The following is a 72,089-nucleotide window of genomic DNA, read 5'->3' as shown; positions in this document are numbered from 1 at the left end:
GGATGGTTATGGAGTGCGGGACACGAGTGAATATATCCAGATTGTCGTTCAGAATGGTATATTTATTTGTGAGTTGCGAAGGAGTATTTTGGCTGGTTTGCAACTTGCCCACTAGCTTGGTCACTTGGAGTCGGACGTCACAGAATGTCCAACCGACACGTTACTTGGTCATCGTGTGACGCACGGCCGGACCGAACTCTTCAAACATTCGTAAATACGGATACTCCTCTGGAATACTTCCTCTCTGATTCTAAATTCTTGACTCAAATTTATCCAAATATGAGTGTATCTATTCTTAAAAAACATCTAGATATATGTAATATTTCGACAACAATTTATGACCGGAGGAAGTACCAAACAGTACCAATGTTGTACTATTGTTCTCAACCTCTAGTCCTTCCTTTTGCTTCCTAATTTTTTTATTAAACTGCCGCCCCAGGTCTTTGTTCCATTGACGATAATAAGTTTGATTAAACAGCCACAACCAGAACACCAGGGATATACTAGAGAAGTAAGCAAAAGAACTACGAAGAGAGGGCAGCACGAGCACACAAATGTGCTACCGAAGATCTCCTAGCAAAACACGAACTAAAACCCTGGAAAGCAGAGAACGACAACTTCACCTCCCGAACGATCTGTCCACACAGGGACTTGTCCTCTACCACATTATCCCATGCCTTGACAATTCCTTGGCAGTCAGTCTCAATCACTATGAATCCCGACAGGCAAGCAGCTCTACCACAACCGGATCAGTAATATGCTCATACCACCGACATTCTGCCCTTCCCCCGACCCAAACTCAAAACCCTACCGGATTTTGATGTTGGCGGTGGTATGCGATCGGGGCATGCGGCCTCGATAGCCATTCCTTCATCAGACTTGTAGGCATAGATTGGTGGCTTTAGATTGTTTGACCAATGTATTCATGTTCTCAGACTTGTTAATAAATTAATAAAATATGGATGTGTGCATCATTCTGATGCAGAACCCGGAGGTTCGAACCTCCTTTTCGAAAAAACCCACCGACATTTTGCTCCAAGAAACGATCCTGTAGCAAGACGCGCCACCATGCCCGTTTCTCCAACTCCAAGATATTGATCAACAGCCCCATCGGTATTCAGCTTAACCCAGCCAGGGCTCGGCGTAGATCACTTCTGTACCTCTTGCACAACCGGCATAACTGCTTGTGAAGGAATTTCCAAAGAATTAACAAGCTCAGGCACCAACTTATGTACCTTTTGCTTCTTAATCCCTTCACCGGCCCCACTCCGTCAACCTCTCAACTATGCAGCAATTTCGTCATTGCTCCTGTATATCGTTGCACGTCCTCATCTTCGCCAGCTTTAATGGAGCCTTTGTCTTGGTTTAATTGTCACTTGGGTAACAAATGGTGGCACATTTATAATGAACAACGAGAAGACATGAGTTGTAACGTACGAATTTATAACTCTTGAATATTGCATGTTACATGACCTTCGTCATGCCTTAATAAAAAGAGGACTCATTCAATACAATCCCCCCTCCCAAACTCAGAAGTGTAGGATGGTCTTTTCACGTTTTTTCTTCTATTTTTTTTTCTCTCCTTTTGTCTAATCTTTTTCTTTTTCCTGCCTCCTTCCTCTCTCACAAAGTATCTGCAGACTAAAGTATTATTACAACAATCCCATCGGTGAGATTGTGCGAAATTGTGTCTACTATGATGGTATGAAATTTCGTCTCGATCCGACGGTGAAATCTCGAGCCAACTCCAAAACACCAAGTGTTGTTTGGATTCCTCGTGGCCGTGCGTCACAGCACGAATGTCTGATTTGTTTGCATGTTTCCCGTTGATACGATCATTATTTCGACGATCTCTTCGGTAAGATTGTGCGGAATTTTGTCTACTAGCACGGTGTAAAATTTCATCGCGATCCAACGGTGGAATCTCCAGAAAACTTGAAAAACCGAGTATTGTTTGAATTTCTCGTGACCCTAAGAGACAGCACGAACGTCCAAATTATTTGCATGTTCCCCATTGACTCAAGAAAGATTTCGCCGATCCCTTCCGTGAGAATGTGCGGAATTTTGTAACCACTACAATGTGAAATATCATCGTGATCCAATGGTGGAATCTCCGGAAAATTGCAAACCCGAGCGCTGTTTGGATTTCTCACAGCCGTGTAGGACAGCACAAACGTCCGAATTGTTCGCATGTTTCCCGCTGACTCAAGAAGTATTTCGTTGATCCCTTCGATGGGATTGTGCGGAATTGTGTCTACTACAAGCTCGTAAAATTTCGTCGCGATCCAACGGTGCAATTTCCGGCAAAATCAAAAACATCTAATGTTGTCCGGAGGCAGGTGAAAAGAAGAGAAGAAAATATTAATTAATGTCCATCATGCTTTTTTTTATGAAGGGGTACGGAATGATCTGGACCGTACTTGTGTTTTCGTTGGAAGAGGGGGGTGTAATGGAAAAATAGGCTAAGCTTTTGCGGGGTGTATCGTGCGGAATTGCAATGACGAAGAGCTCCTTTCGGCATGTGGTCATTTGCCTATTTGTTCCCGTAAGGCTGAAGCATTGGCCAAAGCTGATGTTGAGGCTTACCTCTTCGCCTGCAAGCTTTGCCATGTCAGGACAGATGCGCTATGCCGACTGTGTGGTTGATGCGGAGCGCAAGAGATTATCCAAGGCCTATCTGGTGCTCGTTGGGATCATGCTCGACATGGACATATCCTCCGTTCAGCTCGAGGGTTCATGCAGGAGATTTTTTACGGTACCTTTTGACGGTAGAGGGAGGGGAGTAGTGGAATTAACCTAATCTAATCCTTTTTTCCCGCAAGACATTGCAGACCTGGCCGGACGGGGCCCATCAGGCGTAAGAAAAAAATAATCGATTGGGACTCCATGAATCGAGAAAAACAATGCCTCTTCTGGCCAGCTCCAGCCCGATCGATTTCCTAGTGAGTAATCGAAGTGATCGATTTCCCATCCAAACAACGCCGGTGCCAACAGCGATCGATTACCCACAGATGCAGGACATAATCTATTACTGTATATTGCCGCGGACGTCGTAGTCAATTTCATTAAATTTACATGAGTATGCCAACGCATCCCCTCCTGTACGTCCCGATGCGAATCCCCCTCCCTTCGTGTAAAAAAACATCTATTTTCTCTTCCTGACCAGCGCTCGCCGCCTCCTCCGACCGCCGCTTCTCCTCCCTCCGCCGCAAGCCTCGCGTCTCGTTCTGCACGCCGCAGCCGCCCTCCTCCTCTGCGAGCGCCGTCTCCGCCGGCAAAGATCTATGGACGGCCCGTCGCTGCCGCGCTCCTCCCCTGCGAACACCGTCATGGAGACTGGATCCGCCACCGCCGCCATGGATAATAAACGGTCTGAGAGAGAGTCGATGAGCTAGTCCATCAGGGAAGATGAGGTGGACGAGCCGTGGAGATGAGAGAGAGGCGACGAGGCGACGTGTCTCTGAAGTCGCTCACGCACGCGAAAGTCAACCATGGTCGCCGAGGCAGCAGCAGCAGAAGAAGCGCCGCATGAAGCAGCGGCGGCCCTCGCGAGCTCGCTGCAGCCGCACATGGCCTTGGCTTTCTTTGCGTTGGCTGCGTGCACCGTGGCGAGATCGGCAGAATCGGAGCGTTGCCCCTCTTCCATGACCATGCCCCATTCCCTCTTCCCAGACCACGGCGTGCCCCAGTTGCCCTGTCTCTAAAGGCGAAGCACCGCAGCTAACGAGGCGCAGTCCGACGAGATCCAGGCAGACACAAGGAGATGTGGGGTCAGTGAGGACAAAACGATCCACTGCCTTATTTTTCACCTCTCGTGAGCTCCTCATTCAGATTCGTTTCTTGATTCAACAAATCAATGAACTAGCCTCTATTAGGACATAGGGCGATGGAGATTTTTTTTCCTTTTTTTTGAGATTCTGTTTTGGTTGTTTGTTCTTTCCAGATATTTGTTCTTGCATTTTTCTATAACAGATCTTGTCACTTTCCGTTCATGGTTCAGATCTTTTTTCCAAATGTTCATGTTTCTGATCTTGTTGCATTTAGTTCTTACAATTAGTTCATGGTCAGGAAAGACAAAAAGGAAAGGGAAATTACAATTAGAATATTATAAAACCATAAGAGGAGAAACAGTAGGAAGAGATTTGGCCAATCTGAGTCAGCCCAACCTGATTCGATTTCCCAATCAATAAGTATATTTTGCATCTGTTGCATGAGGCCACACCTTGTGTATTTATATACATGTACTCACATCCTTCACATTTTTAATGTGTTAGATTTATATGCTTTGAGCCGAAAAAATTAGAATCCTTAAATAGTGTATACAAGTGACGACCATCTTGTATTTGAGCCGTGGCAGCGCACGAACATTTCCATTAGTTTTCTTCAATTTCTCAGATTCAGCACCGAGATTAAGCTACGATTTTGCCGGGCGGGCACCTCTTCCGCGTTTGGAGCGAGAGCGAGAGGATGCGGCACAACTTGCTCCTCCAATTTTACTGCGGGATTTTGTTGCCCAATCCACCGATTTTTCCTCCACGGCACTACTGCTCGCTTTTGCTAATCATGTTTCTACCAGTAGTATAAATTGATCTGGACCTTTAGATCTCCTTAAATAGACGGCTCACAGAGATTTGAGGGTACCATAAATGATTGATATTAGAGGTATAGACGACGAGGTGTTGCACCTAGAGTCGCCTCCAACCATTGCCGAGGTCCTCGCTCAGGTCTGTAAGGACATTATTCACATTTAACAAAACACCCCTATTACTTACCCAAAAAAAAAGAGTTTTAATTTTCACTACTTCTTTTATTTTTTTTAAAATATTGGGTCAAAATTTATTTTATATATCTCTTTATTTGCATTTTTTTTAAAATATTTCAAGGGAATAGTCCCACTAAGTCTTTATTAAAATTGATATATATTGCCAACCCATTAGCATATAATCAGTCACATGAAAAGATAAGCTCTTCTTATTATTTGAGCCATAGGAAACAATGATGTACAAGTTTCCAACCATAGATGAGTCTTTCAAAGTTGCGGATCTCGTTCTGCCCAAAGTACTTTCGTAAATTGTACAAGACCGTACATGAGTTTGAACCCACTACCCTGAGAATTTTCTGTCATGAAAATGTACTATCCAGTACTTGTGAAGAAGCTGTACATGAGTACAAGTTTTTGAAAGTTGTGGATGTCGTTCTGGCGTAACTACTTCCATATTACTCGCTCTGATACTAAATTCTTAACTCAAATTTGCCCAAATATGGATATATCTATTTTTAAAAAGCGTCTAGATACATGTAATATTTTGACAACAATTTAGGATCGGAGGGAATACTAAACTTGTAATATGGTACATCCAGTATTTACAATGGTTTCACCTTGTACCCAGTCTTATGTATAAACTAGATGATACCCCGCGCGTTGCTGTGGAAATATACGCTACATATTGAAAAATTGAACATTAATTTAGTTAGATACTCGGAGGTCAATTTGTTCTTGAAAAAACATATGTTCGCTTAAAATGTAAATAGACCACAACACTCGAGATACTCACTGAATTTGTCCAGAATTTTGGGTTTATATGGGAACACACTTTTATGAGAGTCGGTCAACAATGTCTATATTGCTAAACAAATTAATATATGAACACCAGGCTTGGGGAAGTGCAAATCTATTTAGAGCAGAGCATTGCATCTACAGAATATGTAGAAAGAAATGTAGACCGTGGGGAGTGGTAAAATGAGCTTGAAGCTGTTGATTTTTCCTCAGTTGCTGCATTGCACATTTAAATCAATACTACTGCTGAAATTGTGTTTGGAGGAGCTGAGCCTACAGGAGGCCTTGGACGCATCTGGTGATCTAGGCTTTTTGACCCACACGAAGCGGTCGACGTGTCGAGGTGCACCGGACCAACCACCTTGAGAGCATCCTTTTTCCTCACCGGCTGCCGTGAGGGGTTTCGCCGTAGCGGCAACTCCTCCGGGTGGATGATGTGGCTCCTGAGATGCCTCCAGTTGGTGGTGGCATCCATCGCTTGCTCTTGCTGGGCACGGCGTGCCAGGACTGGGGAAACAGCCGGAGGCGAGCACGGTGACGGCGCACTGGGTCGACAGAGAACACCGTCTCGGCAGCTTCGTCTGGCACCACCCAAGACTCGAAGGTCTCCATCAAACGGCTCTTGTACAACACCTGCAGCGGAGGAGGGAGGACGCTTCAGTACGCGCCGTCCCCATCGAAAGTGGGCCAGAGAACTTGAAGAACCTATGGATCTGCTCCACCTTCGTGTGCTCCTACAACATGTGCACGCTCTGCCGTGCATGGAGCTCTTCAAAGATGCACCCGGTGCTACAAAGGTCCACAGTGGACCCGTACGCCGATGCGGCCGCTGGCCAGCAGCATCTCCCGTACAACAGCGTCATCGAAGGCAAGCAGGCTACGGTGAGAGGAGGTTGGACTTGGACATGATCACGGACTTTGTCCTTGAGCTCGCCGTTGCTCCTAACCTGCAGGTTGGCACGCTTGATGTCCCTCAGTCCCTCTGCATCACCCTTCTCTTATGGATGGAAGTGCTCTAGCCTCGCCCCCGGCTTTCTCATGTAGCACTTAAGGATCGTGGAAAATTATTGAGTGAGAACTGGAAAATACAGACGTTTATTCCTTGATTAAGGGGCACGGTTTCCATTCCTTATAGCAAGATTAATTGGTAACTGGCTGCTTGACCTGTGTCCAGCTCCAACGGGCCGGGCTTTTTGAAAAAGTCCGTTGGCCCGGCGTGCCTGGCCCGTCATGGGCTATTTTACAATGTACTTAAGCCAGCCCATCTTGTCTTCTTTTTTGAGCCTGGTCCAGTCCTGCAACGGCCCGCTTCTCTTCTGATATTTCTTTTCTCTAGGCCGAGGAAGCCCACGCAGCACGCACGTCTCGAATTGATCCTCCCGATCAATTCTCCCCGATCTCGATCGAGCGACGGCGACTCCTCGCTCCTCCTCCCGAATCGATCCCCCTGCACCTCCTCCCGATCTTCCAGCCCACCTCCAGCCTCGCTCTGATCTGGCGTGGCGGTGGTGCAACGATCCGGCGCGAGGGCGGCAGCACACGGAGCAGGCGTGGCAGCGGCCCAGGAAGCACGCGCGACGGCAACAACACACGGAGCAGGTGCGGCGGCGGGCGCGGTAGCTGCGCAGGGAGCAGTTCTGGCAGCGGCGGGTTCATGCAAAGCCCGGAATGGCACGACGGGCGCTGCTGGCACCGTTTGGCGGAACACTCGCGACGCTGCAACGCAACGAATGAAAGGAGGTGATGCGGACTCGTGAGAAGACAGGTGCTGACGTGGATGGGCTGCATGTGCAGCTTGCAAAATTAATTGCACTTAGTGGGTTTCAATTTTATAGAGTTTATAGATGTATTAGTGTATCCAGTCTATTTCGTACTGGTACTATAGTTCTAAATGTCTAACTATACCTTCGCTCCTAATTTAGAAACGAATAGTACTACTGTAAATGTACCCACTCTATTACAACCAGACTGTGAACTTCTACTATGATAATATACGACATATAGATGTACTTGTACGTGTAGTTTCTAACCTTGTACTTGTACACGTAGTTTCTAACCTCTATCAGCTACTCCCTCCATTTCATAATTCTTGTCTTAAATTTGCTCAAAGATGGATATATCTATTTCTAAAAAGCGTCTAAATACATGTAATATTTCGACAAGAATTATGAAACGGAGGTAGTACTTCCATCCTCTAGGTAACTTCATGATGGATAAATTTAGTACAGTTTTCAAACCTCAACACTAATGTCAGTACTCTGAGTACTTTCTTCCCAATTTTACAAAAATGGTACATCCAGTTTATACTTGTACTATAATATAAATGTTGTTTCATTTTTTTTCTAGAATATACCCAAGAAAGGTATATCATCGGTTTAAAGGAGAGGTTTTGCTGCGATGCAGCTACAAGCCCTTAAAAGGGGTTTCATTCATACTATGTATTACTAATACTTCTTTCTTCTTCCCGGTGTACATACACTTGCTTTCTTTTGTCCAAAATACACACCGATGAGCCCGTACATGTACTTGCAGTTTCAAGTGTACTAACTATACCTTCAGTTATAATATATACTTGTAGTTTCATATATTGAGTTTGACCCGGTACAAATATGGATTTTCTCGTAATCTATTGCTACACACACATAATTGAACTCCCTACAACTTATCCACAGAAATGATTTATCTAAGAACATCTGACGATGGATTGTATACATATTTGTCACATCTTATCCAAGTAACTAAAAAGTAAAGACAATACTACCAATATACACGTGCACCGAGGATTTCGTCACTGCAGGATTTACTTTGCAGTACGAAGTGATTCGACTCATTGCAGCCCAGATTATTGAACATTGGAGACTAGTTTGAGAATAGTTGCATGGTACTTTGACTGGCTTTTCTCACTTCTAATACTTTGGGAATTAAAAAATTTAAACATGGTTTGCAATCAGATTCAAATATTCATCCCATAGGACAAGTTCTGAAGCAACAATGCAAGCAAGATTTATGTGCTTTGTTGTTTGGTGGTGTTGTTGTTCTCGACAACAATTAGAGTAATTGGTGCCGATGCTCGATGGCACAAGTGCGGGTATAAAAGTAAGTCTTGTACGCCGGCCTTATAACGAAGGTCCCCACACTTGGACGAGTTGACACGTCGATATTTTTTGAATAGATTCGGTCGACCTTGCGAGCACAACTTAATCCTATGTTAGGAAAGATTTCGTGCGGGTTGTTAGCCAAGTGCATGTGCCGAGCGGATCTTCCCAAGACACCTTTAGCGAGAGATTCGTCGGGACCGCCACGTACTTGGACCGAACGCGTCTTTTCAAGTATCGAGGTTAGGATACACTCGGAATTCTAACACAACCCCTTCTCCTTCGAGCCCGTGCTAACCAAGGTTAGCTCGGACCCTCGAAACTAGAGTCCACTAAAAGGCTTCCTCGAGGCCGGTCGACTTTTAGTCGAAAGCGGCGCTCGAGAGCGAACCTTAGAAGGAGCACTCTAGCCCTCTCCCCTTGAGTTTATTCAAGTTGAGAGTGAATGATACATGCCAAAAGACCATAACAAAACACCATGGCTACCCTTAAGGGAGAGAGAAAACTGGGGGCAAAATGGTAAAAGTAGCTCCTTGGTCCATAACTTGTGTGTGTGCACCATAAGGGGGAAAGTGAGGGTTGGTCCATGGTCCACCATGGATCAAAAGCCTCATCCCCACACCTTTCTTGTCCTCTACTGTAGGTCATTTCACCCTTTGACCATGGCATGAGAGGGTTGACTTATTGACTTGTCTTTCTTTGCCACGTAGGATTGACGGTGCCACGAGGGCATCTTGACTCACGCTTGAGAAATGTTGACTTCTTCGTCACCATGTAGGATTTACGGCCCGGCCCATATAAGGGTTTTATTTTACTACAACAGTAGCCCCCTTGAGCAGGAGGCATTGAGAATGCCTTCGGGTCAACCTTCGATGCGAGACTCTTGATTCTTTTTTCCCGTTCTTGTATTTGTGATGGTGTCTTTGATGAATTGCCTGGCAAGCTTCCTTGTAAGAAACAGAGGTACTTGGCAGTTTTCCTATAAAGAATAGGAGCCTTGGAGGTGTTTCGGGGAAATTCCATGCCTTCGGCGATTTTCTCTGTGAGAAATCGAGTTTCGGGGGGTATTTTAGCAAAAACCGGGAGTCTAGGAGCTTCTCTGCGAGAAATCCGGTGTCCCAGAGGAATTTTTTTGCAAAAATCAGGGCCCTGCGGGCCTCCCCAAAATTTCCGATGTCTTATTGGCAATTTTCCCAAGATCACGGGCATTTCTACAAGATTCTTGAACCCAGCCGGCCGCGTGGGCCTGCTAGGCTGGCCTCGCACGCGCAGGCGTGAGCTGGGCCGACACTTCGGTCGCCTTCTGGCGCGTTGTTGTTTTTCTTTTTTACCGGCTGGTTTCTTGGGCCGCTGTCGGGCCGCGACCCAGCTGGGCCCGATACCGGTTCAGGTTTAAGTGAGCAGATCGGACGGCGGGGGGGAGGCCGCTCGCCCTAGATCTGACAGCCGTCGGCCGTCTTCCTCCTTCGTACGGGGAAGTAACCGTTCGGTCTTCGTTTCCCTTTTGCAGACGACAGTCGTCATCGGTGGTGTCTGCGGCGTGGCCAGGATGCAGGGCCCGTGCGAGGGGTGCCCTCCTTTGCCCAAGCCGGTCTCCTTTTAGGAAAACGGGATGCTCCCCTTGCCTATTTCTTCCCTCTTCTTGTCTTGTTCCTTGGTGAGAAGGACAGCGAGGTGTCGCCGTGCCATTGGTTCGACTAGGACGCCTAGGGGCTCCGGTGGCCTATAAAATGGGGTTCCCAACTTCCTTGAAGCTTCACACCATACTCGTTTGGCTTGCCCGGTGCCGAAGACGCGTTAGGCGACATCCGGCATTGCTTCGAGAGCTTGGTGTAGTAGGGTGCTCCGCAGGGGCGTTAGACACTTCCTTGACAACGAAGGAGGCTAGGCCGGTGCGCAAGGAGCAGTGGCGGAAGCTCGTCATTGTTGAAGCTTCGCGGGGACGTGCAGCGCAATCTAGACCACTTGGGTCAAGGCGTCCATCGTGCTTCACTGCTCGTGCAGAAGCGAGAAGGGCTTCTCAGACTTGGACCTTGGTGTTTTTGGACGTGGTCGGCTCGGTTGGGCATTTGGTCGAGCACTCGAGGTGCGAGGCGACCGGTGCTCAAGAGCGTCCCCGTGACGGCGAGGCGCGTGCGGCGAGGGAGCACGGGAGTGCGGCGTGGGCGACTGGCGCACTGGGGAATGCACACGGCCGCAAGGCGTGGCGAAGGCATGCACACGCACGGTGAGTAGCATGGTGAGGCGCGGTGAAGGCACGGCGGTGCACGCGGCGATGGCTCGGAATGGTGTGGCGCGTGGGCGCGGCATGGTGCAGCGAGGCCCCAAGCTATGGACCAAGGTGCGGCACGCGGGCACGACGGGTGCACGGCATGGAGCGGCACGACGCGGCGAGCTCGGGCACGCGCGGCACGATGGGCACGACGGGCGCACAGCACGGCACGACGAGCTCGGGCACAACGGGCGCGTGGCACGGCGGGGCGAGCTCGGGCATGTGCGGCATGGGGGATGCGCAGCATGGTGCAGCGAGGCCCGACGCTCGGCGAGGGGTGGCACGCAGTCACGGCGAGCGACGCATGGCGGGCGCCCGGCGCGGCACGCTCGGGCATGCGCGGCACATCGAGCGCGGGCACGCACGGCACGGCGCGGGCGCGGGCATGGAGCTGGCACGAGCATGCTCGGCAAGGCATTGGCAAGCGTGGGCGTGGGCACGCACGGCACATTATGGGCGCGGCGCCGCTGGCAGGGCGACTAGCGCGTGGGCGCGGGCACCAGCGTTGATGTGGCGCGGTATTTGCACGAATACCCTTTGGGCACAGGAGGCGGCCTTCTCCCTTTTTGTTTGCTATTGTGTGGTTTTCTTCTTTTTGCCACACAATTGTGTTCCTGGCCGTGCGGCCCTGGACTTCCAGCGACAATCCCCGAGCTTTTGGGCTTATAGTAGTGACCCTAGCCGTTGGAGTTAGGCACTTTGCGACGGCCCCAAACCTTGGGTTCGCCATGCTAGCTCTTGGAGCTAGAATTTAAGTGGTACCTTTGTAGCTTAGGCTCTTTGCTGCGACCATGGCTCTTGGAGCCATGGTTCTTTGCGATGGCCCCGAACCTTGAGTTCGTCGCGCTAGCTCTCGAGCTAGACTTTAAGGGGTACTTTCGTACCGTAGGCTCTTTGCCGCGACCATGGCTCTTGGAGCGATGGTACTTCGAACCTTGGGTTCGTGATGCTAGCTCTCGGAGCTAGACTTTAAGTGGTACTTTTGTACCTTAGGCTCTTCGCCGCAACCATGGCCCTTGGAGGGATGGTATTTCGCGACAGCCTCGAACCTTGTGTTTGCCATGCTAGCTCTTGGAGCTAGACTTTAAGTGGTACTTTTGTACATAGGCTCTTTGCCACGACCATGGCTCTTGGAGCGATGGTATTTCGCGGCGGCCTCGAACCTTGGGTTCGTCATGCTAGCTCTCGGAGCTAGACTTTAAGTGGTACTTTCGTACCTTAGGCTCTTCGCCGCAACCATAGCCCTTGGAGCGATGGTATTTCGTGACAGCCTAGAACCTTGTGTTCGCCATGCTAGCTCTTGGAGCTAGACTTTAAGTGGTACTTTCGTACCTTAGGCTCTTCGCCGCAACCATAGCCCTTGGAACGATGGTATTTCGTGGCAGCCTAGAACCTTGTGTTCGCCATGCTAGCTCTTGGAGCTAGACTTTAAGTGGTACTTTCGTACCTTAGGCTCTTCGCCGCAACCATAGCCCTTGGAGCGATGGTATTTCGTGACAGCCTAGAACCTTGTGTTCGCCATGCTAGCTCTTGGAGCTAGACTTTAAGTGGTACTTTTGTACCGTAGGCTCTTTTCTGCGGCCATGGCTCTTGGACCGATGGTGCTTTGCGACGGCCCCGAACCTTGGGTTCGCAATGCTAACTCTTGAAGTTAGACTTTTTAGCGGTACTTTTGTACCTTAGGCTCTTTGCCGCGACCATGGCTCTTGGAGCTATGATACTTTGCGACGGCCTTTGAGTCTTGAGCCTTCAAACATAACTCTTGGAGTTAAGATTTTTGTTGCGGCAACAAACCTTGAACCTTGGGTTCTTCAGTGTTGCTCACACGCTTCGTTACCCATGTTGCAGGTAAGATAGAAGGTGTGGATTTTTTATCACCGAGATGATTGCACCCTGACTTGCTGGGGGTTAGTGTTTCCGTTTGCTCAAGGACCATCTCGATATAGTCCAGTCCTCTCGGGATGCAGACTTTTGTTGACCACAATCTTGGTGGTATCTCGCCCCAAAGGAATCGAGGTCTTGTTTGCCAAGGTATTTGTTCAACGGAGTCCAATCGCATCGAAGCAAGGACCTTGATTGTCTGGCAACCTTGGAGGTGAGCCCCCCTAGCGAATCTTGGCGAGATTCCCTTGTTTTGTATGTTGACATTGCGACCTCGTTAGGCACCATGTGACAGGTTTTGTTTGCGCTTGGCAATCCAGTCAAAGATGGCATTTCAACCATGTCACCGAAGCTTTTGCAAGAAGGCGATGCCTTTTGTGGCGTTCGAGTTATTGACGCTCTCGGGCACAAAGCTCGAGCTCGTTTGCCTATCTTTGGTGAGCATTTCTGCATTTTCTTGCTTCGTCCACCTTTGGTGAATATTTTGACACCATACTTGTCTTCTTTTCCAGGTACCGTGATAGTTGTATCCGGTGTTTCTGGAGTTGACATTGGTGTTGACAAAAAAAGGAGGAGGCCTCGGGCTCTCTCCAAGCCATGTAGGGTGCCGTGGGCTACCCACTCCGAGATCGAGACTTGGTGAGCGGCTTTCTTGCTTCAAACTCTTGTTGTTGAGTCATGAAGTCTTAGCATGCGCCTTTAACCTTTGGAAGGTTGGAGGCTTGCTGGAGGTTGTAACCTCGTCGCACTTTCGAGCCCTAAGGTTGTGATGACCTTGTTGGGCGAGGAAGTTTCTCGGGAGTACGGTGGTACTCAATGGTCCAAAATTCCTCACTTTATGATGAGTTTCCAACCTCACCCTTCCGGAGAGTATTTGGGAGGTATGAGCTTATGTCGTCCTTGGAGTCGACAAGTCACCTCTCATGCTTGCGTATGTGCTTTGCACATTGTCCTTTTGACATAGCCTTATGACTTGCGTGTAGCTAGCAATATGCCTGCAATGCATCCATTTGTTTCGTTCCATGTATCGCTATGTTGTTAACATTAACAGAAATGTCAACTTGAGCTCAACATGTGTTTGTGAGTACTAAATTTCTTCCTTTGCGGAATATTATGTTTCCTTGGTTTTATACAGCTCGTGATCAATCGCTATTACTCGCACATTGTGCTTTCAATTGATGTCACCGTTGGGATACGACTCGGCTTCGGTGCCTTAGGTCATGGTTACAAGCCATGGATCCTGGTACCCTTGCGAGGTCGCTATCGATATGCCGGTAGTGATCCGGACATTTTGACCTGCCGTTTGAGAAATTTCATGCGGAATTTTCCCTCTTCGGACTTCAGGAAGCTATGCTTTCCTGTGATTATTATGGAGTCTTAACTCGGTTACTATCACATAGGCCCATGCATGACGTCTCGTGCACGGGTAGCATGGTTCTCCGAGGTAAGTAAGCTCATGCATAACTCGCTTATTTACGGTTCTCCTTAAATGCGTTTTAAGGAGCTTCCGGCCCTCGAGGGACTTGGTTCTGCCTGGTTGATGGCCTCAGGGCACACTAGGATCCACCAAGGAACGGGTTGCCAATGAGGCAATTATGTCCGGAGACATTTTGGGAGATGCTTTGAGCCAACGTTGGCCTCCTAGCATTCCTTGGCGAGCGGCACTGGGGCAGCAACTCTTTTTGAGGAGGATTTTCCTTTCGCGGGGGTGCCGCTTGACAAGGTTCTCCTTTGCGGTGATGCCGCGTGGGAAATACCTAGGCCAGTGTAGGCTTCCCATGATAAGTTTGGAGAGCGGCACTTGGGCAGCAACTCTCCACGAGGAGGATTATCCTTTCGCGGCGATGCCACGTGACAAGGTTTTCCCTTTCGGCGACGGTGAGCCTCTTTTGAGTGCCCACACATGCCAAGGTTACACATATGATAATGTGCTACCTTATTTTTTCCAATGATGATTGTGCTCACATCCCTTTCCCTTCTTTTTGAGGAGATGGCCTCGAGGGCGCTTATAATCCCTTGGCGAAAATGACTGGCTTGGCACTTATACTCGCCCGAAGGGTCGGAGGCGCATCCTTGGTTACTCCGGCCTTTTTAGGCATAGTAGTGGCAGCTCGTTGCCGGCTCCAAGCATTGATGAGGAGTTATCCCTTTATGTTTTCAGGATGGCATGCGTGCTATCTTCAATTCCCTCTTGGCCGCGATGCGGTAGGGTACTTCCCACTTGGGGCCGAGCTCGTGCCAGAGCTTCGGGTTGAGGTCTTCTCGGGGGAGAATCACTCTCAGGTCCTTGTTTTGTTTAAGCGAGTTGCACTCTGCTTATAGGTGCACGCTTCATGAGGTCTCCGTCGGGAGTTTCCTCGATTTGATGCTCTTCATTTTTCACGAAGGCGAGGGCGGTGGTTTCTTGGAGCCCTTTCCTCTTGAAGTGAGCGCATGGCGCCCGATTTTGACCGAGAGCATTGCTTTTGCTCCTATGCACCCAAAATGAAGGTGTCCGGCCTGTGGAGTGGCTTGCAGAGGTGTGTATTCCTCAAACCACAACTTTGACGAGCCTATTGGCTCGCATTCCTCTTTTCTTATCATACTTTTGACTGCTTGGTGAAGCCCCCTAGAGGGTGAGTCCGTTGGCTCTTTTGACTATGCCGTTTGTCTTCAGATAAGCCATGGAGGTGAAGTGTACTTTCATCTTCCAGATGGTCGCGGAATTTTATGAATTCCCTTGAGTCTAATTCTTACGGGACATCATTTCGGTTAATTGACGTTTTTCCTAGAACTTTTGGATGACTTGCGACATAAATCCTTCAAGGAAGTGTTTATGCATTGATCTTCTTGGAGAAGTGGCAATTGGTTACCATGACATGTTCCCAGCCCAGTTGCGTGCGAGCGGAGGGCCCGAGAAGGTCCGTTCCCTTGCGGGCAAATAGCCATTTCACGGGAAATTTTTTAATAGGTTATGTCGACACTGCGGGTTCAACTTAATCCTATGTTAGGAGAGGCTTCGAGGGGGTCGTTAGCCAAGTGCTTGGGCCGAGCTCGTCTTCCCAAGTCACTTATTGCAAGAGAACTTTCAGGGCCGCCTCGGACTTGGGCCGAACTCGTCTTCCCAAGTAGCGAGGTTACGATTGTTGGGGAACGCGGTACGCTACGCTAGCACAAAATAAAATTTCTACCGCTTCCGCCCGGATCAATGCTGTAGATAATGGATCACGAGATTACCACTAGACGCGCAGACCCGTAGCGGAAGTAGAGTCGATGTAGCGCGTCGATGCCGAGTAGTCGAACAGCCTGCTCCTCCTCGCCGATCCCACGAACAGTTCGTCCAAGCGCCGCAGGTGCAGCGCCTCTGAGGTATCCACACGTACAGGGAGAAACTCCGTGCGGCGGACTGCTAGATCCGATCGCAAGGCTTTGGGCGTGGAGGTGTGACGGCCGAGTCTAACTCGCGTCTGGATTGGTGTAACCCTAGACGGGTTGGTCTCCTCCACTTATATAGACGTCCCTAGTGGGCTCAACACTTGAGGCCCGTTAGGAGTCTAAGCCTGATACGAGTTGGATCCGATCCAACTCGGTTCCCACCCCTTAAGCGTGTGACCCTTCAGGTTCGCGGTCAGTCGGACACGACTACGAGCTCGGACTGCGGGCCCGAGTAACACCTTACTCGTCCACTAGCACCGACTCAAGTCGATAGTTGGTAGCGGCGCCTAGCAGCACATGCCAACTCCCAAGTAACCACAAGGTATATTGACGAACCATACAATGTGTCATATGCAACATTCCTTTTGCCTCACGATATGTGTGTCGAGCTCAAGGCGAGTGCTTGTCATCCTTGTGGATAGCTCGAGTCTCTTCTCGTTCCTGTGATACAGATTCCCGAACGGGTTAACACTTAACCCAAGTCGCATGGCCATGCTTTCCGAATCTGATCACTCGAGAGGGCCCAGAGATATCTCTCCGAACAGGAGGGGCAAATCCCATCTTGTTCAACCATGACTCGCAGCATGCTTCTCAGCAAACCCGAAAGCTACCTTTATAACCACCCAGTTACGGAGTAGCGTTTGGTAACCCCTAAGTAGGCCGATTCACATCCCAAGCTCATGCGATGACCTCAGGTCTAGGACTGGCATATACATCGTACTTGAGACTAACAAATGACAATTATCTCGTTGTGTCTCAGTGCGGGTCTGTCCGACTCAACAATCTCATTGTCGAGTCCATGCTATCAGTCGGCAACACCTTGCCCTATGACTTGTGAAACATAGTCATCATACTGATTCACATTGCTAGTCTAGATTATGTGTCCGCATAACCTCAATGACTAGGGACCATTAGAACAACATCATAGAATACATAGTCTCACAAACAAATCACGTATTTATTGATACATATCAGTGATGATGTTCAAGGACAATAACAATAACTCATGAATACATAGGAAATAACATCATCACATGATTGCCTCTAGGGCATATCTCCAACAACGATACCATCAAGACTCTAACCCGATCCCTCTACTTCGAGTCGAGGCCATACTAGACAACCCGGAACCTCAAAACTAGGCTTCCTATGGTGCGTCCCCGAGGTCGTGTCGAGACTAGGCTCGACCCGAGCACTCGGGAGCAGGCCCATTAGGTTGCTCTAGCCCTCTCCCCTTGGGTTTGGGCTTTGCATCATTGTTGGCCGATAGAACCTCTAGTGCAAGGATTTTGTCAAGGTCGCGGTTGGCGCAAGATAATCGCCGCATATTCCCGAGTAGACCTTGGGTAGGAGTTTGGCTCCTTGGTCGAGGGCATGCATTTAAGCAAAGCAGCGATGCCCTTCTTGTGTGGGATGCCATCGAGTAGGACGTACAACCCGGCTTTTGCAAGCAGAGTTTTGGCGTATTGCCCTTCTGCTTCTTTGTCCACCTCGTCTTTCCAAGCGTGGATAATTGGAGTCATCCAAGAAGGTTGACTATTGATAACCATGCTGGTCATTGAAGTTTCATCAAGGGTATCGGCTTCCTCCTTTATGGACGGGGTGCGAATTACTTCGAAGAATGCACCGGGTGGCAGCGGTTCTTTGGAACCGGCCGTTCGGGCTAACCTGTCGGCCAGGTGATTTTTTTCCACGTGGAATGCGTCGCCCCTCCATGCCTAGGAAATACCGTTCCATCTTGCAAACCTCTTCGATATACTTCTTCATCCTTTCATCAAGGCATTGATATGACTTGTTCATTTGGTTTATCACCAGTTGGGAGTCTCCTTGGATGAGGAGGCGTCGAACCCCTATGGCCTTGGCCAATCGAAGTCCGAAAAGGAGCGCCTCATATTCTGCCATATTGTTGGTGGCATTAATGTCAAGATGGGCGGCGTACTCCAAGATCTAGCTTTTGAGGCTGACGAGTACGACTCCAGCCCCCGCACCGTCGAGGCGCTTGGAGCCATGGAACCTCATTATCCAATGTGGTTCGGGAGGCTCGGTCTTGGATGTGATTTCTTCGAGCGGGACTAGTGGAGCGTGCTGATCGGCCACGAAGTCAGCCAGGACTTGGGATTTTATGGCCTTTCTCGTCGTGAGTTCCAACGAGAAAGGACCCAATTCCATTGCCCATTTGGCGATTCTTCCGGTGGTCTCCTTGTTGCCGAAGACTTCCTTGAGTGGGAAGATAGTTGGTACCATGATGGTGTGGCCCATGAAGTAATGACGGAGCTTTCGAGAGGCCATGAGGAGGGCGTACGCGATCTTCTCGATCTAGGTGAATCGACCATTTGCTCCTCCCAAGGCTTCGCTCACGTAATATACCGGACATTGTGACCCGTCTTCTCCCTTCACGAGTGCTGCACTTACGGCGACTGGGGTCGCGACAAGGTACATGAGCAAAGGTTCCCCCTGCTTTGGGCTCGTGAGAAGTGGACGGGTCGACAAATAGGTCTTGAGCTCTTCGAAGGCCCTTTGAGCTTCGTCGGTCCACTCAAAGTTGTCGAGGCTCCTCAAGGCTCTGAAAAAAGGAAGACCCTTCTCGGCTGATCGGGCAACGAATCGTCCCAAGGCCACCATTCTTCCCTCTAGGCGTTGCACCTCTTTGACGAAGCGAGGAGGCTCCATCTCTAGGATGGCCCGAATTTTCTCCGGGTTGACCTCGATCCCTCGTTGAGAGACAAGGAAGCCCAAGAGTTTTCCTCCTTGAACTCCAAATGCGCATTTCTCCGGATTGAGCTTCACACTATACTTGCGGAGATTGTCGAAGGTTTCTTGTAGGCCCTTGGGATGGGTTTTCGCAATTTGACTTTTGATGACGGCGTCGTCAACGTATACTTCGACGTTCCTCCCCAATTGTTCTTTGAGGATGAGGCTGACGAGGCGTTGAAAAGTTGCGCCGGCGTTCCTCAAACCAAAAGGCATCCTGCGACAGCAGAAGGTGCCGATGTGAGTGATGAAGCTGGTCTTTTCCTCGTCTTCCTTGGCCATGTGGACTTGGCGATATCCTGAATAGGGGTCCAAGAAGCTCAACGTTTCGCATCCCGCCGTGGAGTCGACTAGTTGGTCGATCCAAGGGAGCGGGTACTCATCCTTGGGGCATGCCTTGTTCGAGACGGTGAAGTCGACAGACATTCGCCAGTTGCCGTTGGTTTTCTTCACCAAGACCGGATTGGCTAACCATTCGGGATGCCAAACTTCTCGAATGATCCCGGCATCGGAGAGCTTGGCAATTTCTTGCTTGATGACTTCGCTTCGCTCGGTGGAGAGTTTTCAAAGCTTTTGCTTCACGGGAGCTTTGTCGGGCCTTACGGCGAGGCAATGCTCCATGACGTCGTGCGGGACTCCTCCCATGTTGGAAGGTGACCAAGCGAAGAGGTCAGAATTCTTTCGAAGTAGGCCGACAAGTTCTTCCTCGAGTTTGCTCGGGAGGTCGCCTCCGATCTTCACCGTGCGTGTGGTGTCATCTTGGGAGACGCGTACTTCCTTAAGATCTCCTTCGGGTAGGGGCTTAGGGATGTAGCGCTCCGGGTGGCCAGTTTCGGATGCTCCCGCATTCGAAAGCATGTTGATACTCTTGGATCATTCTCCCTTCCCGGCGCACTCGGCGCACTTGGTCTCGGTGCACTTGATTCTCACTTCCTATCGGAAGATTGCTCGCCGCGGACCGTTATCACGCCCTTTGGGCCCGGGATCTTCATGCACAAGAAGTTGTGGTGGATGGCGGCGCAGAGACGATTTAACGTCGTCCTTCCGAGGATGGCGTTAAAGGAGGCCTCCATATCCACCACGTCGAAGTGCATGAGCTCGGTTCGATAATTCGTGGCGTCTCCGAAAGTCATGAAGAGCTCAATTTGTCCGAGCGGCTGAATGGACTTCTCTGGCACGAAGCCGGTGAGAGGATAAAGGGATGGCTGCAACGAGCCGTTCTTGTATCCCCCTTGTGGTCCCATCAGTTTCTTCAACGTGCTCAAATAAAGGATGTTGGCGGAGCTTCCACCATTCACAAGAATTTTCTTGAGCTCACAATTGGCGACGATCGCTGTCTCGAAGAGGGCATCATCATGTGGGAAGCGTATCCCCTTGGCATCTTCCTCGGTGAAGGAAATTGGGACGCTCGTCCACTTTGGTGGTGGTGTCAGGGTGAAGGTTCCCACGATCTTGACTTCGCGAGCATACTTCTTGCGTTGCCGCTTCGATCCCCGGCCTGTGGCGGAGCCCCCGAGTATCACTACGACATGATGCGCGGGTTCCTGAAACGGGAGGTTATCCTCCTTAGGTGCCGGGTCAGCGACAAGGACATTGGCAGGGTGTGGAGTCTCGACTGTCTTCTCATCCTTGCACCGGGCTTGCATTCGTGCCTGAAACTCTTCGCGAGCCGTGATGAGAGTGTTGCACTCTTTGGTGTTGTGGCTTGCCGAGTTGTGGACGAGGCATCTTCCAATTCCTCCCTCGGCGGGGCGATGTGGCTTCTTGGGTTGTCAAGTCTTTTGGGACGATGCTTGTCCTTTGACGACGAAGATCTTCCGGGCTTGGTCGCCGGGGGCCTTTTTTCCCCACCTCCTCTTCTTCTTGGAAGACGAAGTAGGCGCAGTGGGTTTGTCGGACAAGGGAGTTCCTTCAGGAGCGGCGCGCGGCGCATCTTTTTTGGCAATGTCTCCGTCTTTGCCTCGGGCGTATTCTTGCAAGATTCGATAGAGCTCATCGGTCGTCTTTGGAGGGTTGCGACTTAGGGCCCGATTCACTTCTCCTTGGAGAAGGCCTTGCATGCATGCGTCGATCACGATGGTCGATGGTGGGTTGGCGATTTGGCTTCGTACCTTCGCAAAGCGATGGAAAAAGCTTCGGAGGAATTCCCCCGGCTTTTGTTTCAGGGCGTATAGCTCGTGAGCCTGCACGGGTTTTTTGAATTTTCCCTAAAAGTTGGCGATGAAGACCTCTTGGAGGCGCTCCCACGAGTGCACGGAGTTCTTCCGCAGGTTATAAAACCAAGTTTGAGCCATCCCGGTGAGCGCGAGCGAAAAAGGTTGCACATCTCGACGGGACCTCCCCGAGCAGCCTGTATGGCGGTGGAGTAGACATCCAGGAACTAAAGAGGATTTGACTCCCCGTCGTACAGCCGTATTGTAGGCGGCTTGAACCTTGGCGGAAAAGTCGTCTTGGATCTCCCGTGTGAGCGGGCTACAAGTAGACCTGGTCTTCCGGTTCCTTTGGCGGCGAGGTCCTCACTCGTTGGAGTCGCCTTCGTCGCTAGAAGGGTCGCTTGGAGAGTCACCTCGGCGTTTTCTTGGGGGGGTCGGAGCGTCGACGGGAATTTCTTTCACCGCCGGCACGTGCTCCGGACCCCGCCACTTGCTCATTTCCATGCACGCTGGGGTCTCGTTCTCTGCGAGGCGCAGCCTGAGGTGGTACTTGGTTGCCACCTTGCTTGACCCCGGCGGGGGGAGCAAGGGGCACTTGCGGGGCGTTCATCAAATGAGGTTGGCGTTGAGCATGCTCGACTTGGAGAGCGCTGTTTGGAGGAAACCCCCAATAAGGGTGATACCAAGGAGCTCCATGGGCGATCACGGCGAGCACCAGCGGAGGCAGACCCCGGTTGGAGGGGTCGTAAGCCGGGACTCCTTGGTTTTCTGGCACGGATCCTCCAGACGCCACATTGTTTCCACATGTAGGTTCCGAGGTCAAGGTCACTACCGGTTGTAGGGAAGGTGGCGCGAAGCCCATCGAGCGAGGCATGTCGAGTTCCGTATCCCCTACGGGGGCGGCAACCGTAGGCAGTTCGCCAATCCTTATAACTACGTTGGCAAGTGTCGAGGGACCGCCTACGACGGTTTTGAGCACCTCGGTTCCTCCTGGGATGGCCGGGAGCGGAGGTGCGGCCACGACTTCCGTCGTAGCGACCATGCTTGCGGCAACGTCTGGATTGGTGAGGATTAATTCTTCCTCGGGAGCCCCCGAGGCGCTTGCTTTCTTTGTTTGCAACCAGGTAGACTTCGCGGCAAGTTGGGCACCCGATGAAGTAGGCTTCGTCGGGGCCATTAAATCTTCAATTGTGGCAAGGGTTCCCCACGGTCGGCGCCACTGTTGTTGTTCTCGACAACAATTTGAGTAAGGGGTGCCAATGCTCGATAGCATATGTGCGGGTATAAAAGTAAGGCGTGTACGCTGGCCTTATAGCGAAGGTAACCGTACACTTGGACGAGTTGACACGTCGATATTTTTTGAATAGGTTCGGTCGACCCTGCGGGTACGACTTAATCCTATGTTAGGAAAGGCTTCGAGGGGGTTATTAGCCAAGTGCATGGGCCGAGCGGATCTTCCCAAGACACCTTTAGCGAGAGATTCGTCGGGGCCGCCTCGTACTTGGACCGAACGCGTCTTTCCAAGTATCGAGGTTAGGATACCCTAGAAATTCTAACCCAACCCATTCTCCTTCGGGCCCGTGCTAACCAAGGTTAGCTTGGAGCCTCGAAACTAGAGTCCCCTAGAAGGCTTCCTCGAGGCCGGTCGACTTTTAGTCGAAAGCGACACTCGGGAGCGAACCTTAGAGGGAGCACTCTAGCCCTTCTCCCCTTGAGTTTATTCAAGTTGAGAGTGAATGATACATGCCCCCATGGGAGTATTTAGATCCTAGGGGTACATGACAAAAGACCATGACTACCCTTGAGGGAGAAAAAAAAGTGGGGGCAAAATGATAAAAGTAGCTCCTAGGTCCATAGCTTTTGTGTGCACCATGAGGGGGAAAGTGAGGGTTGGTACATGGTCCACCATGGACCAAAAGCCTCATCCTCACACCTTTCTTGCCCCCCGCTCTAGCTCATTTCACTCTTTGACCATGGAATGAGGCTTGACTTGTTGACTTGTCTTCCTTTGCCACGTAGGATTGATTGCGCCACGTGAACATCTTGACTCACGCTTGGGAAATGTTGACTTAGTCGTCGTCACGTAGGATTTACGGCCCGGCCCATATAAGGGTTTTATTTTACTACAACAGGTGGCATTGCACGTGCTCCTTGTTAGTAGTACTACAAACACGTACATAGTTTATCGCCAAACCTCCCGGTGCACCTCCCTTGATCTACACCCTCCGTCTCAGCCAAGCATTTCCTATGCCCCCCCCCCCCTCTCTCTCTATTAATCCCTCAGCAGCTCTGCCAAGTGATTAGTAGATGTCCCAGTGTTCCTCTCTTTGCTTCCTCCCCCCCCCTCTCTCTCTCTATTAATCCCTCGGCAGCTCTGCCCAAGTGATTAGTAGATGTCCCAGCGTTCCTCTCTTTGCTTCCTCCCCCCCCCCCTCTCTCTCTCTCTATTAATCCCTCAGCAACTCTGCCCAAGTGATTAGTAGATGTCCCAGCGTTCCTCTCTGTGCTTCCTCCCATGGTTTTCCTCTCTCCTCTCCTTCCTCCCATGCGAATCCACCTATTGAGAGCTGCTCCGTGATGTGAGGGGAGCTCGGCCCCTTCCCCTTCCCCAAATCTCGGTGTTGTTGCTGCCCGCATGGCAGCTTGCTGTGGCCGTGGAGGTTCTCCAGCCCGGGGTGGGGGCCGGCCATCCCAGCCTAGGCTGCCCCCGCTCCTCCTCCTCATCTCCTCCCCGTGCACCCGGACGCCTCTGCTCACCGCTGCCCCCACTCCAAGAAGGCAGCCAAGAAGTGGACGCATCGGCCTTGAAGCAGGAGGGGCCAGGTCCCTGGTCATGGGTTCGGCCACCGCCGCCGCGTTGTCCTCCGCATCTATTCTTTTTTTCTATGTCAGATCCATGAGAGGTACTGTGTTTTGATGATTGTTCCTAGTGTGATTTTGTCCTGGTACACTGTGTACTACTATGAATTGATGTACACACTCTTGATATGATGAGGCACTTGGATTATTTCTTCTTTTTTTGTCTGTCTACATTCAGAATTGAGAAGGTACTTATCATGTACTGTGATGTAATTTGAGAATTGAGAAGGTACTATCATGTACTGTACGTTGAGAAGGTACTTAGTACTTTTGATTGTAATCGTGGTGTACATGAGTATTGACAGGGTACTTAAATTGATGAGGTACATGAAATTGACGATATATTGTCATGTAATCTAATGTACTTGACATGTACCTTAATGTATTTGTTATGTATTATGATGTGCACATCTCATAAGTTCAAGTACGTGAGGTATTTAAAAAATTAATAAGATACATTTCATATACATTATGTACTGAATATGTACTTAAAAATATGTCATGTACCATAAATATACTTAAAAATGGAGCATAGAGAGAACAGTAAAAGTTGCTAGTGCTCAGACTGTAAATCCTACGTGGCGACGACCAAGTCAACGTTTCCCAAGCACGCGTCAAGACGCTCACGTGGCGCAGTCAATCCTACGTGGCAAAGAAATACAAGTCAACAAGTCAAACCTCTCATGCCATGGTCAAAGGGTCAAATGAGTTAGAGTAGGGGACAAAAAAGGTGTGGGATGAAGCTTTTGGTCCATGGTGGACCATGGACCATCCCTCACTTCCCCCTCATGGTGCACACAAAAGGTATGGACCAAAGGAGCTACTTTTACCATTTTGTCCCCACTTTTCTCTCTCCCTCAAGGGTAGCCATGGTCTTTTGTCATGAACCCCTAGGCTATAAATACCCCCCATGGGGGCATGTACCATTCACTCTCACTTGAATAAACTCAAGGGGAGAGGACTAGAGTGCTCCCTCTAAGGTTCGCTCTCGCGCCAATGGCGGGGCGACACCTCGCCATCCTATGCACTGTCCAAAGCAAGGAAGAGACAAGAAGCCCAACTTTGCCAAAGAAAAAGGAGGGAAGAAAAGGAGGAAGGGGGAGGGGGGCTCCCCTGGCCGCCCCGACCGAACGGCCCGCCCTGGCGTCACCCTCGCCGGCGTCATCGCGCCCAGGACGGAGAAAAGGTGGTCGGCTCCGGCCACCTTTCCCTTTCCCGTACGGGGGAGGAAGAAGGGTCCCCGACCCTTGGATCTAGGGCGCCCCTTCGTCCAGAGCCGTCCGATCACGCGACTTAAGTTGCGAACCGGTATCGGGTCAAACCGGGCCACGGCCCAGGAGCGGCCCAACTAACGGCCGAAATAAAAAAAACTGTGGCGCGCCCGAAGGCGACCCAACTCGCGCGCAATGTCGGCCCAGTCCGCGTCCGCGCACGAGCCAGGACGGCCCGGCTAGCCCGTGCGACCGACAAGACCCGCGGAAAAGTGCAAAAAACCCAAGATTTTGGGAGAAATTGCCAATAAGACCCCGGAAATTTTGGGGATGCGGGCCCCTGATTTTTACAGAAAAGTCTTCCGAGACACCGGATTTCTCGCAAAGAGGCCCCTAAGATCCCGGTTTTTGCTAAAATACCTCCCGAAACTCGATTTCTCGCAGAGAAATTCACCGCGGGCATGGAATTTCCCCGCAACGCCTCCAAGGATCATGTTCTTTGCAGGAAAAACACCAAGTACCTCCGTTTCTCACAAGGGAGCCCGCCAGGGAATCCATCCAAGGTACCATCGTGAATCCAAGAACGAGAAAAGAGATCAAAGGTCTTGCATCGAAGGTTGACCCGAAGGCATTCTCAATGCCTCCAGCTCAAGGGGGCTACTGTTGTAGTAAAATAAAATCCTTATATGGGCCGGGCCGTAAATCCTACGTGGCGACGACCAAGTCAACGTTTCCCAAGCACGAGTCAAGACGCCCACGTGGCGCGATCAATCCTACGTGGCAAAGGAAGACAAGTCAACAAGTCAAGCCTCTCATGCCATGGTCAAAGGGTCAAATGAGTTAGACTAGGAGGCAAGAAAGGTGTGGGATGAGGCTTTTGGTCCATGGTGGACCATGGACCATCCCTCACTTCCCCCTCATGGTGCACACAAAAGATATGGACCGAAAGAGCTACTTTTACCATTTTGCCCCCACTTTTCTCTCTCCCTCAAGGGTAGCCATGGTCTTTTTTCATGGACCCCTAGGCTGTAAATACCTCCCATGGGGGCATGTACCATTCACTCTCATTTGAATAAATTCAAGGGGAGAGGGCTAGAGTGCTCCCTCTAATGTTTGCTCTCGCGCGCCGCTCTTGACTGAAAATCGATCGGCCTTGAGGAAGCCTTCTAGGGGACTCTAGTTTCGAGGCTCCGAGCTAACCTTGGTTGGCACAGGCTCGAAGGAGAAGGGGTTGGGTTAGAGTTCCGAGGGTATCCTAACATCGATACTTGGAAAGACGCGCTTGGTCCACGTACGAGGCGGCCCCGACGAACCTCTCGCCAAAAGGTGTCTTGGGAAGATCCGCTCGGCCCAACCCCTTGGCTAACAACCCCCTCGAAGCCTTTCCTAACATAGGATTAAGTCGCACCCACAGGGTCGACTGAACCTATTCAAAAAATATCGACGTGTCAACTTGTCCAAGTGTACGGTGACCTTCGCTATAAGGTCGGCGTACACGCCCTACTTTTATACCCGCACTTGTGCCATCGAGCATTGGCACCACTTACTCTAATTGTTGTCGAGAACAACAACAGGTGGTATTTGCAAATTTCTAGAGTTTGTCCTCCCTCATCCTGCTAATGCAATTTTTCCTTCTTACTTGTTGTGTCTCTGTGATTTGTAGAACAGAACTCGGAAGACAAGCGAAGAAAGGGGAGCTGGAGGAGCTACGGTGAGAAAAGAGGTCAGTTCACCAGGCTGACCGCTTTCTTTGAGGAGTTCTCCTTTCTAGAACTCAGTTGCTATTTTTTTCTTCGTTTGTAGAACTCGGATCGCAAGGCAACGAAGAGGGCATGGTGCTCGAGCTCCGGTGAGCAATAGGTTAGGTCCTTTCCTTCTGATTCTGATATTGTTGTCTCTGTTGCTTTGCTTGTGGTTAAACTCATTCTTCTTTGTTCTCATTTGGTCGACTTGTCTGGTTGTGTGCCTATTGCTTTCCATGGTTAATTAGCGTTTGCTTTGGTACATGCTCTGATTGCACACTGCATTCAGAGGTCAATTCTGAACATTGGATAAACTGTCCTTCCATAGTTCCATGGATGGGGTGTTGCTATCAGGATTTTGTCCAGTGTAGCGCATGAATGTAGGGACTGACTTGATCTTACATGTTAGCATTGTGTGGCATGTCTGCCTGAATTCAGCTATGTTCTTTTGCAGCGAAAGAGACAGCTAGCTAAGCCTGGTAAACTGAATTTTGATTATCATTTGCTTCTTTCCTTGCATTGTATCATTGCTGCGGGAAGCTAAGCCGATGTTTATGTGTTCTGTACAAATTATTTTTCCTTCAGAAAGGTTGATGATTGAAATTTGGAAAATGGCTGCATAAGTACTTAGTAATAGAACATCATGGTAAATAATCAAGAGCTTACTTCTACATTAAGGGCTCATGATGAAAACATCGATCACATGGTTGGCTCTCCACTGGGGCCACAAGTCTATATTTTTCTTCTGTATGCATCTGCTTACATGTCTTCATTATTGCTGTACTGCTATATGATCTCTTTTGAGTGACCTGCTACTTGGACTTGATTTTTTTTGCTTCAGTTGTGTTACATTATGCGGTCGCTAGGGTGTTTACAAAGTCCTCTAAGTTCTTATTTTTTTCATAACACTGGGTTTCATCTAAACATTGTGAGCACATATACTCCCTCCGTTCCATAATTCTTATCGAAATATTACATGTATCTAGACGCTTTTTAAAAATAGATACATCCATTTTTGGACAAATTTGACACAAGAATTATGAAACAGATGTAGTATTTTTTTAGGGACATAATAAACTCTCTTTAGAGACACTTTGTCAAAAAAATTATGTATTTTTCTTACATGTTTTCGTAGGTTTTTAATTTATTCTATGCAGCCTCTCAAAAAGGGTGTTTTACTCTGCAGCTATACTTGCTTCGGAAGCTCAAATTAAATATCTCAACACTCCTCATGATCTTTGAGTCGCCGACTAGTCTCCAAGTCTGGGCAGGGGGAGAGTCGCTCGAGACTTGCTCTGACTAGTCGGCGACAGGCAGTGGCGAGTCTCCCGACTTCTCGTGAGAGCCCACATGTCAGAAAAAATTTCGGGCTGTGTATAGGTCGGGGCGCGGGAGGGAAATGCCAGGATTCGGGAAAGGGAGGGAAAGGCCAGCGAGCAACGGCCCAACTGCTCCTGCTCCGCCACCACTCGCCGGCGCCCCAACTGCTCCTGCTTCGCCACCACTCGCCGGCGCCCCAGGTCAGCCCCCTCACCTCAGTTTCTCAATTTCTTCTCGATTTCTCTTGCCCCTGTGCCTCTCCACCTCTCCGCCGTTCTTAATTTCTTCTCAATTTCTCTGTCTCTTTCTTCCTTCAGCATATCATACAGACCATCCAAATGTCTTTGTTGAACAAAATTCAAGCGCGGGTACCCTGGATTTTGGACATAAAGGCCCTCTAACACCACCATGTTGAGCAATATGATCTGTATGGGAAATCAGTAAAAAAGAACATAACGTCATTAGACAAAATATTTGCAAGTAAATTACTTCAGAACTGAACATTTATGAGATACTTATAAACAGCAGCAGTACATTTCCTCTTATTGTTGGTGAAGGTGGTTCCACTCCACCTCTCCCCGTCCATCTCATGATACCTGCTACCAAATAGTCCACCATGAAATCGCACCACCTTAGCTCCTTCACCTCTTCACCTTAGCAAGCCACTTTTATCATACCCTTAATATACTTTTCTTTTGGATAAAGGTTGCGAGAAACAGAGTAACGAGAAGGAACGAGATGCAATAGACCATAGCAAATTTCCTTTGCAATTTCAAAACTTACTCATATGGTTAATTAGATGTTCTTTTTTTAGAATCGATTGACATGTGCACATCCAACTGTATTAAAACGTGAAAACTTAAAGGCTATGAACCAGAGGTGTGAAGACCTCCGATGAAAGAAACCTAGTATAACAAGAATAGGAAATAGAACGACTTGCTAGCAGTGGATAACCATCTAAGTTACCTCAAAAATTATCACCATTGATTCGCAACATTCGCTTCATAAAACTGCAAGATTTTGATGATATATCATAAACGCAAACACTAAATAGTACATTTACTCAATCATTTGATTTTTAAGACTATTTACTTTTCAGTAGCCATGAAAACTTCCTTACTTTCATGTGGTCCAACATATGAATCTAGGTGCAGAATTGTGGCATTTCTGGATGTGGAATCTTGCTCATTTTTCTCCTTAGGCATGCATATGGCCGCCAAGCTCTAATGTGTGACACCACTACACCACAAAATGTCACCGGGATGTATTCTGAGAAAACTAACTTTGATGTAGCATGAGATTTAACCAAAGACACAAAAATACTCACTCTGGATTCACAGGAACAAACATATACGACAAATCACCTATCTGTTTTCTGAAATTTCTCCTATTAAGCTACTGAGTAGAAAACAATTAGATGTACAATAGCATAAAGTTGAAGACAACAAAATTTAGGAATTTAAGATAGAGATCTGCTGAAACTTCTCTCAACATCTATATCTATCAATTATTTATAAAATAATGGGTCTATAATCCGATAATTGCCATGCATTGTACTCTTTTCAAGATCAGGTAGTAGCCACTTCCCTTGCAGACGTCTGCAAGCACACCATTATGATCACATGTTTGGATAAAATATAAATCTTTGCACGCAAAACAGTGACTATGGAGAGCAATATTTTCAATGTATAGGTTGTAAGTGCCCTATCTTCCATCTTGTGACCAGGCCGAAGAGAATTTGAGACCCAACAATTCAGCTGGCAAGACTGATGACCTTCATCCTCTTCGGCAGGATATAAAACAAAATGTGAACATGTCTGAAAAAGTGATGAATAACCTAGAATAGTTGAAAGAAAATTGTGTCAACCATAGCTTACACTTTCATTGTGCCCTGGCACATTAGCAAAATGCTCAGACCTAATCGCCTCAAGTTCTTGCTCACACTTATTCATCATTTCAGCTAATTCCTTTGACAGCATCTGAGAAAGCCTCAAGAGGATTGGAGGTCATTGTAGCATGTAGAGTGTTCGTCAGAAGACAGGTAACCTTTTTGTCAGTCTCGTTCAAGATAACTTCTCCCTTCTCCAATGATTCCAAAAGGAGACTAAATTCTTTATCGTCAATTGCCTTCAACTTTGCCTCGAAACTTTCACCCTAGATAAACCGAACAAGTAGGAAATATTAAACCCAGGACAGACATGTAAACTATGTTTATATGTCATAAATTATGTTTATATGTCACGAATATCAGCGTGTTCATGAGTTATGACATTCACTTAATTTTTTATGATTTGCTCATTTTACTTACTTGGGGTTGTGAAGACGAACCATCTGAGCTACATACACCAACAGAAAGCTTTTCACCATAAACACTTTCTTCAAATTTTCTTTACTGCAGAAAGTTAGAATTTCAAACAAGCGCATCTTATTTTTGCTTTTGCTCTATTCATATATTCTGATGGTACCCCATAAACACACACAAGTATTTCGGTGGGAGCTCACTGACTTTGCACTGTAAAGTTTGAACTACCTCTTGCATATTATCTCTACCTAGATAGGAACCATATCAACTTTATCAAAACGTAGCAAGCATGTTTACTTACCTTTAGATTCCTCAAGTCTTTTTCTTCCTTCATATCAAACAGACCATACAAATGTCTTTGTTCAACAAAATTCAAGCGCGGGTACCCTGGTTTGGGCACATCAAGGCCCTCTAACATCACCATGTCAAGTAATATGATCTGTACGGGAAACCAGTAATATGCAATATGATCTTGCATATTCTGTTTTTGAAGGAAGTGTTTATCGTGAAAAGCTTTTTGTTGGTGTATGTAGATCATATGGTTCGTCTCCACAACCCCAAGTAAGATAAAGAGTAAATTTCACGGAACCACACTTTTTGTCACAAAACCACGGTTGTTTATAATAGTCTCACAAAACCACAACTTTTGGGGCAGGTGGTTTCAGAAAACCATAATCTCGATAATTAAACCGGTTGATGGTGTTTCCGATAACCTGAGGCCACCAGTCAGATGCCACGTCATCTTCCCCAACACGTTTTCGATGCCACGTCCGTTTCTACCTAACCCAGGACATCACCAGTTGTCATTAGAGCAAAGGCAGCTGACGTGGCGTCGAAAAAGGGTCGGGGAAGATGTCGTGGCATCTGATTGGTGGCCCCGCGTTGTCGGAAAAACCATCAACTAGCTTAATTATTGAGATTAGGTTTTCTGAGAACAGCTGCCCCAAAAGTTATGGTTTTGTGAGACTATTACAAACAACCGTGGTTTTGTGAGACAACTGCCACAAAAAGTGTGTTTCTGTGAAATTTACTCTAAGATAAATGAGCAAATAATCAAAAATTAAATGAATGTCATAACTCATGAACACGCTGATATTGATATTCATGACATATAAACATAGTTTACATGTCTGTCCTGGGTTTAATATTTCCTACGTATTCGGTTTATCTAGGGTGAAAGTCTCGAGGCAAAGTTGAAGGCAATTGATAATAAATTTTTAGTCTCCTTTTGGAATCATTGGAGAAGGGGGAAGTTATCTTGAATGAGACTGACAAGAAGGTTGCCTGTCTTCTGAAGAACACTCTACATGCTACAATGACCTCCGATGCACTTGAGGCTTTCTCAAAAGCTGTCAATTTTCTTTCAGGCCACATAACTATAATCTCAAAGGAATTAGCTGAAATGTTGAATAAGCGTGAGCAAGACCTTGAGGCGATTAGGGCTGACCATCTTGCTAATGTGCCAGAACACAATGAAAGGGTAAGCTATGATTGACACAATTTTCTTGCAACTACTGTAGGACGTGTGCATCCTTTTTTCAGAAATGTTCACATTTTGTTTTATATGCTGCCGGCGAGGATGAAGGTCATCAGTCTTGCCAACTGAATTGTTGGGTCTTAAATTCTCTTCGGCCTGGTCGAAAGATGGAAGATAGGGCACTTGCAACCTATACATTGTAAATATTGCTCTTCGTAGTCGCTGATTTGCGTGCAAAGTAAGCTACATTTTATCCAAATATGTGATCATAATGGTGTGCTTGCAAACATCTGCAAGGAAAGTGGTTACTGCCTGATCTTGAAAAGAGTGCAATACATAGCAAGTATCGGATTGTTGACCCATTATTTTGTAAATCATTGATAGATGTAGATGTTGGGAGAAGATAAATTCCTAAATTTTGTTGTCTTCAACTTTATGCTATACATCTCATTAACCAGCAAAAAAATGCTATACATCTAATTGTTTTCTTACTCAATAGCTTAATAGGAGAAATTTCATGGAACAAATTGGTGATTTGTCATATATGTTTGTTCCCGTGAATCCAGAGTGAGTATTTTTTGTGTCTTTGGTTAAAATCTCATGCTACATCAAAGTTAGCTTTCTCAGACTACATCCCGGTGACATTTTGTGGTGTAGTGGTGTCACACATTGGAGCTTGACGGCCATATGCATGCCTAACGAGGAAAATGAGCAAGATTGCAGATCTAGAAATGCCACAATTCTGCACCTAGATTCATATGTTGGACCGCATGATAGTAAGGAAGTTTTCATGGCTACTGAAAAGTAAATAGTCTTAAAAATCAAATGATTGAGTAAATGTACTATTTGGTGTTTGTGTTTATGATATATCATCAAAATCTTGCAGTTTTATGAAGCGAGTGTTGCGAATCAACGGTGATAATTCTTGAGGTAACTTAGATGGTTATCCACTCCTAGCAAGTCGTTCTATTTCCTCTTCTTTTATACTAGGTTTCTTTCATCGGAGGTCTTCACACCTCTGGTTCATAGCCTTTAAGTTTTCACGTTTTAATACAGTTGGATGTGCACATGTCAATCAATTCTAAAAAAAGAACATCTAATTAACCACATGAGTAAGTTCTGAAATTGCAAAGGAAATTTGCTATCATCTATTGCATCTCGTTACTCTGTTTCTAGCGACCTTTATCCAAAAGAAAAAGTATATTAAGGGTATGATAACATTGTCGCCCAAATAAACAAGTTATCAGGAAGTTCATCAATATCATCTACCTAAGTAAACAATAAACATCACATAAGGCTTAGATGTTTGGATTTTAGCACCACAAATCTTCTCAGTTTCAGAAAAGTGCATTTCACTATTTCAGTGAGCTTTCCCTACATCTACATCAAAACCATCAAGGTCTCACAAGAATTATTTAAGAATGATATTGGAGAGCTGGACAATAAGACAACAATTTTAAATGAACATGAACTCTCGAACCGGCTCGAGTTTTCATTTCTTGATGTTTTCGCATTCCCTAAAGCTTCCAAAATTACATTGGTTTGTAGACCTCAGACTCCATTCCGTTAGCACCCCCTAGAGAGCCAAATATTGCACAGCAATTTTAGTTGTTTTGGTTTTTCCTGCACCACTTTCACCACTGACATAAGACAAACAACACATACACCACATAAGAAATGGGCAACCAGAGTTTGTAAGATAAACTGTGATTACAAATTTACAATTATAAAAGGCACGGTACAAAATTCTAATCTTATTGTTATACATTGCTATGTGCTATCTGCAGGGTATCATCAGTTGCATTAGAATATGCGTCTTGCAAAATAATCATATCTATAAAATTGTCTACTCTATTTTTTAATGCCTACCAGTTAGCATTTCATTAAAAGCCAAATCAGCAATTGCATACATGTGGATCATTCTTGAGCTGCTGCATGTATTGCCTGATGAACACAAGTAGAAGAGTAAGAGGCTATACCATAAACAATCAAATGAGATTGTTGGATAGTGCTTACATAGATAAAATCACAAGGGTATCGAAATTGCAGATGGTAAAGGACAGAAGGTGCATTCAAGTAGCTCATCTGGATGAAATCATCAACCCCATCTAGAATATCAGGGTTAACAGGCAATAGTCTTTCTTGTGACAGCGTCAAAACCTGTGCAAAGAAACAATGTCTTAAGTATTAATGTTAGAAAATTTTACTCAAAGAATTGTACTGTGGTAGCAACATGAGATTCACTTCTGCATTAGCCAGGAGTATTTCATCTCCATCTCTAGAAATTGATTGTTGATTGAACCTGTCCGAGTTCCCACATTTCATCCGATGAAGAGTACCAAACTCGAGCCTCCAACCATTGCCGAGGAGGCCCTCGCTCAGGCCTGTAAGAACATTATTCCCATTTAATAAAACACCCCTATTACTTACCCAAAAAAAGAGTTTTTTATTTTTAATAAAATATTGTGTCAAATTTATTTCATATCTGTATTGCATTTAAAAAAATTATATTTCAAGGGAATAGTCCCATTAAGTCTTTATTAAAAATTGATATATATTGCCAACCCATTAGCATATAATTAGTCACATGAAACGATAAGCTCTTCTTATTATTTGAGCCATAGGAAACAATGATGTACAAGTTTCCAACCATAGATGAGTCTTTCAAAAGGTGCGGATCTTGTTCTGCGCAAAGTACTTTCGTAAATTGTACAAGACCCCGTACATGAGTTTGAATCCACTACCCTGAGAATTTTCTGTCATGAAAATATACTATGCAGTACTTGTGAAGAAGGTGTACATCAGTGCAAGTTTTTGAAAGTTGTGGATGTCGTTCTGGCCTAACTACTTCCGTATTACTGAACTTGTAAAATGGTACGTCCAGTATTTACAATGGTTTCAACTTGTACCCAGTCTTATGTATAAATGTATTATTGTACCCAGTCTATTTCGTACTTGTACTATAGTTCTGAATGTCTAACTATACCTTCACTCCTAATTTAGAAACGAATAGTTCTACTGTAAATTTACCCACTTTATTACAACTAGACTGTGAACTTCTACTATGCTACAGTCATGATAATATACGACATATAGATGTACTTGTACTTGTAGTTTCTAACCTTGTACTTGTACATGTAGTTTCTAACCTCTATCTGCTACTTCCATCCTTTAGGTAACTTCATGATGGACAAATTCAGTACAGTTTTCAAACCTTAACACTAATGTCACTACTCTGAGTATTTTCTTCCCAATTTTACTAAAATGGTACATCCAGTTTATACTTGTACTATAATATAAATGTTGTTTCATTTATACTATGTATTACTAATATTTCTTTCTTCTCCCCAGTGTACACCGTACCCTTGCTTTCTTTTGTCCAATACACACGCCAACGAGCCCGTACATGTACTTACATTTTCAAGTGTACTAACTATACCTTTAGTTATAATATATACTTGTAGTTTCAAACGTAGTATATGTATACTTGTACATTATAGATGTACTTGTACTACATGTAATTGTACTTGTGGTTTCAAACCTCCATCTAGTACTTCCATCCTTTACGTAACTTCATGATGTAAAATTTCAGTACAGAGTTCAAACCTCAGCACTAATGGCAGTACTATAAGTACTTTTTTTCCAATTATACTAATATGGTACATCCTGTTTATACTTATACAATGTATTACTAATATTTCTTTCTTCTTTCGAGTCTAATATACACAGTACCCTTGCTTTAATTCAACCCAGGTACCTCTATTAATTGTCTTTTCTTTATGGTTTGGCCAGTACTTTTGCTTCAGCTATAATGTACCTTTCTACTTTTATAGACCTACTTACATTAATGTTCTTTTCTTCATGGTTTTCCCAGTACCTTAAATTCAATCCTGGTACTGCAATGCACACATTCAGAGCCACATACATGTATTTCTAATTTCAGTAATGCTATTTTCTTTATAATTAAGAAAGTACCTACAATGTGCTCAAGCCAGTACTTTTGCTTCAACTATAATGTGCATTTCTAAATTGACCCACCTAGTTAAATTAACGTTCTTTTCCTTATTTCACATGCTACATGCAGAACTGTGATTTAACAAGTTAGTTCCAGTACTAATATTTTTTGGTTCTACAAACTTACATTGCTTCTTTCTCTGCAATGCACGCATTGATAACCACATACATGTACTTGTATATCAGAGTTCAAGACGTTGTGTTCCATCACTTCAGGAGTAATTTTAAAATAAACAACATTAATGTATATGTACTTATAATTTCCTGACCAACATGAAGGTATATGTACACTTGCATATGTTTGACTGCTTTATATATAATTCACACAGCTACAATCATATAGTGAGGATGCAACGGAACATGATAGCACCGAAGACACTCAATCTACTTCAAACTCCTAGATCCGCAACATCCTCAGGATCATCGGTGAACCAGAGTAGAAATGTGGGAACAATGGTCTCAACAACTATGATATTTTGTAATTGGTTCAGCCATGTACTGTGCTTGAGTTTCCTTATGACCATGTTACTTCTGATGTATGCTACTTGTGTGCGAAAACTATGCAACTGCAAGTTTCAATTAAGTTTGTATCGACCAGCCTTTGTTTTAGTTGGAATTGTTAAATTAACAGTCTGTTCTATAAGACCATGGATTTCTTACCTGGTACATACGAAAGTATCCACAGTACATCTAACTTTTCTAACCACCTAATCAAATTTCTTCTCATGTTGAAGTAAAAAATTGCATGTATGTATGATATATTGAGGTAGCCTCACTGCTCTACTCAACCTTGGATTTCATCTCCGTTTCAAACTTTAAGTTCATCTTGTACGACCATGGATTTCATCACCTTTACTGTCACGAATGTAAAGTTTCTGTCGAACTACCATAGTTGTGAAACATCTCATCCCAGTCTTTATGTACAAGCATTATGTTTGCCATATTTGTACTTTCATGGCAATCAGCAACAAAACTTATGGAACGTGCGGTTGTTGTTTGAGAATACAGCAAAACCATAATTCAGATTGAGTAGTCGCAACTTTCAAGCTAACACACGAAGTCAGATGGAGTATGTAAAAGTTACTGCATATATAGCAACACATGGCGACATCCATGGATCGTCATTGATGTCGTCTTTGCATTGAACAAGGGGTCCTCAAGTACATGTGCGTTCGAACTGCAACATAGCCTTAAACCTCCTTACCTATTATTCACAATACATGCAACTTCACATACTCTCACAACAGCAGCATATTCTTCTAACAATTTATACTACTAACACATTATGTCAACAGGACATTACACGAAACCAATATATGTACGGTATGCATTGTAAATAATAATAAAAACATTTTATGCCAGAAATATTGCAACTGTTCCGGTAACCCTGTTTGAGCCATAAGGACATGTACAATGGTTGATAAGATTACCTTATCTTAGGTGTTTCACGTCATTTAGAAAATGCAACAAAACATGTTGTACAATGGGTTATCTCTTGATGTTATATCTTAGAATTAATGATTAGATGAATAAAATTAACTAAATAAATGTTAAGAAAAGACAAAATCCAATACAATGAGAAATTTGCTTTATCTTTGCCTTATCATTTTTGTGAAGAGATCATCTCTTAATTAAGAGAAGTCTTGTGCCTTTTCTTCATTTCTCTGCCTTCCACGTCAGATTTTATCCTATGTGGCATCGATAAGAAAAGACTGACGTTACCCCATTGTACACGCCCTAATCATATGGTACAATAAGTTACTGAACTAAACAAAAGATGCAGCTTCAGAACATAGCTTGTATTGGTCACACAGTACTTAACAAGTGAACACAAGGTTCGATTTACACAATAGAGAACTCACACTACTCGTGCCTCGAATGTACTACTTCGCCGCCTGAGCACCCTGCAAGGACTGACGAACTTGGAACACACCAGGTCGATTCATTGGAGAGAAATGTTAATCGAGGTGACGCCGGTGTAGCCGGGGGGGAGCGGCGAGGAGAGATGGGTCGTCGGCATTGAGGGGAGTGCGAGGAAGAAGACAGGGCAGATATTTCTTTCTCTTACCACTGCACTGCCCGTGTACATGGCCCACCAGTCGAATCAACAAAGCAAGCTCATATGTCCTTACACCTACCGATAGGACACATTAAATCGATTTAGCTGACGGGAAATCATTTCTCACGCTCCTTTTCGCAGATCCCAAGGGGCCATCGGACGGCTCCGCCGGTTGGGCAAGATACCGCAATGGGTACCATAATCTCCTTCCGAAGAAATCTCAATGCCCTAAAGTGGGACGCCTAGAAGGTAGAGACTTTTCTCAAGCGTCGTCTGGACAACCTTACCATTAGCGGGTCACGTTGAAGGCAATGTATTTATTTGGCACTCTGAAAATGTCAAACCTCAGAGTGCATTTGAAAATCAAAAGCTTCATATCGTTCCTGTGAAAATGGGTGACGCGTGCCAAAGAATCTCAAGAAGTGAAACTTGCAGGGTGGTTCTAAGTGTTTTATTTTTTTTTCCATTTTCTGGTCGTGTTTGTGGTTTTGTTCATCTTGTTATACTTACACAAACTCTCTCTATTGTATTTTTTTTAATGTGATGGTTAGAATGAGCAGTATCTATTTTCAGAGGGAAAAAATGAGGCTTACTCCAAAATCAAACCAGGCTTTGCATGACCACTTGGCTAGTAAACCAAAAACACGGCCGGCCGTTTTGCTGTTGCTTGTGTGGTTGGCGGCGCACAGTACGGGGACGTGACGGGCCGGCGGGAGTGTGTGTGTGTGTGATAAATAGTGGCTAGTGGCAGGGGAGAGAGGACGACTAGGACTAGCTCATCGTACGTGCCTCGCGCACGCACGCACTCACTCGCTAGCGGGATACCCGGCTCGTCTGCTCCACGACCGGCGCGCCTGCCGTAGTGGACGCCCCTTTTACTCCCCTCTCGTCCACGGAGTCGCACTACGGTCTACGGGGTTTTAAGCTCCAACACGGCACGACATCTCTCGTCTCTCATTGCCTGCAGTTCTCCATGGTGGAATCAACACTGGCTGGATCGTGCTTGCCACTCGCCGGCCGGCCGCGCGCGTGCAGCGCCTGCACTGTTTCTCTCCAACACGAGCGAGCGAGCGAGAGCAAAAGGTACGTACTAGTACTTGCGTACTATTATAGCATACGGATTGGGCTACTTAACTGGACCCCGTGGACTGGTATTGGTCCATTCAGATTCAGTGTGTGGTCTCTTGTCTTGTGCGCGTACGTGCCGGTCAACATTCAACAGCAGTACAGCACCCTGCAATATCCAGAAGAACAGGATACTTCATTTGCACCCAATAAAAGAAAGAGATATATATACACTTGGATCGGTTGACATGCCATCATCGGGTGGACGTCGCCGCATGCTTTCGTTCGGTGCTCAGGCAACGGTGAAAACAGTGGCGAACGGCGCCCCGATACGCTCAACTCGGAAGTGGCAGAAGCATCAGCATTTCAGCGGTACGTGGTGGTGCTCCTCTGCGCCTGCGGTGAGCAAGACATCTCGCACTTTACTACACAACTTACGCCACGCCCAATGCCGCAACCAATTCTTTCACCGGCGCTGCTGCTATATACGTGGCATGGTTAGTTGCGCACCTAGCTAGGCAGAGCCATCCTGGATCACTCACTCACGCGTACGTCGTCGTTCTAGTGATAAACTTTGTTTAGTCGGCGTGCATGCAATTGCAAGCACACATCGCTGCTGCACGCACGGCACGATCGATGGAACGTGCGCACTGTCGGTGTCGTGGTGGTCGGCGCCCAACATTAACGCCCTGTACATCTAGGAATACTGCAAGTTCAGAACAAATTGTCGCAAGCAGCAACTCACGTCAAGCATCAAGCTACATGCGCAAAATGTTGGTGGCGCGCCGCGCATATGTTTTAGCTATAGTTGAAGGCGTGAGCGTAGCGCTTCAGCCAAACGTGGCGCATGCCGGCAATGCATAGCGAGATCAGCTCCATTTCTTGCGTGCAAGGTGCTCCGCGCCCAATTGCGCCCAATGCCTCCCCACAAGCTGGTTTGGTGCCAAACCTCCATGGCGGGCAGGCTGGATCGTCTCCTGAGCAAGCTACGTCCCATAAAGAGCACTGCGATGTGCCAGTCAAGCCATGTTTAGCTTATGGGGTTCGCCTATATTTCCTCTGTTCCTAAAACAAAAGAGTCCTTTGACCGAGTTTCGTCCAAACATTACTGCATCGTGCGATACAAATCATAACCATAAACAATCATTTTTTACTACGAATGCAATAATATAAATTTTATTCTAAAAAAATATATTAATGTTTTGATAAGAAAAAATCAATGGACTAAAGGCTCGATCAAAAGAAAGAAATACGTCTTTTTTAGGAACAAATGGAGTATGATTTTTGTTCTCGGTCCAAAGCGTTTGAAGTCCAACTATATTTATTGATTGTTGTAGTAAAATAAAACAGGCCGGGCCGTAAATCCTACGTGGCGATGACTAAATCAACATTTTCCAAGCATGAGTCAAGATGTCCACGTGACGCAGTCAATCCTACGTGACAAAGGAAGACAAGTCAACAAGTCAAGCCTCTCATGCCATGGTCAAAAGGTGAAATGAGTTAGAGTTGGGGCAAGAAAGGTGCGAGGATGAGCCTTGACTTGGGAAGATCCGCTCGGCCCAAATACTTAGATAACAACACCCACTTTCCCCCACATGGTGCACACAAAAGTTATGAACCAAGGAGCTACTTTACCATTTTGCTCCTATTTTTCTCTCTCCCTCAAGGCTAGCCATGTTCTTTTATCATGGACCTCTAGGCTATAAATACCCCACATGGGGGCATGTATCATTCACCCTCAACTTGAATAAACTCAAGGGGAGAGAGATAGAGTGCTCCCTCTAAGGTTCTCTCTCAAGAGCCGCTTTCGACTGAAAGTCGACCGGCCTCGAGGAAACCTTTTAGGGGACTCTAGTTTTGAGGCTCCGAGCTAACCTTAGTTAGCACGGACTCGAAAAAGAAGGGGTTGGGTTAGAGTTCCAAGGGTATTCTAACCCCGATACTTGGAAAGACGCGTTCAGTCCAAGTACGAGGCTGCCCCGACGAATCTCTCGCTAAAGGTGTCTTGAGAAGATCCGCTCGGCCCAAGCACTTGGCTAACAACCCCCTCGAAGCCTTTCCTAACATAGGATTAAGTCGTATCCGCAGGATCGACCGAAACTATTCAAAAAATATCGACGTGTCAACTTGTCCAAGTGTACGGCGACCTTCGCTATAAGACCGGCGTACACGCCCTACTTTTATACCCGCAATTGTGCCATCGAGCGTTGGCACCCCTTACTCTAATTGTTGTCAAGAACAACAACATTGATAAATATCAAAATCTACATTATAAAAATACATTTCATGGTTAATTTATTTACTGGTATTGGTTGGTGTGGTAGATGTTGCTGATATTTCCTACAAATTTGGTTAAAATTTAGAGAAATTTTCACAAAACCACACCTTTTGTGCCTAGGCTTTCACATAAACACAGTTATGCTAATTGTCTCATAGAACTACCACTTTTGAGGCATGTCTTCACAAAAAACCCAAATCCAACATATTTGCACGTTTGACAGCGAATCTGACACATGTGGACCACATATCGGATGCCCGTGCGGAGGTGGATGCTAGTTCACGGTGGCGTGCTGGGCGTCGACAAACGCAAGGATGAGGAAGAGGAGATCAAGAAGGGGTCACGTCGGTATAGAAATCCCATTAAAAATTGACATGGCACTTATATGTGGGCTCCATCAATCAGAATCTCGGTTACACGTGCTAAACCAGCATATTTGAATTCTTGGGAAAATCTACCTCAAAGTGGTGGTTCTACGAGACAGTTAGCGATAATCGTGATTCGGTGACCTCATCACAAAAAATATGGTTTTCTAGATTTTACTCTAAAATTCAAGAACGCCTTATGATATGAAAATATATACGTGACAGATTTCGCTCGGATGGGAAGTGAAAATTCCAAACGTTCAGGATCTAGAGCTAAGAGCATCTCCAGTCGCCCCCCCTAAAGGGCCCCCAAACGAGTTAAGGGACGGGACCGTCGGAGCCAAAAAACGGAACCAGCCGGCCTCCCCAAATGAAAATTTGAGCCGGCGTGGCCCAAGCCGAACCCAAACCATGAATCGTCCTCACCGGTTTCTCACCGGCCACAAGCACGACTACCAGGCATCGTCGGACTGCCGGCTTCTGTTGGTTTCAGTGTCTACAGCAGCAAGAAACTACACCAGAATCGCTGCACAAACAAGATAAACTTGACGAGAAACAATCTGTGTTTAGAGACGGGATTTGACCACCGTAGCAACTTTTTACGGCCCTGACTCTTTCATTGCTTTATATAGAAGGCTTACAAGATTAAGAGCGCGCCCAACACGAATCCTAATTGGAATCCAACACGACGCCACCCGTCATTTGTTTATAACATTACAGAATCCGGTTTAAACTAGGCTTGTCTAACTTGAGGACTCTTTTATCTAAGGAAAACTGACGACCATACTTGACTACAACTAGGTTAACATCAACAGCTGCAGGGTGGCTGGTCGCTCTCCATATGCGGCATCACGACACCGCCGGTGCCGCAAGGGAGAGCGCGTCAGTTCACCATCACCGCCCAGTACTGGGGGTGGATTAACGGCGGAGCAGCACGAGCTGCCGGAGTGGGATCTCCACTTCGGCAGCCCCAGGGAGGTGCTATTCGCCAACCAACACGCCACCAACCTGGCCCGGTATGAGGGCCAGGGCGAACGCGTGCCGCCGCCAAGGCATAACATCGGCGGGTGGCGCTCATGCCCGCAGGCGGGGATGGGGCACATGGCCGCCGGCGACAATCCCCGACTGGAGACCCCGGCGTAGCCCCTGGCCGGCCATCACCGCTGGTCGGCGAGCTCCGCCTCTTCCTGCTCCTGCTCATCCAGCCGCAACGCCTTCTCGCCACCACTACGCATCAAGGACGAGCCAGGCTCCTCATCTCGTGCTCGCGCCGGCCAACGTCGCCGCCACGGCCATCTTCGCCTCGTTAGGCCCAAGCCTGTGTCGGAGTGGGCGCCGGAGGCGGATTACCGTGGCGACGACGACCCGAAGGAGTTCCCGGGTCCACGCGCGGTGGAGCGTACCGGCAAGGAAGAGGCCGAGGATGACGGAGGCCAAAATCATCGCCTGGAGCAAGCGCGAGGCGGAGGAGGAGGAGACCGAGAAGAAGGCTGCGGCGGCGACGAAGAAGCCGGCGGCGGTGAAGGAGCCTGGCGTCATCGTCCTCGACAGCGACGGTGAGGACTCCGGCTTCGACTTCGACACCTACCTCCGACTCCGACTAGGTCTAGGGTTTTTTAATTTCGAATTATGTAATAAATTCGCCGGTGTTTACTTAAATTTGGCTGAGTTTATTTAAATTTCGCCGTGTTCATTTAAATCGCCGAGTATTCTCAAATTTCCAACTTTATAGTTTTTGGGGATTTGGTACTGGGGCCACGGCTGGGTCACGACGGAACCCCAATTTGTTTTTCCGCCGGCGCCCCCCTAAACGGCCTAAAAATCGGCCGCGCCTGCCCGATGCCTAGTTGGGGACGAGAGTGGAGATGCTCTAAAGCTAGAATGTCTGCTTGGCCGAGTACCGTCCATTAATTTCCTGGTGGTCATGTTAAATTGTCAACTATCATGAATTAAAGGTTAAGTCAAGATAGTGACACTCAAAGCATACAGAAAGGCTATAAAAAATATCAACACACATTCTAGGCGAAGCTAGTCATGCATTGGTCAGGGGATCTTTAATTAATCGTGAAAACATCAACACGCAAATGGCATAGCCGGTAGTGCTAAACTTGGAGTTGCAACTAAGCTAGGGAGAGAAGCATGGTCGTGCATATATTTTATGAGCATCATTACAGACCTTTAAGCATGCATCAAGTTGACATTGCTAAAGGAAGGAAGGAAGAGAAGGAAGGGAAGGGGGTACCCTTTTTCCGTGTGGGATTCGAGCACTAGAGCAAAAAAGGGTCGACGTAGGATGCTCGCGAATGGCCAGCTCAATCGGTAGTGCCAGGCACAACACACAAACAATACCCACAAGGAGAACACGACGGCCGGCCACGAGAAGAGGAAGAGGAAGGCGCCAACGTGCCGTCATGATCAGCAGCATCATAAGCATCACACACCGCAATCATAAAATATAACACTGGAGACTGGGCCTTGCATGCATGCACCATGGATCGATCGATCGAGATCAAGACGGGAAGAAGACAAAAGTAGCATGCAGATTGCAGGAGCAACAACTAAAAAGCGAATTTTGCAAAACAAAGCAACTAAAAACCACACAGCATCCAGGCTGCTTCCTAGGAGGAGCAGAAGCATGCACTAGCTAGGCCCACCAACTAGCACCAGCCGGAGCGAGGAGAAAGCCAAGAAGTGAAGTGAGCATCGATGCAATTGCTCTCTGTGCTCCCCTTCTCTCCTGCCCTGCCCCGACACGGCTTCCATCAGTCCATCATCCCGCTCCACTACCCCCAAAGCAGAGCACTAGCTAAGTTACATTCATCAATCCATGCCGCTCTCCCATGCCCTCATCATGGACGCCAAAGGGGGGGAGTGTACAAAAAGAGTTTGGCAAGAAGATCATGGCACTGCGAAAAGCTGCCCTTATGCCAGCGAGTACGTGACAATGCCGAATGCCGATGCCATCGGTTACTATGGAGAAGGACGATGATGCGCTAGTGTTGTGTCAGTACTCGATCGATCAGTGCTGCTGCTGCTGCTGGCTGCCTTTTTGTTCAAAACCCAACTCAACTTAACCCACCGGGGTAGTGATCCATGATGTTATGTCACGCATCAGCTGTCGGAGCCGCGCACGCCGAGCTTCTTGACTTCCACCTTGAGCGACTTGAGGTACTTGACGGCCTCGTCCAGCACGGCCGGCGTGTCCATCTGGTTGCCACCCGGGATGATGCCCTTGAGCGTCCGCACCATCTTCTTCATCCGCTCCTTCTTCTTCCGCCCGCCCGTGCACTCGGACCTCGACTTGCTGCCGCCGCCGTAGCTTGACGAGCACGAGTCCGGGGAGCTCCCGTCCCGGTACCCCGGGGTGCGGCCCGTGCTCACCACGTCGTCCTCGTCGCCGTCGTCCGAGCACAGCAGCGCGTCGATCTCGTCCGTGTCCTCCTTGTGCCGCACGGAGCAGCTCATGTCGGCGTCGTAGTCCCTGTCCTTGTTGTACATGCTCTTGCCTGCGGCGGCAGCGTCGTAGGCGTTGCCGCCGGAGCCGGGGGCGCCGTAGTAGTTGTCGTACTCCGAGGCGCCCCCGTTGCCGCCGAACTTGTTGGCCAGGGAAGGGTGGAACATGACCCGGCTCTTGGTGCACGTCTGGTCGAAGATGACGTAGTTCTTGGGGCACGTCTCCGACGGCTGGAATTCCAGCTCGTTCAGCGGCGCGGCGGACTCGTGCGCCTTCATCGTCTGCCCGGCCAGCGCGTCCTCGTACGACGGGTACCCGTTGTTGGAGTAGTAACCCCCGGCAGCGGCACCGGAGTTGTACCCGCCGGCGTCGTAGCCGTAGCCGCCGTAGCCGCCGTAGCCGCCGTAGCCGTACCCTTGCGGCGGGGAGCCGCCGTAGCCACCATAGCCGTGGCCTCCCTGCATCACGTTCGTCACGTCGCTTGGAACTGACCCTCTTGCTTGGCCTTGAAAAAGACCCTTGTGCTCTCTGCTTCCTCTGTTTTCTTCCCAAGCCAAGCTCCTCTGTTTGGAGTAATGGCCAACCTACGTCAGAAGCTCGAGGAAGTGATCGGCCTGCGTATCGCGGTCCAAACGAGAAACACATCAGTCACGTCATGGTAACACAAGGTTAAAAGTAAAAGCAGTACTAGTGCAAGAAACGAAATAGGCGAATGACAAATGCAGACACATGCAAAGTGTAACTTTCTTTACCATTGTGATTCCTGTACTACACGAGTCAAGCATATATACGTGAAGACCCTAAAGTGACTTTTGTAACCTGTACCAACTTTGGCCTACCACGCAGCACAAGCAAGGGCTGGGGTGGGGTATTGCCCGGAAAGAACTATACAGAGTTAACGGTTTTTGTGAGGGTGCAAACAGGGGAGGGGACAAACACAACAAAGCTTGCTGCCGATGCCTACTTGTAGCCCGGGTACCCCAGCCTAACCGGAGTGCACGTACTAAAAGACTGGCGCTAGCACTAGTAGAACAGAAGCAGAAAGAGGAAAAGCGGCCTAGAGTGGGGATAGCATTCTTCGGAAAAGAAGGCATGCATGCCCGAGATTCGGAACGCGTGCAGCGAAATGCACTAGGCGCGCGTGAACAAAATCTTTGACATCGGTATGGTCCACTCGTCAACATCGGCAGCGCAACGTGGCCAAACTCAACTTGATCGACACTTGGACATGAGTACTCGCTACCGCGTGCTAGTATTGTTTTCGATGACAGAACAGCGGCCATTTACTTCTTTGCCGGTAGTAGTAAATCATTTAGCATAAAGAATGGCATGTTGTTGTTACCAAGTCAGTTCCAGCAAAAGACATGGATGACAAGTTGACAACAACACGAAAGGAAACAAAGACTTGTGCGTGATTTGACGAACACCCAGGTTGTGTCAGTCAAAACACACAAGAAAACAGCCTGCAGCTGGCATTCAAATGTTATCTCTTCTCTGTAAGGCCATAGTGGCATGGATTATGTATTACCAAGAACCGAACATCCTAATACCCAAACCAAGGAATTCATAGAAACAGGGTAATCGACAGAGAAGAAACAAAGTAAAGCAGTAATGCGAAAGGGAGAGAGGGTATTACGTGCAACGATCGAGCCCTGTGATCAGCGTGTAGTTGGCGTCGTTGTCTTCCCAATGCCACCCTGCGATCCCCGACTCCGGCTCCAGCTGATGAACAATGCAGCGATCACCTACCTGCCAAGGCATCCAAAAGAGTTTAGTCTTACGAACAACTCAAACACAGATTAGCCGATCGATGGATGGATGCAGCTGCAGAAGTGGGTTACTCACGCGAAGATGCAGAAGACGAGCAGCCGAACGCCAAACGCATCGTTGATCGTTCCGATCAAGCCGAGCGCGCGTCGCGTGTGTGATGAAGCCCAGCCAAAGCAAGCAGACAGAGCAAGAGGAAGGCACAAGGAATAGAAGGAGACGGACGGGGATGGGACGGGATATGAATGATGTTGTGCAATGGCGAGGGAGGGGGCACAGGGTTTATAAAAGGGGCGGCGTTTTTTTTCACCGGGGCGTCCTTTACCCGTGCCGTCTTTAATTTATATTCCCCTTGCACTTCTTTTGAGTAGATACAGGTGCAGATACAGAGAGACAGGAGGAGGGGAGGGGAATCGATCGAAGAGGAGGGAGCTGAGAGCAGAGAAGGGGAGACGGGGAAGTGAGTACTGGTAGTAATGAGGGACGAGACGATGATACCGAGCGTGGCTGCGTGGGCACTCGATTGGGTTTTTGCGGAGGGGGGTGTGGTGTGGTGGGTGCGCGTGCCTCGTGCCCCCGTCTCCTGCTCCGGAAAGCCTCGGCAACACAGCTCACCCTTGCCTCTGACATGCCGGCCCCACCCTCCCACGTGTCGCCCACCCGACAGGCCCAGTTCCGCGCCGCTTCGTGTTCTGATGCCTGCCTTGGCCCAGTGGACAGACAGAGCAGCGGCTCCTCCATTCGATCTGTCCACGCCCAACAAGGTGGATGGAGTGAGTCTTTGGAGTGGAGGTGGGTGGCCGCGTGCGCCCGGCCAGCCAAGCCAGCCAGCCAGCGGCTGCGACGCCACCACCACGGCGCCAAACAAACAAGAAAACCATAGCCATAGCCATAGCCATGCCGATGCCGAGATCAGATCAGATGCCACCACCACCAGCACCACTGCACTGCCCACTCACTGACTGGCAGGCAGGCACCAATGAGACGAAGCGAATAGGACAAGTGGGGAATCCGATCCTCTGACCCTGTCCTGCCCTCATCCAGTCGGCCGGCCCAGCCAAAAGCTTCCAACACAAAGCCAAAGCCAAAGCCAAAGCCAAAGCCGCCCGCCCGCCCGTATCAATATCATGCGGATGCGAGGCTTAGGTTACTACTAGGCTTGCATGCAGCTCCGGCCGGGGTGGATCATGAGCTGCTACCGGCTGTTCCTTGGCACAGAGGAAAAATGATGACGGGCTATAGCTCGTGCCGAGTGCTCTATTGCTTGTTCAACAGAACAGAGCCCGCTGCAGAGCCGTTTGCTGTAGTACCGATATCGATGGCCTACTTCACAAATCTTTTTTAGGCTATTCGCTCCGCACGGTATGATGCTTCGCAGGCTATGCTACGAACCTAATTAACTTTGAAATGTCAAGAAATCTACTAGTACTGGTACTAGAACAATGACACACGTACGTACGTCTAGTGGTATTTATGCTCGTAAATTTACACCAAAAATACCGTTTCTTCAGCCTGTGCAGAAGAACCGTTTCGTTTCCAGAGGATGCGAGGCAAGGAGAAATTTTGCTTCTCCTATAATTTAAATGATAAGTGAAAATTGTTTTCATCACAAGGGTGTGTGCAATATTGGTCAAGCCAGGAAGCATGGACTCGATTCTAACAACCCTTCGGTGCTAAAGCAGGATAAATTGGACTTCCACTAAAGCTGAAGCACCCGGTTTCATTCAGAAAACAATAATTGTTGACCCAACCGTTGCTCATTTGACATCAGTGTGTGTCATCTCCTTGTCGCTTGGATCAAGTTCTGGACGCTGGCTGCTGCAGACGTGTAGCAATCACAAGCTTCCCTCGCATGTGATGTGCCCTCGATCGGTTCCTAGCCATGGCCCAATGCTCTCAATGTTTGGAGTGCGCCCCCCGTGCCCAAAGGATCGAGGATTTCGCAGGAGGAAAAGAGGCTCGTGGAAATTGGAGTATTCTAGCGGAAAAAAGAAAAGAAATTGGAGTATTCTATCTAGCCTCGTCATGTTGCTCCTCGGCTGAGAAAAAATCGTCAAAACCGCAAGGCGAGAAGGCTCAGGACTGAACGATGTGGCCATCGGATCGTCCTGGTGTGCTTTGGTGGCCGTGGCTCGGCCGAACTGTGTCGGATTCTGGTGGACAGCCGTGGGCTCCATCGCGCGCGTGACAAAGCGCATAATCCACTGCCCCCGCGCCAGCAGCGTGGGCTCCGCTCCCCGCCTCTGTCGGAACAGAGCCGCCCCTGCTTACCTAGCTAGTGCTACTACTACCCTATAGGCGGCTGCCTCTGACCGATGGGGCCCGACAAGAATCCCAGTCGCTGACACGCTAATCCTGGCAAATGAAGGCTGCGGCCGCACGGCGCCTGGGGCAGCATCATGCCGCCCCCGGCGGGGGCCACCCTAGGCTGTTCTTGAAGGTGTACTTCTCATGGTGTCTACTCTAGCCTTGTGTGCTGCTGATCATGTCCATGATTGATTGCTAAGTACTACTAACTCGATCGGCCATGTACATGAATCAGTGAGTGAGCCCAATCTAGCATAATGGCGCTCAAGCTTGTCAGGGAAGCTCTGTATGTGCGTTACTCCTATTGTACATACGAGATTAAGTATCTAATCAGATTCTAGCGTGGAGCGATCGATCTTGAATGTGCCGTACTTCTGCGCTGCTTTGTGCTGAAGTAAAGTAACCATATATCGAATTCAGCAAACATGTGACGAGACCTTTTACAAGACCTAAGACTCGTAAAAAAAATTCTGAACAACTTCTACCGCATGGCAATTGTGACGAATTGTGCCCGCAAAACAATAGTGACGAATTGCAGGCCAATCTCCGGTGTACCGAAACCCAGCCAAACAACCATACATTTTCCAAGTTTGCAAGAATATGACTCCACGATTCTGCAATTTATCCCCTTTTACAAAAGACAACATCCGGCCTTGTGCTAAAATCGCTCGTTTCTTCAACCAATTGGGCACGACGTCATCTATCAATACCAGGTTCCTGGCCGGCTGCTACCATGCACCGCCAAGCAATCAGATTCCATTATCATGGAAAGGTGGCTCCACGTACTGGACTCTAGGGCTATACCTTCCATGTAAGCACACAACGCCTTCTTTCGGGCTCGAGCAGTGGAAAAGTACCCAACAAGAAGAGAAAATAATCTGGGCCAGGTCATTACCCAAAATTATCCCAACATCATCGGCATGAGAAGACTGATGGAATGATCCATTAGAGTTAAGCTTTACCCACCCAAGCGGAGGTGTAACAACCCAAGGTATCAGCACTACCTACAATATTACCACATTGACCCAAATGTCATTAACTATAGGAAAGATTATAAATTTTGACAGAACTTTCTTTGTTTATAGGGACATCTATCTTTTAAATAATAAGTAATGTAACCCAATCTAACCTGATAGCATGGACGCAACTCGTATATTCTTGACCAGACTCTACAACAGAAGATAATAAAACTTGAGCGACCAAGGGCTCATACCAAGCAATTTTGTTGTGAAATAATTACCTACGAATTATGCCTCTATTACAACAGGATGAGATCAAGGCACTACATTAATTACAAGATGTGTGGTGTTCATGTGAAGGTGTGATGTTCCTGCCATGCATGCCGTTACTCGAAGTTCCTGAAAAAACAAATAAAACAACAAGAATGTAAGAATAAGTTAAAACTCAGCAAGTACAATACTTAAATAGAAATCATCATCACATTGTTCACTGGAAGAAACAACAACTTCACTAAAATGAGTAAACATAAATTCAATTATGCAACCGAGATTTAACTTTACGGGACGAGAAGTAACCATCACGTGAACACACTGTTGGCTCGGAATTTACAACATGTTGACATGGACTAACCACCTCCGCGACAGTGCTGCAACACACACGGTAGCTCCATAAGGAGAAGAATTTGACTTCTTAGTGTGCGCCGCTCCATGACAAACTAATGGGCACGTGCCCCACTTAGTGCCCCCTTTTTTGATGGGTTGAAATAAAGAATTGATGAGAATTCGTTACTTTCAATTGTGATTTTTATCACATAAAACGTAAATGTAATGTAATGGAGTGTTAACTAATTAAAATATATACTCCATGATATTTTACCGATCTCTTAATTACAACAAACACTAGTCAAAACCGAGAGTTACAAATTACCATGAGGAAAACTAAAGTTTCCAAAATAACACCGCCGTTAAGGTTTTTCATGCCAAAGTGTGACTCTCCCGGAATGCAAGCCATAACATGTCAGGGCTCATTCGGTTTGGAAGATTTTCAAAGAAAAAACAGAGGATTGGAGATTCAAAGGAAGATGCATTCGGTTTGTAGGAAAGGAGCAAAACAAATCCTTAGAAACACTATTCATTTTCTATGTTTTCGGAGAATACTCAACATCTAGTCCAACCCTATTTTTTCCAAAGGAACAACAGGCCCGACCCATCTCGTTTTCCCCTTCTTCCACCATGGCGGCGCGCCCGGCCGCCGCATCGCCGCGCCGGCGGTGGCTCGTCCCAGCTGCCATCCTCTCTACCCTCTAAATCCCTCCCGCGTCCGACCCCTCCGCCGCTCCCTGCCCCCCGCGGCCACGCCCAACGCGGGCGCCTTCCGCCGCTCCCTGTCCATCGCGACCACGCCCGACGCGGGTGCCCTACGCCGCCCACGAGCCCGTCGCGGCCACGCCCTTCGCCGCTCCCTGGCAAGATCCTCTCCCCGGCTCGCGCGCCGCCTGCCCGCTGGTGTTGTGTTTATATATTGGTACATATATAACCAATGTTCAGTGTTGTGTTAAACCTTCTGGATCAGTTGTAACATTGATCAAATCTGCTGTTTATTGGAATTCGATGCTTGCAAGTTACTTGATCACGGCATGATCCGTGACCACGAGCTATTTTTACTAATATGCAGTGACAGCTACTATACCAGTTTCCTTTTACTGTAACTTGGTTACAACTTAAGGGGAAATTTGCTCATGGACACCGTTATTTTGTGTTGTTTGCTCAGACACACTACTCAATCATGTCTTTGCTGAGTACTATTATCTCTGACATGTGGAACTGCATTGTCAATTGTCAGCCACTCAATGGATTTCTTCCTCCTCTGACACATCTCCAATCACATCATATTTTTGATCTGGAGGACGCAGGCCTCTCAGCACCTCAAAGCTCAAGGAGATGACAGCGAGCATAGCCTGCGACCTACGCCATTGGTGGCGGCTGCTCAAGGTGGACACGTCTTGGCCGGCTTGACGAGCTCGGGAGCTAGCAGCAGCATCTCAGGCAAGCAGCAGTGGCATCTCAGGCGCAGCGCAGTGGCCGGCAAGCAGCAGCTAGCCCGCAGCCCAGCATAGCAAGCAGCAGTGCAGCACTGCTCAGGCAACCAGCAGTCGGCGGCCGTGCTGCACAAGATGGATGGCATCGAGGAGGAAGTAGACTGCCCAGCTTCGTTCAATATGCGTTAGTCATGCGAGATGGATCAGTAGACAACAAACAACAGTCACGCGAGAAAGAAATGGCAGGGTGAGTTCGGGGATATGCCGGAGAAGAAAAAAGTTGATCGAGCGACTCTGCAACTGACAATGAAGATCCACATGTCAGAGTGTGTTGTGGCAAATGGCCACTAAATCATAATGGTACCCAGCAAAGACACGATTGAGGAGTGTGTCTGAGCAAAAGACACAGAATAACGGTGTGCAGGAGCAAATTTTCCCAAAACTTAAAAGTGAAGGAACTGTACGAATGAGAGGAATAAAACATCAATGTCAGAAGTTTTTCTCCCAGTAACCACACAGTATTTTCTTACTGAAACTTGTGCTGGTCGAGGATTTTCAGTTTATCTATATTTCTGTCGTGTAATCTGAAAAGCTTCTTTTTGAATAATCTTAACATTTTATTCGTCTGGTGAGAGTTTTGGTTTCTGTGAGACTGTCAGGTGACCAGTTACTATTTTGCTAACAGGATGATGAGCAGAATGGAAATCATGATGAAGCAATGGGTAATCTAGTTCAAGAGCCTCTTAAGAAGGGACCCGATAAAAGGGAACTAGAGCAAGACGACGGTAAGGGCGAACGCACTGACGGCAAAAGCATTGGAAGTGGTCGGTAAATATCCAACACCTGTTGCAAAAGTCGATTTTGGAATGGTTGATGGAATTTGTATTTGACCAAGCACATTCAATTAGAATATTCTCACATTGTTGTAGTATTAAGTTTAATTTCTCAAACTCACCTGACTGCATTCGGCAGCAGGCTAAGTATTGAAATTGTGATTGTGCATACATATTTTTTTTGTAATTAACACATTAAGATTGTCATAGATTTGCTTGAGTATGAGAAGCGGACAACTTGAAGTAGTTGAGCGGAGTAGCTAGGAGCTGACTGCGGTGAAGATGCCAAAGCTGGATGAGCAGGGCATGCGGCTCATATTGGTATTGCAATTTCTCCCCAAGATGTATCATAGTATTCATATCATGAGGAAATTCTCTATCCTATATTCTGGGGCCGACCCTTAGGTAATTTAGTGAAATTAATGTTACCCACTTCTGATACAGAAATTAATATACCCAAGCATCATTATAATATGAGTTTTTCATTAATTTCTGAACTATTATGCAGCAAGTACAAGCACCACTTACACTTATGGATTTTATTATCTTTAATCTGTGATATTGCAGGATGGTACCAGCAAATACCTCAATTTTCTTATTATTTATTTGATTGAGTTTTAGAATTCCCCAAATTTTATAGGATACTAGGAGTGATACTAGCCAAGTAGCCATAAATTTCCACATACAATGCCCTAACTTCTGTCCAAATTCTGTAGATTATATCATGAATTTTGGAGTAACGAGACTCTTGGTCGCATAACCAGTAACCTATGTCTCCTTCTTGAAAGTGTTGTTTTATAAATATGCATTGCATTTTATTAAGTTTTAGTATATGAGTGACATAAAACTACTTAAACAAAGATGGCGTTGCTGCTGCTGCATTATGACCTTGCTCTTGTTCTTTGTGTAGAAGCCAATCAAGTTTTTCTCTGTTCTTGCTATACTTGCTTCATCACAAGCTAATTTTAATTTTGTACAATTAAATGTTGCTCCTGTTCTAACGGTATGGAAGTTTTGATCCAAGTGTTGTTGCATGGGTGAGAATGATCCAAACTAGAAGATGGTGATCAAGTGGTGGAGAAAACTGTAGCTTTTGCTCGCCACCAAAAGAAGCTAAGTTGCAAAGTGGAGGAGATTTTTGTTATTTAGTTCTTTGAAGAACTGTGTAGTGTTTGAATGAATGCAATTTATTTGAGTGTGAAGTAGGTTAGTCAAAATCTGATTCACTAATCGTGTAATGTTTGAATGAATGTAATTTACACCATGGAATGTTCTCTTTTTTGTCCTTTTCATTAGTTGTTACTAGATCATGTGATTTTACTATACATGTTGGGGTATTTCTCTTGTTATTTCAAATCCTGTGTTCTCGGTAAAAATTTATTGCACCAGAACATTGCTGCAGTGCAAGTGATCGCCTGACATAACCGACACAGCCACAACCACAAAGGCGCACATGAACCCAGTCCTTATTTTGGTTTCGATGTTGTTTCTCAAACCATTTTGGTACATTCGGTTTGGTCTGGTGTGGTTGGAGATGAAATGTGGCTTGGTCTGCCTTGGATTAGGAAGACTCGTGTTTGGTCTCCTGGATTGGTTTGGATATGGTCTGGTTTTCCGCCTATTAGCACCAGGCCTAAGTCGGACTCGGTCAAACGGACGGAGCGCTTATTGATCAATGCCTACCTCCTCCGTCTCATATCAGGTGACGCAAATTTATCCAAATATGAATGTATTGATGTCTCCAAAACATTTAGATACATGTAATATAAATTTATACGAGACGAAAGAAGTACTCTCTCTTCAGCCCACCCAATTGACTATTTGACATGTACGCTAGTAATTCGAGGTGGTACGGCCCGGGCATGTCATGGGTGAATTGCGGCAGCCTACTTGAGCACCGCCTCCGCCTCTGTAGCGGTTCAACGGGAGTACTGCTGGGAGTAATTAAATAAGCGTATGGATGGTGCCATCATTTCCGGTCTTATTGTCCGGGCACAGTGAACCCTACCGTAAAACCACGTCGAGGGCGCACACTCCCCGCGAAGGCGTGCAGCTGTCGGAACGGAAGCGCTCCCCTCGACCCCTCCCCTCCCTGGGCGATCGATGCATCATCATCATCATCGCCGCCATCATGTCGTCCTCGCGCCGAGGCAAGCCAACAACACAGCAGCGATCTTCCGTGTGATTGGGCCGGTGTGCGCCCCGCCTCGCTCATGCGGATATACTAGTACTACTGCTTGCTGCAGCAAGTATAGGAATATTGTACTCATGGTCGCATACGGCGCCACTATTGCTTACCACTAGGCCATCCATCCACGCACCCGGCCGGTCTTCCATTCGATTTGATGCTCGCACGCAGCGCAGCAGGCAGGCTATTATGCCGCGCGCGGTCGCGAGCCCACGCCCGGGAATTCATGCACGCACGCAACAACGTGCATGATCGATCGCGCGTGTGTCATTGGGATCCTATGGGGAGGGACGCGCCAGCGAGTGACCGCTCCGATACGGCTCTTCTCTCGTCTCGTCTGCGCGCGTAGTAGCCCGTGCGCTGCTGGGGGCTGGGTTGGGTTGGGTTGGGTTGGGTGCGCGCGCCGTGAGGGGCTAATCGAGTGCTGGCGCCTGGCGGGGCGTAGAGGCATGATGACGCCCGATCCGGCACGGTTTCCGTCCGGTGGCGATAGTATCTTCGTTGGACGCCACGAAATGCGCCGAATCATCATCCTGCACGCCGACCCGACCCATCCAACAACAGCAGACTACGGGCGTACGTGCATCCATCCATCGATATACGCATGCAATGTAGTAGCTAGGCGCGCGCGCACGGCACCGCGTTGGATTCGCTCTCTTCCCATCGGCACACACGTTACTCGATCGAACCTCGGCCTCGTTTTTAAATTCGAAAACAAGGCCGGGACCGAAAAGTTTCGTACTGCTAGCTAGCTAGCTACTCCTGGGGTGTTACACGTTGGGGTTCCCGAAGATCATAATGGGAGTTTGGAAACAATGCACGGATGCCCCAATGCATCATGGCCTCTGTTGACCGACCGGGTGCGCGGCTCGTGGCCACGCCATGCATGGATCTTGGTCTCAGGATCTTTTATACTCCTAGCCCGCTTTCCTCGCTTGCCCCTAGACAGAAGAAACCAAAGTTTAAAGACGGGTATGATGGATCTCGGATTGTTCTCTCTTCTCTCTCTCCTTTCGATCAAACTCACTGGTACAAAACGATCTATATGCAACGGCACATCAGTAACGGGTCCGGCGCCACCGTTACTGATGAACAGAGCGGGGTCTGCTCGTCCCCGCCCAGCCATACATCAGTGGCGGTCGTGCGAGGCGACCGCCACTGATGAACCATCATACCTCGCGAGATACATCAGTGGCTGTCGGTTAAGAGACGACCGTCACTGATGAACCACGCATCAGTAACGGTCGCCCTAACGCGACCCTTACTGATGTACCCACTATTATCAGTAACGGTCGCCCAATTCCTGACCGTCACTGATGATCGTCGCGGTTTAAATACGAAGAACAGAACCGCAGCTGGTCGCGCTGCGCGTCGTAACGGACCAGCTGCGGCCCCTCCTTCTCCGGCGACGGCGAAGCGCTGCCCGACGGCGCCATGGCCGCCGGCAAGCCCCCCAGGTAGCCCCTCCTCTCTCCCCCTTCCATCTCCCGCCCCCCTGCGCCGGCCGGCCGCCGGCCGTTTCCATGCCGCTGTTTCCATTTTTGGAGCTCCGGCGGCCGGCGAGCTCTGATTCTCGACCCCGCAGCTTCCCTCTACTTCCCGATCTATCTCTCCCGCCCGATCTATCTCATCGGCCTCCAATTTCTCTCCGAAATTCCCCAATTTCAAATTTTTGAGCTTCGGCCGCCGGCCAAAATGCGGCCTCCTCGTTGTCGCTCGGAGCATCCCTCTCCCTTGTGAGCTCTCTCTCCCTTCCGATCTTTCTCGCCAGCCTCCAATTTCTCTCCGAATGTCTCTAATTTCAAATTTTTAGTTAGCTCCGGTTGATTAGGCTAACTATTTTGCTTTGTTTGTTTTCTTGTGTATTGTGTTGTACATCGAAGGACCATTCTTGGATGTACGCCAAGGAAAGAATCAATGCTCGATGGATAACCGAACGGACTGTCTTTTTTCGAGTCGCGAAAGGTGATATGGAACGAAAAGGACTTGTGATGATGCGTTGTTCATAAAACCTGAAGATGTTCAGATGCACGTGCTGGCATCGGGTTTTGTGGAAGGTTATTCTCGCTGGACTTGTCACGGGAGGATGCGGTTGATGTCGGTAGCGGTAGCGAAGATGATGATGTCTTGCAGTATGATCTAGCGAATGATTCCGAAGAACAAACAAGGGTTGATGAGGAGGTTAATGTGGAAGGTGAAGGAGCTCCACGTGGCAGGATTGCCGAAATGCTGGATGATCTGTACCTACAGGACCAGCTGGAGGACCCCGAAGATGAGGCAGAGTCTGCTCAGTTCAAAAAATTGTTAGAGGACACAAACACACCTTTGTATGATGGAGCTGACGAAGAAAACAACGTGCTCGAAGTGGTACTCGAACTTTTGAGGCTGAAGGCAGCATCATGCTGGTCAGACAAGGGCTTCACGAACTTGTTGAGTTACCTTGCTTCGGTTTTTCCAGACTCAAACAAGTTGCCCAAGAGCACATACGAGGCGAAGAAGATTATATGCCCGCTTGGATTAGATTGCGTGAAACATCATTCATGTCCAAACGATTGCATGGTATACATTGGAGGGTACGAGAACCATGAGAGCTGCCACATATGCGGTGCATCGAGATACAAGAAGAAAAACGCCAGAGCTGGCGAAGACAATGGGGAAGAAGTGATGAAGGGCAGGCCGACAAAGACTCTTTGGTATCTTACGGCAGGTGGCCGAGTTGAGCCTTGGACGCAGAATGTTAAGGACGCGAGGTATCTCGTCCATCACGATCCGGCGCAGGCTGCATTCGATCCTGACGGGCATTACCGTGTGGAGGAAGCTGGGGTCCTAAGACACCCTGCCGATGGGACTCGGTGGAAAAACTTCGATACGACATTTTCTGATTTCAGGGCAGAGCCCAGAAACCTGAGGCTCGGTCTCAGCACTGGCGGGATAAATCCTTTCGAAAACATGAACAACAAGCACAACACATGGCTAGTGATCTTGTTTGTCTACAACCTTCCTCCATGGTTAATCATGAAGAGAAAGTACATCCACATGTGCATGCTCATACAGGGTCCAAAGCAACCGGGAGCTGACCTAAATGTGTATCTGCAACTAGTGAAGGATGAGCTGAAGCAGCTTTGAAACCCTGGCAGAGTGGTTTGGGACGCAAACAGGAGGGGGTACTTCACGATGAGAGCAGCGCTTCTGACCTGCGTGCATGACTACCCCGCGAATGAAAATACTTCATGCCAGGTGACACATGGCTACAAGGCATGTACAAAGTGCGGGGAAAACACGACATCGGAGAAGTTGCCCGTTTCATCCAAAATTGTTTACATGGGCCACCGAAAGTGGTTGGATGCTAAAGACCCTTGGAGAGATGATAAGGAAAGGTTCAATGGGAAGACGGAGCACAGGACAACGCCGAAGGAGAAGTCTGGTATGCAAATTCTCGAAATTGTGAACGATCTTGAAGTTGTCCCTGGAAAGATTGCTGCGAAGAAATATAAGGAACCTGAAGGCGTCGTGTGGAAAAGGAGGTCCGTATTCTGTGACCTGGAGTACTGGGCACATTTAGAATGCCGCCACAGCATAGATGTCATGCACATGGAGAAAAATGTATGCGACAGCGTGCTGGGGTTGCTGATGAACATTTCAGAGAAGATGAAAGATGGACCCAATGCATGGAAGGACCTGGAACTCATGTCTATCAGAAAAGAGTTGTGGGGCAAAGATCAAATGTCGGCAGCCGACATGAATGGTTTCGTGACGGTGACCACGCGGTGTCGTCTTGCATGTTACAACCGGTACAAAAACGAGTTGCATAGGATGTGCCAGTGCCTGCAGGGCATTAAAGTCCCATCGAACTACTCGTCGAGCATCAAGCATCTAGTTGACATGAAGAGTCACAAGCTATCTGGCATGAAGTCTCACGAGAACCATGTCATACTCACTCAGTTACTTCCGGTTGCAATCAGAGGTATCATAGAGCCGCACGTAAGGGAGACAATCATGAAGCTTTCTGACTTCTTTGACAGCATCTCGCAGACTTCTTTGACAGCATCTCGCAGATCTCACCGTTAGACAATGTCAGATACTGAAGGATAGTATGATATAGATTCTGTGCGAGCTCGAGATGTTCTTCCCTCCATCAATCTTCGATATCATGGTCCATCTAATGATCCATATATGCGATGAGATCTTGTCCCTAGGGCCCTCGTTACTGCATAACATGTATGGCCCTGAACGATACAACGGGGTTCTGAAGCGCTACTTTCGTAACAGATCGCGTCCGGAAGGTAGCATCGTGGAAGGTTTTAGGGTAGAAGAGTGCATCTAGTTCTGCACGGATTGGTTGGCCGATCAGAAATCAATAGGTGTTCCCGAATCACGACACAAGGGCAAGCTCAATGACGAAGGTGGCCTTGGACATACATACCTTAATGTCTATGTAAGAGGAAGCTGACTTTGAAAGAGCACATTTGGTTGTGTTGCAACTGTCGATTGTTGCCGGCCTTATCAGGAAATGCACATGGAACAACTGCGAAATGAAAACCCTAAACTAGGAGAAGTCTGGATCCACCGGGAGCACAATAAAACATTCGCAGCGTGGCTGAAGAATTATTGGTACGGCAGGGAGACGACCAATGTATCAGAAGAGACGGTTGCATGTTTGTCATGAGAACCTGCTTACCACGTCTCTACTTGGCAATCATATGCGATCAACGGCTATAACTTCTACATTGCGTCTCAGGACCGTAAAAGCACGTATCAAAATAGTGGTGTAGTCATGACTTCTGAGACCGCGACCGACGACAACAGCAAAACCAAAGCGTTCTTCGGTGCTATCGAGGAGATCTGGGAATTGGAATACTCGATCACAAAGATCCCAATGTTCCGTGTAGGATGGACCAAAGGTGACAAAGAAGAAAGTCACAGGTTCATGACGATGGTGCTACCTCCTGAGATCCCTCATGAACAAGTTGATGTGAGAAAAATCCTGGCAAGAGAGGAACCATGGGTCTTTGCTAAACAATGCAAGAAGGTATTCTACATAGACGACCCAGCAAATAAAGGCCGCGCCGTAGTAATAAGAGGGAAAAGAAGCATTGTTGGAGTGGACGGAGTTACTTCACAAGAAGACTACGAAGGTTTCCATGATCCGACGACCGCCGCAGATGACGAAGAAGCGGAACGCACGATATTAACGAGGAAAAGGAGAGGGAAAAGAAGAAGTGATGGAAGCGAGAGCGAGAAAATACCACAAAAACCCTACCTCAGAAGCAGTTCTGTGAGGAGTCAAGTTATGACTTACCAAAGGAGAAGCACTAGTAGTCACATTGTAATGTACTCGTACTGAATCTTAATGCAAACTTTGTACTAAGTGAAATTATGTGTGATCCATGTACTTTTGTGTATGCATGTGATGAATTTTTTGAATTTAATTTAGCACAGATTACTAGTGGATTCCATGATGTGGTGTACAAATACGACACAAGACATGATATGGTGTACAAATATTAGACGAATGCATGAATTTTTTCATCAAAGTTGAAATACTAGTAAGTATAATCATCAGTAACGGTCGCACGCACAGCAGCGTGACCGTTACTGATGAGTGATTGGGCATTGCTCACAAGAGCTTATCAGTGGCGGTCGCATCCTAGCGCGACCATTACTGATGAGTATAGGCACATCAGTAACGGTCGGCTCCCTTACCCGCTCGTGAGCCGACCGTTACTGATGTACGTAGGGTATATAAGAGAAGACGCCAAAACGGTCGGGTCTCATTCTCGCCTGCGCGTCCTCCCCTAACCGAGAGACCAGCAGTGGGCGCCCCGCTAACCCTACGAAGCTCTGCCCAATTTTCGCGCCGCCGCCGCCGTCGACCCCGCGCGCTGCCCCGAGCCCGCCACCGCCGGCCTCGTCCTCGCCTCCTTCCTCCTCCGCCCCGAGCCCGCGCCGGATTCCGCGCCGTCTTCCTCCTCCACCCTGAGCCCTTGCCTCCCCGTCCTCGACCGGAGCCCGCCGCCGACGGCCTCGTCGTCCTCGCCCGGAGCAGCCGTCGACCTCGCCCGCGACCTCCTTGCTGTCTTCCTCCTCCGCCCCGAGCCGTCTTCCTCCGCCGCCCCCGAGCCCGCACCACCGAGCCGTCTTCCTCTTCCCCGCCGTCGACCCCACGCCACCGAGCCGTCTTCCTCGACCCACAAGGTGCGCGCTCCCTCTGCCTCCCTCTCACTGTTAGGGTTAGGGTTCACTGTTAGGGTTAGGTTGAATTTTAGGGTTCGGGTTCACTGTTAGGGTTAGGGTTAGTGTTAGGGTTCACTGTTAGGGTTAGGAATTGCTGCTTCTGCCCCTGTTTACAAGTGTTAGGGTTCACTGAAATTACAAATGTTGTATGATGTGCTCCTGTGCTCCTAATCCTTGTATGATGTGCTCCTTGTTGATTTGAATTAAAGAGCATGATTTATACATGTTTAAGATTTTAGCTATATGTAGCTCTACATAATTTATACGCTGCAATATACATGTTTGCGTGATGCAGTTCATAAATTTAGCTCTACATAATTTCAGAAAGAGTATGATTTATACATGTTTATGATTTTAGCTATATATATAGCTCTACATAATTTAGATGCTGCAATATACATGTTTGCGTGATACAGTTCATAAATTTAGCTCAACATAATTTCAGAAAGAGCATGATTTTAGCCATATACATGCTGTTTACTTATGATTTTAGCTATATACACCAAGTGTTTCATTTATGTGAATTGTGGGCCCGACCATCATGTCGGGTCATTGGAGAAGGGGCCGGCCATCGTGCCGAGGGGGTACATATGCGGGTGGGGTTTTTATGCAGGTTTCGAGCTCCTAGTAGAGAAAAATTGCTAGTTTTTTAGTATAGGTCATGCTGAAATTTTCGGCCGATATATATTTGATGGTTTTGATGGCATAGGTACAAAATGGGCAAGAGTAGCTAGAAATCAGTTCTTGATCGGGAAGAGGTAGATCGTGTCGATGAAGAGTCTTCATCGGGAGAGCAAATTGCCAGCTTTGGCTCAGGTAGCTCTCGTTCAGAAGAGCGCGACAACGAGCAACGGGTGGAAGAGAGTAACCCGCAGCCTTCTGAAACTCCCGCTAAGAAGCCAAGGAAGAAGACGCCGAGGGGGAGCCACAACTTGAAGGAGTTCTGTTACGTGGTCACCCGGCACTCTGAGAGAGGCCGCCCGGAGTTGCCTAACAGGGCACAAAAGGCCTTCGCAACGACCTGTGGAGCCGTTGCACGTAAGTATTGCAAGATCACCGACGAGTGGAGTGACATCTCCGAAGTCGTTAGAAACACCTGCATCGCGGACGTTGCGAGGTTCCAAGTCACTGACGAGTGGCGCGAACGATTCCTAGCGGCCGTCAACATAGCAGTGCGCAATGACTTGCTAATTGGAAAACCACCGCTAGAAAGTGGATGGACAAACCCTACGAGATCATCAAGAAGAAATGGCCGTCGGTAATTGATGAGGCCGAATGGAAAAAATTCAAGAAGAAATCGTCTGACCCTGCCTTCATTGCGAAGAGTGAACGTATGAGGGCGTTGCGCGCGAGGAAGTCCTTTAACCACAGGCTAGGGAGTGCAGGGAAAGAGGGGGAGAAGAAGGTCTGGCACAAGTAGGACCGAATTCTCGAGGCGGCAGGCAGGGTGTCTCCGGTGCATGACATGCTGGAGGACCAACGTGCTAGAGAATATGCACGTCAGCACATGACACCCGAGGAGTGGGCGGGCATTGAGCCAATGCAGCCGCCTGTTAAAATTTTTACGGTAAGGGTTCACGTGCATTTATTTGTTTTCGGCGTTAATTATGACACTCCTGATCCATATAGACTCACGTCCTGTCTTATATGATAACAGGAAAATGCCCACAAATGGGAGGAGAGCAAGAGGTCAGAAACCTCCGACAACTCCGTGTAGAGCAAGAGGTGGGAGTCGGCTGTGACCGCCGGCTTGCAAAAGGCGGAGCACACGGGTCGTGTTCTAGGGGAAGGCGAAGGGGCCTGCTGTGATGATTATTTCCTGCCTGCTCCGAAGCGAAGCAGGGTTCAGAAAAAGCTCCCCGCTTCTGCTGAAATAATAGAACAAGCTAAGGCGGAGGCGGAGAGCAGTCATCTATCGTGTCTCAAGAGGTTTCGCGAGAATATGCAGTGCAAGCCGTCCATCATTTGGTGTCGGCATTGGCCAAAGACCCCCCCGCCCTTGACGCCATACTCGGGGGAGGAGTGGAAAGTTTGAGGAACCTCCTTCCTCCTCTTCCTCCTCTTCCCCCGCGAAAGAGCACCCCACTGAAGAGCAGCGCCGCCTTCGACACACGTATGGACGACGAAGACACCTACACCCCAGGTTACAGCCTGGCTCCTAGCATGGACAACCCCCCTGCTAGCCAACCGGACCCAAGCGAGGGCATCCGAGATAACGATCCGGGTCCGAGCGATAACATCCTTGTAAGCATACTTTTCAAACTCTTTTTCACTCCTTATCTTCATGAATAAAGTCTTACACACACATGCCTTCTTCTTGTTACGCCCAGGCACTGATGAAGTGTCGTATCTTCGTTGACAAGCCTGGAAAGCCTGTAGGCGCCATTGGCCGTCTGATGCCTAGACAATCACCGCCACTGGTGCACGGCATTCTTATGAATGACGCACAAGTGAGTGTGATGGTGGACTCCGTCGTCGAGGAGCATTGGGATTATGCTATCCCGCTACCACCGAAGGAAGGCGTGGATATCTTAGGCGGTTGTCCAAACTACCGCATTATCGCTCTACAACCAGCGCCGGCCCTCTATGACTCCATCTCCCTCCGCCCACAAAGGTACTTCTCATTCGCCGCTCGGCCTTTCCTCTAGGATACTTCCTCCTGTCGATGCCGGCGGAGATGAAGAGCGGACAATGTGGATGCCTGCACAGCTCAAAGATAGCCAGACCACAGGGTCGGCATAGGCTGGAAGCGTCCTTCCTGCCTTCTCTCTCTTGGGTGCCGCTGAGTCCATGGGTGGCCACAAGATCGATGAGAAGTACAAGGCAGAGGAGCAGAAGGCATGGGACAATAAGAGGAGGCATAAAAAGAGGGGGCGCGGCGGCAAGACCATCAAGGAGTTCTCCAATGTCACTCAAGATGAGATGCACTATGTGCCTGACATAACTGGAGTCTGGGAGGACAATAGGCCTGACATTCTCATAAAGAACCCCCGTCAAGGCCAGAGATTCGAAGACGGATCCTATTTCGTGGCTAGAGAGTTTGACCGGGTACTTATTTACTATCCTGGAAGACCGATGGTCACCGAAGATTCCCTCCGTGCCGTGTCCAAAGAGATGCCAGAGCTTCATCAGTTCTACATGCAAGCATCAGCTGGTTCTCAACAGCATGCCCAACAGATCAATGTTCGAATCCCAAAAGACTATGGCTTCTTTGACCAAGAAACCGGCAACATTCAGGAACGTCCTATCACCTTTGGCGTGGAGTTCAACGAACTGTTCCACCTCTTCAACCGCCAAAAGTTTGATATCAACCTCTTAAAGCTGTGGTCTGCCTACCAAATAAGAGAACTGCGGCGAATGGAGGTAAAAAAAGTAGCCATTCTAGACCCCGCGATGTTCAACTACGGTGACATCGGTCTTGAGCCAGAAAATGATGCCTCAAGAACCCTTGCATCTAAATACTTGGTGGCATGTCTCAAGAAATACGCGGACCACGACTTTACCCTCTTATTCCTTAATTTCGAGTAAGTTCAATATATATGGAACCGTTTGTGTTTTCTAATTCAGTCTTTCTTATACACCCTTAGATACTAATTTTTTTTTTAAAACAGAGACCATTGTGTCACACTACCCATTTGTTTTTCTTGGTCCGTAGTGTACTACTTTGATTCACTACTTCCGAAGAAGAGTGTTCGAGGTAGGTTCTGGAAACCCATCAAATCACTCATTAACACTGTCTGGAAAGTGGCGACCAAGGAAAAACTAGCTGGTAAAGGGTATAAAGACGAGCCTTACCACAACCACAGGTCCCTTGCCAGCAACAGCCGCCCGGCAGTGTGTTCTGTGGCTACTACTGCTGTCACATTCTTATGGAGAATGCCAGCATGTTCAAGCCTGAGTGGAAGGGGTCAGTCGCGGCGATGGAAGAATACTTGTGGCCCCAAATGACAATGGGACACCGACCTAAATGGGTTGTGTATAGCATTCAAAGAGAGTTCGCCCATCTCATCAACAATGAGGTCATCAAGCCTAGTGGGGACTTCTACGAACGCGTAGAACAAGTGGTGTCTAGGGTTCACCCACAACATTAGGACCTAACTTGAAATGAGATACATTTGTATTCTTTATATGCTTCTATGAAATTTTGACACCTTATAATTATGCTTTTATGAAATTTTGACACTTTGTAATCAATGTCGTGAAGTGAGATACTTTTATATTCTTTATATGTTTTAAATGATGCGGCTTTATATACATTTGTATGGTTTAAATGATGTGATGTGATGTGCTGTGATGTGATGTGATGCGGCTTTATATGTATTTTTATATGCTGTGATGTATATACAATTCTATGTATTTTCTGTGGTTTTAATTTTTTTTTAAATACCGAAAATGTATCAGTGTCGGTCCACCGACACTAATGTGGCAACGCGACCGTTACTGATGATATATACATCAGTTACGGTCGGAGCGACCGTTACCGATGATACCCATCATCAGTAACACGAAGTTAGCAACGACGGCACCGACCGTTACTGATGTTGTTTTTCGACCGTTACTGATAATTCTTTCTGCAGTAGCGACTCATGTCTGCCTGCTGCTCTAGCCCCTAAGCCGGCGAGCTGGCTGGCTGGGCTGGCCAACGTCGGCCTTCGGGGTCCAAGGCGGCATCATGGCGTCGCGTCGGGCTTCAGGGGGGCGCGCGAGCCTTTGAATTGTGGTACCACTACTGTGTGCTTTGAACGGCTGGCCAGCCAGCCGGGTTGAGGTCCGTGCCGAATGATTAGCCCTGTCTCATCTACGACTGTTGGAGCTTCCAAAATCCTCGCGGGAAAACAAGAAAAGAAAACATTGCTGTCGTCTTCGCTACACATCTATCCGACGGGTCAGAGAGGTCCGCCGGTTTAACACCAAAGTGCGCAGGACAGCCTGAAAGTAGATTTTTCCCGGGAAAGATGGGGCGCGTACGGTTCGCGGTCTGACGCTGTCCGTCGGGCTGCCGCGCGTGCCACGCGAACCTGCTGACCCGCGCGACTCCGACGACTTCACATCGTTCGCGCGTGCCGTCAAAGCGTATACCGCGACGCGCTAGTTTAGTTTTTCTTGGTTCGTCTGTCTGATCAAATTTCTCGATCAACTTTTTTTTTTGACCAAAAATTTGTCGGTCAACTATACTTGCTTAATAAAGGTGCAGCTTCATCTTGATAGAAAAAACAAGACACGAAGAATTAAAAAGGGATGATGGCTCGTCTACAAATCTACAACGGCACCAAGGGAAATTTAGGAAAAATAGAAATAATATGGGAGTGGCTACAGATCAGGGGACTGAGCTTTTTAGAATCTCAGTCGATACCCCTTAGCTAGCGTAAATAACTAAACGTTGATATTGGCTCGTCTGCTTCAAATCAATCAGCTGGCTTTGGACGGAAATCAATCAGCATGCACGTACGACTGAAAAAAAAACTCCACGCTAAGCCATCTTGTGCATGCTTATGTAGAATTAATCCATCAAGAACTGGCTATCATGTACATAACGTATAAATTTCACGTGCATAAAACACAAGAGACTGGAAGAAACATGCAACAGGATAACAAATTTGTTCGGGAACAATCATCTAGAAATTCGCATAAAAATTTCACGTGCAATTTTAAAATTGCGCATAAAATTTCATCTCCAGTTCTAAAATTGCACCTCAAATCTCACTTGCAACATTTAAATTTTTTATAATTATTCTTTTTGTTGCCTTTTTCCTTCCTCCCTTTTTAAAGAAATTACGGTGCAATTGAAAAAATTATTGTTGTGCAAGGAGAAATTACTGTTGCAACCCTATGCAACATAGAAAATTACAGTCAGGACTGAAAAAATTACGGTTGCAACCCCATGCAATAAGTAAAGATACGGGTGCAACATTAAAAAATTTGCAGTTGAAACCCGCACGCAACTAGAAAAATTACAATTACAAATCAAATAAAATTAAGTAGTTGGCAAAAAAAACATGAAAGAGTTAAAAATACGGTCAGTCCAGCACACACTCCAAAATTACACAAGAAATGGTAATGTGAAATTTTGGGCTTAAGATTATGCCATCCATCGAGTTATGCAAAGATATATTATGTGCAATAACGAGTTTAAAAATGTGAAAAATCATCGAATGTGCGGATTTTGGCTTTCAAAATTTACAACCTATGAAGTTGCACACTTGCACACATTTGGTAGAAATGAAATGAATTCAAATTTTCCACAGGATTTCATTTGGTTGAAATGAATTCCAAATTCAAAAATCATGTTTAGCTACCACATGAATTCATAAAATGAAATGAATTCCATCCCCTGCTTGGCTGCCATTTCCAACATGACTTTTGTAATATTAAAAATTCAGCCCAGTATTATGATTTACCCTGTTTGGCTGCCATTTTCAACTTGAACTTTGCAATATTAAAAATTCAGACCTTTATTATGCTTAGTCGCAGCACATAAACTTAAACTCATAACACAAAATGCAATATTCAGATTCACATATAACTCCAGAGGCTACCAAGATTGTTAAGTTCTCAACTTGCTCATACATAGAAAGTAGTTGGTTCACAAGTGAGGTATGAAAGAGAAGAGGCTACAACTTCACAAAACACAATCAAGTTTCACAAACAACCAAGTATCATCGTAGGGAGGCACTGGGACTTGATTTATGCGCAAGTTAGCATTTGGAGCTAAATTGCATAAATTCAGTCTCGGGGTCTCACACTTTGCTTCGATTCAACAAGGAAGATCCTACGGATTGACTTGCTTCAAGATCCACTTCTTTTTCATTCCATCAGGCAAGGCTTGAAGGGACTTGAACTTGCGGTCATTGGAAACAAGAATATCGTAAGTTGCTAGCCCATCATCCTCACCCAATCCTGGTATTGCATCAAGAGCAGCTAGGATTTCTTCAGGGGATGCAAGTTTTAGAGAGGGCTCGCACACATCAGCTTGAAAAGCAGCAATGAAGTTGTCCAGTTTCTCACCAAAGCATGGAAGCAATAGAGTCATCTGATCTATACCTTTTCTTCTTTCGATCTCCATCGACTTGAGTGGATGAGGTAGCGTCAGTGTCCTTGCTGTTGTTACCATTCTCCGCAGCCTTTCTGCTGCACTTTCAGCTGCAGTCCTAGCTCCAGCTCCGTTAGCACGATCCTTCGAGTAGACTAAGCTAATCATGTTCCAAAACTTAATAGTCTTGTGTCGATATGAAGCTGCATCTTTGTTTGCCTGAAAATAACAACAAATGAAGCATATGATAAGGAGATGCTGCTGCAAGTATGATGCGGTCAAAATAAAATGAAAACATGAATTTGGCCGATATTTGACCAGAAAATTCTTTAAAAAAATCCACAAAGTTATAAATGACTAATCATCAGATCTGGAAAAGTTTCATGTCATTTGGTTCAGTATTTTGAAAAATATGAGCTTTCAAAGGTTCAGCCCTGATTTGACCGAAATTTGACAGTTTTTTGAAATTTTCCAGAAAATTCTGAAAAAAATCCACAAAGTTATAAATGACTAATCATGAGATCTGGGAAAGTTTCAGCTCATTTGGTTTAGTATTTTGAAAAATATGAGCTTTCGAAGGTTCAGCCTTGATTTGACCAAATTTGACAGTTTTTTCTAACTTTCCAGATAATTCTAAAAAAATCCACAAAGTTATAAATGACTAATCATGATATCTCGAAAAGTTTCATGTCATTTGGTTCAGTATTTTGAAAAATATGAGCTCATGAAGGTTTAGCCCTGAATGTGGGGAAGATGGATCGTGAAGAAATGTTACCTGGACATAAGTATTCCATACATCATCACTGTCAACAGAGATCTTGTTGTTGTCCCAGTCCCAACCAAAACCACTCTGAGAGAGCATCTTTCTTATGATAGCATGGTACTTGTCAAAAGTTTTGCTCCTTGATATAATATTCTCCTTCGTAATTTTCATTTCACACTTCTCTATCACATTCTTGACAGCAGTTGTGTACACATGAGGTTTCCATTGATTCTGAGCACGATCTACCTTGTTGTAATGTTCAACAAAGACATCCAACAAAGCTTTGTCCATTGAATCCGACCAAGTTAGGTAGCCTCTACCTCCTTTTTCCCAGACTCCATACCTACAATAGCAAGAATATCATGAGATTTAGTGGCAGCAACTAAGAAAGAGAGAGAATAACTAAATTTGACAGATATGAAACATACCAAGTATATATTAAAAAAAAGACTATACAACAATCAATCGAAGTCAAGCATTTGCTCTCCTAGCTTGATAATCTACCCACATCTGATTAGCTAAGGTATCTCTAAAATTGTTCCAAACGGTAGTTGACTCAACATGCCTAATCGTATCATGCCCATCTTGGTCTTCGATGGCAGCATTGTTTATCTCATTGCCCACTTGCTCTAACATTATGTAATCCATCTCTCTTTGTCTACCAGCTAGGAAGTTATGCAAGATCATACAAAGATATAAAATTACCACTTGGAACTTTAAAAGCATCTTGCCTTAGCATTGCATCTCGCAACACTCGTGAATCTGATGCTGAACCTTCATATCCAGCTAATACATACACAAACTTCATGCTTCGGTCACAAACACCCAGCACATTTGTGGTTATCTGATGCTTCCTATTCCTATATCTACCTTGATTGCGAGCTGCAACACGGACCCTGACATGTGTGCCATCTAAAGCTCCAAGCCTATCTGGGAACCACTTCCAAACATTGTCCTGGGGTAGTTCAGTAGCAGGGTCCGGCAACTTGATGAATTCACGAGATAGGGAAAGGATAGCTCCTTCATTGAAGTGTCTACTAATTGTCTCAAGTGTCCACCTATAGGTGCTACGGATTAACCTATACTTCATGCCATGGCCGACAACAAGGAGGAAAATGGTTAAGTCTTCTTCAACAGACACATAGTAGGTGTCTCTCAAACCAGCCTTTTCACGCAAGAATGCACATAAGTCAGAGAAGTATCGTTTGGTCAACCGTAGAGTATCGTAACAATATTGATTAGGACCCTCATAGATGTTTCTAAGCATATATTTCCTATATCTAATATCAGCCTCGTCCTCACTGAAGTCTCCAAGCTCTACAATTCTTCTTCTACAATAGATATGTTGAGCCATTGCGGCTACAGAAACAAAGAACCCGGCTGCTGCCCTTTTCCTTTTTTTCCTCCTCTCATGATACAGCTCTACAGATAGATCTGCCATCTACAATACCTATAAAGAATACAGAAATAAAAAAATAGCCTAGCATGCAATCGACTAGCTAGTACTACAAAATAGGAGATGCAATCAGCTTTCAGTACAGGATAGGTGCTCACCTTGTTGACTTTCACTCTTTAGATTATAAGGGTCAGGAACAGGACTCCAGGATGGTGCAGGTTCCCCCTCACCTACTCTGATTGGGGGTGGAGGATTCTGCAAAACATCAAGTATGCGCAATCTGAGATGAGCTCTTTGCCACACAGATCAATGCATGACCATGTTTGGTATGCCAACACAAGGAAATAGCCATTCAGCATGTTGATTTTACTAGTAGATGCATAAGAATTCCAGTACTATAACGGACAGAGAAAAAGTTATGAGCAACTAGCTAATTAGATATTACGGCCATGAAGTAGAAACAAAAAAAAAACATATAAAGATGCCTCAAAAATGACCATATCAAATTAACACAAAACATACGAATGTTGGATCTAATTAAACAAAGAGAACTAACACGAACCATCATCTGCCATAAGTCATTCCATGGCTCATCTTTGCTCAATCCACACAAAAACTAAAGAAGAACAACCTAAGGAGGAAGAAGAACGTAGCCACTATCATGTTGGCTTGTGTGTATAAATAGGTTGGCTGATCTAGAGTTTAGAACTGATGCTTCTATACTGCTATAAGTGAGAAATTCCACTGGAATAACAAGAAAAAAAAATCACAAGTCTGTTGTGCCATCAGTTTTCTAAATTTGGTGAGACAAACTCATCCACCAACTGTATGTTTCACATCTATACTTGAGAAAGGAACCATTCAACTCACCAATAATGCAAGAATTTGTTACCAAAAAAAGAAAAAAAATCTCACTGACACCTCACAAACAAAGAGGAGAACTTACAGGAGGGAACGTCGAAGGACATGGCCAGCAAAGAGGAAGTCGCCTTGCCTTCGCCCTGGAGGTTGCCTTGCGCGTCGCCGTAGTTGCAGGTTGATCAAAGGGGAGGACCCCGACTTGCGGCTGCATGCGTGGTTGATTAGGGTTAGGGTTCTGAGATGAATAAGAGATACAGAGGCATTGGAGGAGAGGAGAGGTGGAGGAGGAGACTTACCTACGGATGAGGTTAGATCCACAACGGAGATCACTGGAGGCGGGACGGAATCAAGCAGGCGGCAATAGGAGCTCGAGGGGGAAGGGATGTATGGAGAAGAGGACTGGACGAGTAGGGAGGCGGGAGGCGGGAAAGGGGGCGGAGATG

The 72,089-nt window shown here is 47.2% G+C and overlaps 1 protein-coding gene and 3 long non-coding RNA genes across 7 annotated transcripts; 2 read left to right on the top strand and 2 right to left on the bottom strand.

Moving 5' to 3' along the window:
• The first annotated feature begins 26,922 nt into the window (after positions 1–26,922).
• LOC112271470 lies at positions 26,923–36,565 on the top strand. Its single transcript, XR_002964464.1, has 5 exons — positions 26,923–27,053; positions 28,122–28,455; positions 31,925–32,838; positions 32,921–32,964; positions 34,815–36,565. It is a non-coding gene; the product is annotated as an uncharacterized LOC112271470 (long non-coding RNA).
• On the bottom strand, positions 32,823–38,147 carry LOC112271469. 4 transcript variants are annotated; one of them, XR_002964463.1, is made up of 5 exons: positions 37,911–38,147; positions 34,279–34,418; positions 34,051–34,194; positions 33,904–33,978; positions 32,823–33,674 (listed from the first exon to the last, which is right to left on the bottom strand). It is a non-coding gene; the product is annotated as an uncharacterized LOC112271469 (long non-coding RNA). The 4 variants fall into 4 exon arrangements; XR_002964461.1 differs by lacking the exon at positions 32,823–33,674 and having other exon boundaries at positions 33,681–33,978; XR_002964460.1 differs by lacking the exon at positions 32,823–33,674 and having other exon boundaries at positions 33,681–34,194.
• A 6,179-nt stretch (positions 38,148–44,326) lies between these two features.
• On the bottom strand, positions 44,327–47,629 carry LOC100843988 (transcription factor bHLH144). The gene is made up of 3 exons (XM_003572896.4): positions 47,115–47,629; positions 46,906–47,018; positions 44,327–45,883 (listed from the first exon to the last, which is right to left on the bottom strand). Exon 3 carries the CDS (start codon positions 45,731–45,733, stop codon positions 44,927–44,929), a length of 807 nt encoding a protein of 268 aa, XP_003572944.1. The 5' UTR covers positions 45,734–45,883; positions 46,906–47,018; positions 47,115–47,629; the 3' UTR covers positions 44,327–44,926.
• A 3,831-nt stretch (positions 47,630–51,460) lies between these two features.
• LOC104583504 lies at positions 51,461–54,523 on the top strand. The gene is made up of 2 exons (XR_002965302.1): positions 51,461–51,827; positions 53,027–54,523. It is a non-coding gene; the product is annotated as an uncharacterized LOC104583504 (long non-coding RNA).
• The last annotated feature ends 17,566 nt before the right edge of the window (positions 54,524–72,089 follow it).

Source organism: Brachypodium distachyon, chromosome 3 (assembly GCF_000005505.3).
Source record: "Brachypodium distachyon strain Bd21 chromosome 3, Brachypodium_distachyon_v3.0, whole genome shotgun sequence".
In the NCBI taxonomy this organism is placed as follows: Eukaryota; Viridiplantae; Streptophyta; class Magnoliopsida; order Poales; family Poaceae; genus Brachypodium; species Brachypodium distachyon.
This window is presented reverse-complemented; position numbering and strand designations above follow the sequence as displayed.

Excerpts from the sequence above, each read along its gene's own strand:
- LOC100843988 (XM_003572896.4), bottom strand. The coding sequence starts at position 45,733 with ATGCAGGGAGGCCACGGCTATGGTGGCTACGGCGGCTCCCCGCCGCAA.